We start from the raw sequence: 60,948 nt of genomic DNA, 5'->3' as shown, positions 1-60,948 counted from the left end.
AATAAACAAGTTCACTGTTTTGAAGAAGCAATATGACTGAAATCAATTTAAACCTGGTTGGCCTGTGTCTAGAAACAAACAGTGATGTGCTGGACTGAGAAGCTGCAAGGTAATATTGCAAGGGACCAGGAGTTGCCCATAGCCTAAAGGTGCCTGGGGTATACTGTTAGTAAGTCACACTATACACACTATTGTCAGGCCACCTACGGGTGTGTTACACATAAAAAGCACAACGTGCAAAATTCTTCTGCTAATATAAGCATCTAATTGGTTACTAGATAGTACTAAGCCAATAGCAAGTCTTATAAATTTTATTACATTAACATTATATATAGATATATATGTCTCAATCTATCTATATGTATGTGTGCATATACTTCCCAACATTTGAAAACTGAAGCGGGAAAAAAAGATCTGCCGCTCATTAAAGTTTTGATGACGCCCATTTTATGGCCAAGCCACCTAATTACCATGTCCATTTTACAAAATTTGGCTGGTTATGAAAGTTTTAACACATTTCTGGGAGTTTAAGGGCCATGTTTTATGTGTTTTACTAATGAAGCAAACACATAAGCTACAGGTCTCACATCTCCAAAGAGACATGTTTATCTGCCGATATGCGATTCCTGATTGCACTGTGCTGGAGGGTGAGGGCTGGTGTAAATCTGAAAATGGGACATGCCTGTCTTAAATAATAACAATTGTATCTTTGCTTATCTTAAATTGTTACAAATGTATTTAAGTGCAGGTGCTGATCATACTGGGCTCTCTGACAAAAATCCTCTTATTTAATTTAAGTGTGGGAGAACAAAGAGAAGCTCAGGACATTTCAATAAAAATCTGAAGGCTAAGCAGTCAAAATCAGGACTGTCCCATAGAAAATGGGACAGTTGGGAGGTATGTGTGTGTATATACAGTAGGTATATGGATCTGTGCCCCAATTTGTAGGGATAATGCAGTTGTTTACCCTGGGGCATAACAGTATTGGCAGATGAAGGTGCCATGGCACAGCCCCATGCCTTCATACCAACTCTATGTTAGTTAGCACCCAAATTAAAATTTCCAAAATGTGACAAACGATCTCAGTGTTAACATCCCCATACAGCAATGTCTGTATATTAGGCTTCCCATATGTGATACTATTTATTATTGGGTTTACATATTTAACATCTAGGAGGCCATATCAGAAGCAGCTTTTCTTGAATATATGCTACATATACTGTTGGCTCTACACTGGATGCTTTTTCTTAGAGAATTAGAGAAGAATGATTCTGTATGTTATGCTTGCTCCACCTAATGGTTGAAATGTAGTAATTCCATCATTATGGGAGAAAAAATGTTCAATACCTGGCTGTTGTGTTGTAAAATACTCTACTGGAGTAGCCCTTGTCTGTTCTGCTGACTTTATGGGTGCCTGCATTATAGCAAGAAGCACCCAGTGCCCATACTAGAGCACCACTGCCTTATTCTATTGCTTGATGAGTACAAATGAAGTGGGTGCTGGTAGAATCACAGTAACAGCCAGAGTCAAGAGCAGAAAGTTGATCCTACTCACATAGGGAATGGCAGCCTATCAGTAGGTAAGTAAACACATCAGGCATACTATTTCCAGTACTATGAAGTTTCTTACCTCCATGCCAGAAAACTTGTGGAGATGGGATCTTACTGCCATGTAACACTGCTTGTGCAGACATTTAAAGAATTATCCTACAATTTTAAGGGTTATGGTGCACAGAGCATTGCTGTAGTAGTGACACTACTTGGAGTATCACTGCTTGCGGGTTGTTTACCATTCACTCGACCTTAACTGTCCTGATTATTACCACCCAGTGTGTCAATGCATATTTTTGTGTGGCGATTGTGGATACCAGGCAATCTGTATCAGTTCCCTTTTAAGTGGTTTAAAGTGGGTGGCAGTGTTTTGATGTAGATAGTGGTCTTCAAAGAATTCATTTACTATACTCTAACTAGTCTTGAGCATATGTGTGAATGTGCTGCTTCTGGAAGGAAATGTCAATTTGTTGTTGTGTTTATTAAGTACATCCTACCTCACCCATGTTTTGTTATTGCTGCTTTTTATTACTCCTGTTTCTATTCCACTGTTATTCAAATCAGAGCATGGTTGCTAGGGTAATTTCAACCTTAGCGACCAGATTGCTGAAATTTCAAAGATGGAGAACTGCTGAAAAAAAAGCTAAATGAAAACCAATTGCAAATGGTCTCAGATCACTCCCTACATGATTCTAAAATTGGATTTAAGGGTGAACAACCCTTTAATAACCTACCAAAAACCCTAACTTTACTTAGCAAAGTTAATATGTAGGTAATGCATATCTCATAACTAAATACATAAATAATCCAGACCAGGAAAATTTGTGGAGAAAGGCTTCAGCTCATTTTTATTTATAACTCAGAATTATAAGAACAGTATTCAAATCCAAAAAATATCACATGTAAATTACTCTATAATTTACCATCAAAGTCCAGACTCTATACTTTAAAGGCCTGCCATAACTGAAATGTTATGCCATGACCAAAGCCAACTATTATTTGCATACCGCCAACAACTAAATTTCATTGTACAGCTACATTTTCTTTTTCAAATTATTATTATAGGGTAGGTAGGATAGGGAGTCTCTAAGACAGTGCTGACCAGACAACAGCAAGCACACCGGGTGACAGATTTATATCACCTCTGCTTATGCTGACATTTGTCTGCCAGGCTAAAGGGCCAATCACTGAGCAACAAGCATTACTATCTTGATAAAAGGAATGTTCTTGACTCGCCAGACCCCTCCGTAACTTCCTAACCTATTTGATGTTTAACCCTAAACCTACAATTCCCCGTGCCAAACACCCATGCCTCACTAATCACCCCTGCTGGGTCAGAAATGCTGTTTTTAGCAAGGTGAAATAGACAATATTAAATTCATGAAATGCCATTTCATGAATTACAAATGAAGCTTCAAGTTTATTGCTCCACTCACTGACTGTAGTAAATATGGATCCGCTGCTCTACACAGTTTCTATAAAAGAAGTAATGGCCACTCATGGATTTCCATAGGACTTCTATTTGGTGAGGACAAAAACAATTAATAACAACTGGCCACTTCATAATTCACTAGGTAGGGAGTCCATTGGAGTTTAGCCTTCAGTGGAAATCAGCAATTCCTATACTTACATACTGTTCTTTCATGTTCAGTGTTGTACCTAGTGAAGTGAAAATGCAGATTACAGGAAGTGGATTTTAATTGGTTCCCTTTCCTAAACAGGGGCTTGCGCCATCTGCTTCTAATCATTGTTTTTAAGTGTTTGCCGTATGGCTAAACAAAAAGGAGGGGTGCACATCAGTCTCTTTTAGGCTGCCTTCGCCCTGCTTCCACCCCCGAGGCAGAGAATTAAAATTGTACGCTCTAAAGGGGAAATTCACCTTTAAATAGCAGTTCACCTTCACCAAAATCTATACCACACAAAGAAAATGAGCAGGCTATCTTACTTGAACCCTCATGTCATGCTCCCAGATTAAGAGCCATAGCATGCAGATGATATAAACAGTGACACAGCACAATATTTATCTACTGCTCAAACCTGTATAAAGCATCTGGGTTGAAAAGAAGCAACACATTAGGAAAATGCTGAAATGTAAGAGTACATTATAGTGCAAAAAGCATTTTAGTTACTGAGTGCATTAATACCAAGAATGCGACTTTAGTAACACTAACCTGCAACATGTGCAGGCCTGTTAAAGGTAATGTATATTCTAAGCAATATTTAGTTTCACTCTATTGGGCAGATTTACTAAAGGGCGAAGTGACCATTGCTAGAAAAATTGGCTTTTCAACTTGTTTATTAATAACCTGGAGGTGGGCATTGAAAGTACCATTTCTATTTTTGCTGCTGATACTAAATTGTGCAGAACTATAGGTTCCATGCAGGATGTTGCCAATTTGTAGAGTGATTTGACTAAATTAAAAAATTGGTCAGCAAACTAGAAAATGTGGTTCAATGTTGATAAATGCAAGGTTATGCACTTTAATAATATACGGTAAATGCAAGTTATACACTAAATGGCAATGTGTTGTGAGTTAACTGAAGAGTCTAGGAGTTTTTGTGGATAACAAGTTGTCTAATTCCAGACATTGCCATTCTATGGCTACTAAAGCAAATAAAATACTGTCCTGCATAAAAAAGGGTATAAACTGAAAGGATGCCCTTGGTAAGGCCTCATCTGGAGTATGCAGTGTAGTTTTGAACTCCAGTCCTTAAGAGGGATATAAATGAGCTGGAGAGAGTGCAGAGACGTGCAACTAAACTGGTTAGAAGGATAGAAGATTTATGAGTAGACTGTCAAGGTTGTGGTTGTTCTCTGTTGAAAAAAAGGCACTTGCGAGGGGACATGATTACACTTTACAAGTTCATTAGAGGACATTATAGACCAGGGGTCAGCAACCTTTACTATGAAAAGAGCCATTTTGCCCCCTCTTCCACTAAAGAAAAATAATCTGGAGCCGCAAAACATAACACAGTTATAAACTTTTAAAGTTTTAACCTTTTTTTACATTTTAACTGTTACAACAACAGAATACAACAAACAGAAGTGCAGTGTGTATATGTAGGCCTACTTTGAAATAAATTAAACACTGAATAGCCCTATTAAATGCTAGTGTTCTCATCTGTTTAATGTGACTTCTGTTTCTGAAGCTCCATGCTGATCTTCCTTCTCTTGTCTTGAGTGTGTGACCTCTGTAAGGGCCATGATGAATAATCTTGCTGCAGCTCGGTCTTGTCTGTCACTCCTGAGACGTCTATACAGTCCTCACACCTGCTGGCAGCTTCCTGAGTGTGCGACCGCGGTAAGCTAACCATTAGCTTACTGCGGTCGCACACTCAAGAACCGCCAGCAGGTGCAAGGGCTGTATAAACGACGTGCCAGGCAAAGCCGCAAGACTGAGCCGCAGCAAGCAGGATGAAGAGCCGCATGAGGCTACTGAGCCGCGGGTTGCCTACCCATGTTATAGACAAATAGCTCTTTACCCATAAAGAGGATCAATGTACCAGAGGCCACCCCTTCAGACTAGAGGAAAAGAACTTTCATTTGAAGCAACGTAGGTGGTTCTTTACAATGAGGTCAGTGAGGTTGTAGAATGCACTGCCGGGTGATGTTGTGATGGCTGATTCTGTTAATGGTATTAAGAACGGCTTAACTATGCAACTATAGATTGACAGACCTGTCTTGCTGGAGGACGTTGGCTTTTGCAGCTTTGTTTAAAAAGTAACAACGGGGAGGGGTATTTACTAAAATTTTTCTCACTATAATTAAAAAAAAAAAAAAAAAAGAATATGACCAAACTACTAAATCCAACATTCCCTTCGGAGATCAAAAAAAGTCAGTGCAGTATAAAGTTGCATCAAAATCGTGCGCCAATTCGGAAAGCTTTACTTTATCAAATTGTCGCCTCAACAACTCCATCAAAAACCAGAGTCAAACAGCCCCAAAACTATGGAGTATCATGAAGGTAAAAAACATGTTCTAATTGTTAAAGGGACCATCTGCTATTGACTTCTACAAGATTTCCACAGGTTTAGCTGCAGTATTTTTAACTTTGTTAAACATCTTTGCCTGACCCTGACCCTGCACATGCTCAGTGTGGTCTGGGCTGCTTAGGGATCGTCATAAACAAAGCTGCTTGAATTCTGATTGGCTGGTAAAGTAAGGCTCCCTCTGCTGTTCATAAGTATGATTGTTTCCCTGCTCAGCAGTTAGGGACCATCTGACAATTCCTATCCACAGCAGTAAATGAAGGGAGAATTTCACTGCATACAGTCAGGTTTCTTATAAAAACGATACACATTTTTTAATTAAAGTATATTGGAGATATATCATTAAAGAAAGTAAAAATGGGCTTTTATTTTTTTGCCTTTCCTTGTCCTTTAATTACCCAAGTAACTCGAGATCAATTTTGAAATTATATTCTAAAGGGAGTGCTAGAGCGCCTGAAAAAAGGTATGCAATAAGAATAACAAGAAAGTCGCAAAGTCAGTGACTGCTGCGATTAATGACCTCTTCAACCAGATATTATTTTTCAGTTGTAGTCTTAAAAATTTAGATCAGTAAGGCTAATGAAAAAAGAAAGATAGACAAAATAAATACTGATGACAAATTGAAAAGATGTTTACAATAGGCCTTTCTGGAGCACAATAAAAGTATATTCAAAAGCGAACTTCCCGTTTAAATGACCACTTATAGCCTTTGGCTGTCCTTGTATTCTGGGAGTTGTAGTGTAACCCATGCAGCCACCCATGTCTGATTTAAGCTGAAAGGCATTTTCTGCTACGAAATCAGCAACAAGGCAGTTGGAGCTTGAAGAACATTATGGGTGTGCAGGGAGGGGCAGTGCAGTTCACATCTGGATCTAATCTCACTTCCTCCTCCAGATGCTAGGGGCCTGGGCTTACAACTTAACTCCCAGAAAGCCAAAATACTTTGCTTCTGTACTCAGCAAATAGAATGTGAGTGCTGTATCGCTGCTTGTCTATATATGAAACTAAGCACAAAATGTTGCACTTACATTTAATTGATATTCTATATGCAGGAATGAATTATTACATGTAAGAGATTTTTGCTGATGGACCCAGATCTGTAAAATGGCCTTGAAGGCTGCCCCTACTGTGAATAAAGGCATATTTGTATGAATGTTTTTCTAACTGTTTATAAACTGAGCACTGATGGTGAAAAATAGCATTTAACTATGAGGAGGCAGAATTTGGGTTTACTTGACAAAGCATTGGCTTTGGGGGGTGGTTGCACTACAGTGCACAAAAGATTATTCAATTCTAGGTAAGTAACATCCATCATAAAAACCATATGAGAGCATGGTGTACTAATTAGGGAGGGGGACATGAAAAATTGAGGTTATCTCTAAATTTATTATAACCTGTCCAAACACTTTGGATAGATAGGGAAAGCTCAGAGTAATATAGTTTTCCACTATATGGTGGAACATCCCCTCAACCTCACTAACCATGCCCTCCATAATCCTCTGGATGTACTCCCGGTGATTAAATTACATTTCTAACCCTTTCATTTATTTAGGCCATTTCTGGCACAGTCTCTTGGCTGCTCTCTCTTTCTCCAACTTTCAGCTTTTTTTCCTTGGAATGTTTCGGCTTTGTATTACATTCCTCCAGCCTTGGCCAACTTTTACTTTTTCTTCCTATGTCTGGCACCTCTAAACTTCCTTTTACTTGATCCACATCTGCCATATCTATCTTCACTGAAGAGCTATAACTTCTAGCAACTGCTTCTTTCTTCAGTTTCCAACGATTCCCAAGTTGTGATAATGATGAAATGCAAGGATCGGAGTGGATACTCACTAGGGACACAGATAAGTCATTGATGGGGGGACACAAAAGCTGTGCACGAATTAAAATATTACGTCTATTGTCCAGCTCTCCCGAACTTTCTCCCCATGTTCTCTGCAGTGGTAATTGCCCCCTTTGACTGGTAGTTAAAGTCACATTAGATGGTCTTGGCATGACCATGCTGTTTTGAAGAAGCCTCTTTGTTTCTGTGTCTCGGTTTTCATAAAGAAGCGTATTAGCACAAATAAACACAAATAACCCCACACCCATGATGACTGGACCTATCAACTTCAACCTCTCAGCATGTGGTCTTGGATGAGGTGGAATAATTGTTGGGGAAGCACTGTTAGTTCTCTGAGGCCAATAGCCAACAACAGCCACTGTCAAGCCTGTTAGGACAAGGATGATGGCAATAAACACAAAAATCCCAGGAGGAGAGCGCAGGCGTAGCTGTCCCTTTGGAGGAGATCCTGGAAGTGGAGAAGGAGGACGGTATTTCCTACACAGGCCTAGGAAGCGAGGAAAAAGACTCACATCTAGATGGTGACTGGGTAAACGCTTCATGGTTGAAAAGAGATCTAGAAATAAGAAATCAATGTTACTTACTAACATTATGAGCATTACATAATGAAATATACCAATTACAAGAATATATATATATTTATATATATATATATATATATATATATATATATATATATATATATATATATATATATATATAGATATATATAGATATATATATAATTCACCTGATCCACAATGTATTCTGTAACATTAACAAATGTACATATAAAAATAGGTGAGATTACTTCAGCAGACACACTGGTAGGAGGTTATCTTGGGAATATGGACATCTATTTCATTTTAGTATGTGTAAAGGATAGCATCACTGTACAGAATGGCATAGTGGCCAACTGTCAATATAAGATTAGAATAAATGTTCTAGGACAGCCAGAATATCCCACATTATAGTGTAATGCTGAGAATATCCCAAAAGCTATTTTCTATTAAAAAAAATCAATTCCTTCCAATTAGCTTGTTTGTGGTGGAAGAATGTAATAGTATGCCAGATCACTTTCTCTATTCCACCCATTTAACAGAGGGCATACAGTTCTCACAGGACATGGGTCATTTGTGTCCAGGAACACAAGAGGACAGGGGCTTATATGGCTTTCAAGAGACCAGGGATGAAATATGAAAGAGGCAGAGTAAGATCAGGGCCTTGGCACTTGGTATTGAAATGCATGTAAGAAGGGAGAGGAACAGAGGAGTCTATGCACAGCTGAAAGTATAAGCACTATATGCAGTCTTTAAGAGTGTACAAGCCCTCTCACTAACCAAGATGCTTAGACCTTTTTACTGTAATATGCAATAAAAATATCAGCTTTTATACCAGTAATGCCCACACTGTTTCCCTTCAAGTCTTACTGAACCACAACTCCCATCACCCTCAGCTAGTCAGTTGTACACTTAAGCACAATAGCGAAACATAATCTGTACTGTAATAATTGTAATATGAAAGATATAAAGCCTTATTTAGAAGGGCTAGAAGGAATACCAATAAAAATAAAACCATTGTGCTGCTTATACTAGGAGTTGGTCTATGCATGCTGGTTCCATACTGTGTGTGTATATATATATATATATATATATATATATGTATATATATATATATATATATATATATTAGGGATGCACCGAATCCACTTTTTTGGATTCGGCCGAACCACCGAACCCCATGCGAAAGATTCGGCCGAATACCGAACCCGAACCCTAATTTGCATATGTAAATTAGGGGTGGGAAGGGGGAAACATTTTTTACTTCCTTGTTTTGTGAAAAAAAGTCACGAGATTTCCCTCTCCGTCCCTAATTTACATATGCAAATTAGGATTTGGATTTGGTTCGGCCAGGCAGAAGGATTCGGCCGAATCTGAATCCTGTTGAAAAAGGCCAAATATATATATATATATATATATATATATATATATATATATATATATATATATATATATATATATAATAGCAGTATTTGGGAGTCCTGAGTTTAATTCTTGGAACCAGCATCCTGATTCTACTTGTGCTTCAGGCAGCAAACATAAACTGCTGGTTTTATGGAGCATATATATTTATTATACAATGATGATTACAATAAAGATATATATATATGTGTGTATATATATATATATATATATATATATATATATATATATATATATATATATATATATATATATATATATATATAAAAGCTCAACACATACCTTTACATTCCACATCAATAAACTTCTAGGGATGAAGAATTCTTACTTGTTGTTTTATGTTGTTATTTGTCAGTTGCCTGTGGAATCCTTGAACTTAAGCTTCTAACCCATTACTCTCTCTGCTCTTTCACTCTCTGTTCTGTCGCCTGGACTTACAGATTTGGGGTCAGATGGCTTGTTTCTAAAAAGTGGGAGGAGACAGGTTTGAGGGAATAAGGGGTGGGAGACACTATTAAAGAGACAGCAGTACAGTACTACAAACTCCCTATCCTATTTCATACATCCAGAAAGCAAGAGACCAGTAGATGGGGAGAGCACAAATTGGTTCCTTCTGTTACTCTGTAAGTCATTCCTGTCTTTGTTTAATAAAAGATTTTAGAAATATGTGTGTGCTTGTGTCACAGTGAGAGGCATGCAGCTTGTGTTTTTAGAATGACTCATAAATCCCAATATTGAGCTTGTTTGGTAAAGAACATTTGCTTAAAGAAGGGAGATTAAAAAAAAAAATTCCTTTGCTCTTTTATGGTGGCTGCAGCAATGTGGTCGGACTCCAACTCTGTGTATGTTACAGTGTTTTGTGCTTGCTGATTTCACAGTAGTTCAGATGCAGAAGTGCTTGGCAATGCAGAAGGCTAGAATCCTTCAGGCTACAAAAGATCTAAAAGAATTAATAAAGAAGCATAGCATATTTAAAGGATAATACAACAGGAATATACAGTAAGTTAGAACAATGAAGGCAACAAGAGACAATTCTTGGAATATATTAAATGTAAAAAGACTACATATAGGGCTAATGCACAGGATATTTTGTTCATCTATTTTCTCAGGCAAAAATACAATTATTGGAATGCCCTTTACCTTCAACCAATGCCATAAGCTGTCTAGGGCAAACAGTAGAATCACTGAGGAACTAATGCCCAAGAACATAGAAAGCAGCAAGCTCAAGCCATATTCAACTAGCCACTTGCCATTATGGTGATAATCATGCAGGTTGGGCATTCTGGAGACTTTATTTTATGTTACCATTTAGAGAGAATAGAAATTAGGTGTTAAAGGGGAAATAAAGTCTAAAATAGAATAAGGCTAGAAATGCTGTATTTTGTATACTAAACATAAACTTACTGCACCACAAGCCTAATCAAACAAATGATTTTTGCTTTCAAAGTTGGCCACATGGGGTCACCATCTTGTAACTTTGTTAAACAACAAACTTTGCAAGACCAAGACTGTGCAAATGCTCAGTGTGGTCTGGGCTACTTAGTGATCGTCAAAGATTAGGCATTTAGGGACCATCTGACAATTTCACAGCAGTAAATGAAGGGAGAATTTCACTGCATACAGTCAGGTTTCTTATAAAAACGGTACACATTTTTTAATTAAAGAGTATATTGGAGATAGGTTTCTTTTTCAGTAAAGAAAGTAAAAAACAGGATTTTTTATACTTACCGTTAAATCTGTTTCTCTGTGATCAATAGGGGGACACAGGGACGATGGGGTTAAGCTCCACCCTCCAGGAGGCAGGACACTTACTAATAAATTTGTGGGCGTGCCTAACCGGCTTAACCCCCACACTCCAGCTTATCCAATCAGTTTGTCACAAAAGATGCTGTAACAAGATTACGTAATAATCAAAATAATAATAACCCACGTAGAAGGTAAATCAGGGAATTATCCCGACATGACCAAACGGTCAATAAACAAAAGTTTTAGGGCGGGCCGCCCTGTGTCCCCCTATTGATCACAGAGAAACAGATTTAACGGTAAGTATAAAAAATCCTGTTTTCTCTGTCATCATAGGGGGACACAGGGACGATGGGACTTAACAAAGCAGCCCCCAAAAACAGCAGGGCGGGGAAAACGAATAACCATTACTTCAGCACAGAATGAAGCACCTTGCGCCCAAAAGATGCTTCAGCTGAAGAAAAAATATCAACTTTATAGAATTTTGTAAAAGTATGTACAGAGGACCAGGTAGCCGCCCTGCAAATCTGGTCCAATGAGGCCGAATTACGCCAAGCCCAGGAAGCTCCGATTGCTCTTGTAGAATGAGCTCGAATTCCCTCCGGTGGAATCTTCCCTTTGGCCATGTATGCCTGTCTGATGGTCTCCTTGATCCATCTAGAAATGGTAGCTTTAGATGCAGGAAGACCCTTCCTGGGCCCTGATGGTAATACGAAGAGAGTTTGAGACCGTCGAAAAGACCTTGATTTTTCAATATACCATCGTAAGGCTCTAACTACATCTAAGTTGTGTAGTCGACGTTCCTTATCATTCTTTGGTTCCGGACAGAGAGAGGGAACAACAATGTCTTGGTTGATGTGAAATGACGAGACCACCTTAGGAAGGAAAGACGGAACTGTGCGTAGGACTGCCTTATCTTTGTGGAACACTAGAAAAGATGGATCTGCCGATAGTGCACTCAGTTCTGACACTCTTCTAGTGGATGTAATTGCCATTAAGAACACTACCTTCCAGGTAAGCCAAGTATCTGAAATAGATCCCATCGGTTCGAATGGTGGATCCAGAAGGGCTTCGAGAACAACATTTAAATCCCATGCTGGAACTGAAGGCTGATATGGAGGAACTATATGTGCCACTCCTTGAAGAAAAGTGCGTACTGTATCATTCAAGGCTAGTTTGGACTGAAATAGAATTGACAGAGCTGATACTTGTACTTTCAGAGAGCTGAGTTTTAGACCTCGCCTGAGCCCGCGCTGCAGGAAAGACAGAACTCTCGGAATGCTAAGCTTGTGAAAGGATAGATTGAACTCCTCGCACCAACTCCGATAGGATTGCCAGACTCTGTAGTATGATTTTGAAGATGAAGACTTACGAGCTCTCAATAATGTGGCAATAACTTCTTCTGTTAACCCTTGTTTTCGCCAGATGTCTGCCTCAACAGCCATCCCGTCAAAGCGAACAGCCCAGGGTTGTGATGTGCCACGGGCCCTTGGAACAGAAGGTCCGGCCTGTTCTCGAGACGTATCGGTTGTGCTATTGACATTTCCTGAAGGTCGAAAAACCAAGTCCTCCGAGGCCAGTAAGGAGCCACCACAATTACCGTGATGTCTGACTGTCTGATCTTCTTGAGGACTCGTGGAAGCATGGGTAGCGGAGGGAATATGTACGCTAGATTGAACTGCCACTTCTGAGTCATGGCATCGACCCCTGCTGCCAGTCTCTCTCGGTAACGAGCAAAGAACCGAGGCACCTTTGTGTTGTTTCTTGACGCCATTAGATCGACCTGTGGTTGTCCCCAATGGAGTACTAGTTTTGCAAACACTTCTGGGTGAAGTTCCCATTCTCCCGGATCTAGACGAATTCTGCTGAGGTAGTCTGCTTTGGTATTTAGAACTCCTGGGATATGGATCGCGGACAGCTGTACTTCGTTGGTTTCTGCCCAACTGAGAATTTGTTGAGCTTCCAACAGCGCCGCTTTGCTGCGAGTACCTCCCTGGCGGTTTATGTACGCCACTGCGGTAGCATTGTCGCTCTGTAATCGAACCGGACTTGCCTGTAATAACTCTGTCCATTCGGCCAGAGCTAGTCTTATTGCCCTTAGCTCTAAGATGTTGATTGGAAGTTTGGACTCCCCTGGAGACCATTGGCCTTGGGCAGACAAGTTGTCCCAGGTTGCTCCCCAACCCCTCAGACTGGCATCTGTGGAAATTATCTTCCAATCTTGCGTCGCCCAGGATTGACCCTTGGAGAGATTGGTCGGTCGCAGCCACCACTGGATGGCTACTCTTGTCGACTGAGATAGATTGAGCTTGCGAGTGAGAGCTCCCCCTCTCCATGACGCTAGAATGTTCGCTTGCAATGGTCGTAAGTGAATCTGTGCAAATGGAACGGCTTCTATGGTAGCAACCATGAGTCCCAGTACTCTCATTCCTAGATGAACAGTTGGACTCTGATCTCGGAGGAGTAGACGGACTTGCTTCATGACCTTCATTTGCTTGTCCAACGGAAGATGCACCATTTGTGTAATGGTATTGAACTCGAGACCCAGGAATGTCATGTGATGACTGGGTCGCAAATTGGACTTCGACCAATTTATGGTCCAGCCAAAATTCTGCAGAAGACTGATTGCCTTGCTCCGATCTTCCTCTGCCTTTTCCTCTGATCTGGCTTTCAGAAGCAGATCGTCCAGATAAGGAGTGACTGAAATCCCTTGCAGACGTAATGCCGCCGCCGATACTGCCATTAGTTTTGTGAACACTCTGGGGGCTGAAGAGAGTCCGAATGGCAGAGCCACAAACTGGTAGTGTTGGTTCCTGAATGCGAATCGAAGGAAGGAGTGATGCGGCGGCCAGATTGGTACATGGAGGTACGCATCTCTGATATCGATAGACATCAGCAGTTGATTTTTCTCCATCCCTCTTATCACTGATCTCAGAGTCTCCATTTTGAATCGTACTGATCTGACGAACTTGTTCAGCTGTTTGAGATCTAGTACCGGCCTGAAGGAGCCGTTTTTCTTTGGCACAATGAAAATGTTGGAATAGAATCCGGAAAATCTCTCTGAATGTGGCACTGGAACAATCACTCCAGTTTGTTCTAAATTTGTGATGCAATTTAGAAAGGCAGCAGCTTTGTCTGGATCTGCAGGAACCCTGGACATGATGAATCTTTTGCCAGGAATGGTTGAGAAATCTATGTGGTAACCTTTGGAAATAATTTCGTTCACCCACATGTCTGACGCATGGTTGATCCACACCTCCCGGAATTGGAGTAACTTGCCCCCAATACGCTCCCCCGACTCCGGAAGGGGTACCCCGTCAGGCTGACGAAGACTTATCTGCTGCGGGCTTGATAACCGGTCGATTGGTCTTCCAATGCATGCGACTTTTGTCGTTTGTTTTGGCTCGAAAGTGTGACCGCTGTGGTGAATTGTTTCTTCGTATGTATCGTCTACTTGAACCACGAAAAACCTTCCCCGTCTGGTGGCAGTAGTTGTTTTACTTTTGGCCTGTGGAAGAAAAGTGCTTTTTCCTCCCGTCGCCTGCGAAATAATTTTTTCGAGCTCTTCACCAAACAGGCGCTGTCCCTTGAATGGAAGAGATGTCAAGGACTTCTTAGAACTCAGATCTGCTGACCAATTTTTCAGCCACAATGTTCTACGTGCTGCAACAGAAAGAGCGGAAGTACGTGCCGTGACTTGAACTGTGTCTAGTGCGGAGTCGCACAAATAAGCCGATGCCTCTGCTATCGCATTGGCTGATGATAACAGATCGGATCTGGAAACTGCATTCTGGATGTCCTTGACAAGCGATTCAGACCACGCTTGTATTGCTCTGGCCACCCAAGCCGAAGCCAGGCATGGGCGAAGAGCTGACCCAGACGAAGAATAAATTGACCTAAGAAAACCTTCCAATCTTCGGTCAGATGGGTCTTTGAAGGATGCCGCATCTGTGACCGGCAATGTAGTGGACTTGGCCAATCTTGATACAGGTGCATCTACTGCTGGGGGATTAGTCCACTTTTCTACCAGTTCTTTAGAAAATGGATAAGACTTAGAAAATTTCCTAGTCGTCTGAAACTTTCTTTCTGGAACACTCCACTCTTCTTGTATTATGTGAAGAAGATGCTCATGAGAAGGAAAACAAACTTCGGATTTTTGCTTCCTCTTGAATAACCCCAAATCATCCTGGGATTTGGGCGTTTGTGATATATTCAACACATCCATAACACCCTTAATAATACCCTCCACATCATGCTGACTATCATGATCTCTGTGGTCCTCCACAGTTTCTTCCTCCTCCCCAGACGAGACTTCAGAAGGAAGTAATTCTCCCTCAGATTGTGAGGATGCCTGCTCAGCTGCAGATTCGTCAGACAAACAATGAACAGACGTAGTAGGCACTTTAGTTTCTTCAGACCGTTTTCGCTTAGAGCTAGTCTTTTGGTCAAGTCTGGCTAACATTCTTCCTAAATTGTCAGCAATAGAGGGAAGACCCTGCAAGGAAGCAAGGGACTGTGTTAAATGAATGGCCCACAATGGTGCTGGCACATCAGCATCTGAGCTGAGCCCCTGACCTTGAGAAATACTCTCCCTTGAAGGATTCTCTGGCTGAGCCGCTGGTGGGCTTGAAACATCTTCTGAAATGAGCGCTGTACTCTGCCCCACTAAACAGGATTTACAGAGCGGCTCCCCCTGCCCTCGAGGCAGCTTAACATTGCAATTGGCACAGGCAAAAAATTTAATCTGCGCTGTTTTGGCAGCCTTCCCCCCTGCCCTGGTGAATAACCCCTCTGACCTACCTTCTGCCATGGAGATTGGGTAAGTAGGAGTGTGGGGCAGCCAGCAACCGCTTACAACTCGCTAGTACTTGCAGGAGCGGAGAAATGAACCATCCGGTGCGCAGCAGAAGCACTATGTGCGCAAGATGGCCGCTGGAACGCATACGCGCATGCGCACAACGTGCGCAAAATGGCCGCCGGAACGCATACGCCGCATGCGTTCCAGCGCAGCGTGATCCGGCCCTCTCCCCCCTCAGCCGTCTCCTCAGTTAGACAGAAGGCGCAGCGGGCGCCCAGACAACAGCATGGAGGGAGAGAACCGGCCAGTACAGGAGCACGCCCTGCACCCCTTACCAAACAGTAAGGATAAGGGGGGGAACAGGGGGAGGGCTTCCCTGCTAGGGGGGAGGCTGCCAAGCCAGAACTGTGAGGTGAGTTGTTATGCCCAAGGCAGGTACTCACCTCGTGCCCATCCCGGCCAGACCATCTGCCATCGCCAAACTTAGCAGGGATACGTCTGGGTGGTCGTTATAGCCTATAGCGGCTAGAAATGACCCCGGTGGGCGGAGAATACTGGGACTGTACTAAGGACAAACATACGCTGCCCAGAGTAAGACCACAGAAAGAGAATAGTCATCCTTGACTAACATCGCTGGACGTCCATCCTCCTGGTAACAGGACACTTAAAAAACTGATTGGATAAGCTGGAGTGTGGGGGTTAAGCCGGTTAGGCACGCCCACAAATTTATTAGTAAGTGTCCTGCCTCCTGGAGGGTGGAGCTTAACCCCATCGTCCCTGTGTCCCCCTATGATGACAGAGAAATGGGATTTTATGTTTATGCCTTTACATGCCCTTTAAAACCATTCCAGGACTGGATCATTATCACTCTAAAAAAAAGGGGGGGTTATCAGATGCATAAACTCTGTTGACATTTCTCCCTAAAATGTTGTACCTATTTTGAACGATTCCAATCCCAATTCCCCGTTGCGGACCTTAATAGGTTTAATTTGAAATTGACACAATTTATAAGGGCAGGGAAGATGCCAAGAGTTAACAAGACAACACTTGTCTTCCCCTAGAGACAAAGAAGGTTTGGCATTTCCAAAAATATTATACTATTAAGCAGCTCAAAGCTCAATTTTTCTGCATTTCTTGGTTTTGCCACAGAAACTGCATTTTTATGTCACCCCACAAATTTGCTATTGGATTAAGGTCTGGGGATTGAGCTGGCCACTCCATAACATCAATCTTGTTGGGGTCATTTCAAGAGCATTTCCTCTTCAACATAAGGCAACATGACCTCTTCAAGTATTTTGATGTATTGAAACTGATCCATGATCCCTGGTATGTGATAAATTTGCCCAATACCATAGTTTAAGAAACGTTGCCAGTTAAAGCATTTCAGGTGATTTTAGCGGAGTCTATCATTTTCTGAACCTCTTTATAAGCCCCCTCCTCCAATCAACTTTTTTATCAAAGTACCTGTTCTTCTGAATAATGTCTCAAACGACCCATTTTACTCTGAGAGAAATACACTTTAATCAGCATGCATAACATTTGCTGCCTTCCTTCCTTAAATAAGGGCTGTAATTGACAACTGTTTTTCACAGAATGAATGACCTCACTAATTGAACTCCACACTATTATTTGGAACAAGCCTCAATTAATGATTCAATTAGACAGAATCAGCAGCATGCGTGTCATGACTGTTAGGTCTGTTGGTTTTCTATTACACCTACTACTAAATTATTTGCCATGTAGAAATATAATTTCTACCAAAAACAGCGATTGATCAGGTTAGTGGTGTCAGACTGAGATTATTCTGAACACAGCTGTACTTGATAGATACTAATAATATCCACAGTTATTTATTTTCCAGGCAACCCAATTAATGTAGGTAGACGCTGCACTAAGCACCTGGCAAGAAATCCACTTTGATGGCAGAATTGGTTGATGGAGGAGTTAGTATGGGAACTATTATCTGGATACCCATTATCCAGAAAGCTCAGAATTATAGAAAGGTTGTCTCCAGTAGACCCATTTCTCTGTAATAATAAAACTGTATTTAATGCCTGATCCTAAATACGATATATTTAATCCTTATTGGAGGCAAAATAATCCTGTTGGGTTTATTTTATCTTTAAATAATTATATAGCAGATCCAAGGTACTGTATGGTGATCCAAATTATGAAAAGACCCCTTAATCTAGAAAAGGATAACGTCCCATACCTGCATTTCTTGGTATAAACATGTTTAAGAGTCATGGTCTGGAAAAACTACATCCAAGTTATTTGCTATTTCCAGTCCTGAATCTATGGAATCTGATAGAACAGCTTGAAATTAATCTGCTCAGTATACAGTTGCAATCTGTTCCTAATTTCCAGGTAGAGACCGTATTTTTTTTCTTAAGAACAGCGGTTGCTAAAACAAAATGTACATACACAGATCAGTATTTCTATGGCTAGAAAGGAATTCTCTATATTCTGTCTTAGAGTTAATGAAAGCAAGTGTTTAACCCTAACAAAATATAAATTATGTTCTGATTGGAAAGCCTGCTGCCCTGGGAGGAACAATCACCAAATTTGTTTTAAATAACAAGGTTTATGATGTCCAATTAATCATGTATTTTCATATATAACTATTCAAATTTTAGTTTTAAAGATGTGCATTTCATCTATTAATAACACTAATACCTTGAATAGATTCCTGAACAAATTAACTGTATCTCTGCAAGTAGCCGACCATCATATATATATATATACTCTCTTACATAAAGAAAAGTGACAACACATAGGTGATTTATTAAAACTCGATTTTTTTTCTAGTCAAGTTATTTTTAGTGATAATTTAGTTATATTTTATACAAATTTGTAAAATGTTTGAAAAATGACTTTAAGCTTCTACTTTGCAACATATTTTATCCCACATACTAAGTTAAAATACCCTTAATATGAATGCTTTGCGCTAAACAGTTAGATGCCCAATATGCATAGGTTTACCTAAGTATTTGGCATATAGTAAAATAACTTAGTATATGGCATTCTGTAATTCCAGATACCGCAAAATCAACAAATTTATAGCATTTTTGAGGGGCAAATGTAGAAAAAAGCATGTTCATTCCATATATTTTTGGAAAGTACACATTCCTCCAAATCGGGTATGCATGTCTTTATACTGTAAAGTACCAAGCCACAAACCTTTCCTAAATTTGGCAATATTGGTTACCTAAATATCAATGCATGGGGTCCGCAGAACTGTTTGACTTATATACATAGGTTTATCGAAATACATAGCATGTTAACACCCCAAAATCTACCTTGTGCATTCTTATTTGATGGCTTACATTTACCCTCATTTATAAACACTGCCAGATTTATGTGGGGTAAAAACTACAAAAAATGTACACGTTAAGTTGAATCCAAAATGGGTAATTAGGTCTTTCCACACAACTGGAAAGCTATGCTAAAGGCAGTGGTTTTAGGGACATTTCTGGAAATATTACAATTTGATGAATTTATTTCACCCAATTTCTTACATGCAATGATAAAACACCCTAAATAAGAATGCCAAGAGTCTACTGAACTGTTTGCCCAATATGCATAGATATAGCAAAGCAGATGGCATGCATGGCCCCAAATTAAAATAGTGCATTTGAATTATCTTGGCTGCCACTTCGCCTTCTATGAAAAAAGCGGCGTTCTGTGTTTCCTTGCACCCTTTGTATCATTGCCAATGAGCCAGGGAGGTGGAAATTAGCAGTATTAAATATATAGTTAGTGGCCTGAGTCTGATGGTCTTCATTCCTTGTTTGGTTTCCCTGTGTGTGGAGATATTTTTTAAATGGAGCCACAGTTCTGAACCAACTGCCTCCCTCACAAAGTCTTTCCTAAGGTTGTGTATTAAGAGGTATTCAAGAGAAAATGAGAAATAGGGGGCTGGCTTCCCACCCCATAGTCTTGGGCTGGTGTGGTGCACTACAGAGAAGTAAGTTGCCTGATTGTTACATACCTGGGCAGCTTCAGCTGAATGTAATTAGGTATTCAGCTAGGGGTCTGGTTCTCCCTTGTCTCTACCTGAACTTACAGGGTACGGCATCAGTCCGGTGTTATGGTTACTTGCAGACACAGTGGGATTGCATTAAATTTTTCAGTTGCTCTACATTGTGTGCATTTAGGAGTCTTCCTCCACTTTTCTGGTGCCCAAGGTAGGTTATATGGTTGTTGGTTCTTGTTCTTTGGTCATGCTCTGTGGGACCCAGACCTTGGGCATTGTGTGCTACTAGCAAGTTAACACTAATTATTTTGGCAGGTAGAATTCATGATTAGTAATCATCTGCCAATCTTAATCTATTACATTGTGTTACCATGTATTATCATTCAGGCTGTGTATATGCTACTGTCATTTTAAATGTGCCAATTCTATGCTGTATGTTTCTCATACGTTACTCATCAGCCAATTAATTATTTCATTATGTTCTACAGTGATTTGGGAACTCTGTATTATGTATGTCTAGGTTGCAAATTTCTTAAACAGAACTTCATTACTACTACTAGGGCCAATTCCAAATGAGTTTCCATTCACTTGAATGGTTTATTTGCCACAGCTCAGCGCCAATATCTACAGTTCAAAATTGTGCAATGGCAGATTTCCAAAAGGTACTAATCGATTGCCAGCTCTTCCCATTCAAGTGCATAGCAAACAATGTAAATTGGTTAGTGATGATCAAAACATGATGGGTTCCATAGCACAAACAGTATGGCAACTGGCTGACAGATGTTGTACAATATAAAACAACACCACTGTTTGGCGAATACTAATGTCTCATTTGTTCAAAAAATGAAAATTTCCAGGAGAGTAGAGAGAGAGATAAATGCAGTTTATTGGGCTTAAACTAGCAATGAAATATAAGATGTACATTTTTATAAATGAGCATGAAGAGGCATCTCATGACTTGTAATCCACTTGACTTCCAAAATAAGTGTCTACCGGTATGCGGGAGTTCTATAGAAAATTGCACTTACAAATAAGCAAGGAGAACAGTTTCTCCAATGCAGAAGGATCTCTACAAAAAAATAATTAAGCATACTATATTCATTATACCAACGCATACAGTGCTGGACTAAGCTCTTAACTATATATTATATATAAATAGTACACAGGGGAGTATTTACTTTTGCATGTTTAATACAACTACTTGTCCTCTAAGAATGTGACTTCAACTTCTTATTTGTATCAGCCATGTTATTCCAAACTTCCCAAGGAGTTGTTATTCTCTGGTGGGGTTTTTTTTCTTTCTTTCCAGCCTAAGACTCTTCCTCTCTGTCTGAAGGGTCTTATCTATTCAGTCCTGAGTTAAAGTGTGAAACATAAGAATTGAGTTGTAGATTTTCAGAGCTGGTCCCAGTTTGAGGCCGAGTATCTTCACCAGGTCGCTCTGAGTCAGAAGCAGAAAAGCTTCTCCGTCTATTTGCTAAAGTCATGGAGATGAGGGAAATCATGTAGAGAAAAAAGAGAAAGTAAGTCACTGTGAGGGAAGAGTGTATAGAAGAAAAATATACAACAGGATCATTTTTGTTTTAACACTAGAAAATAAGTTAACCTCACACAAATCCCAAGTGATTGCATGAAAAAAAGGGAATGCTGTGCGCAATACAAAGGAAGCATGATGATATCATTTATACATTGTACACAAATGCTCTTGTCTCTTTATATTGTCCACCAAGGAGCCAAATAAACAGGAAGAAAATATAAAAAAGCAAGAGAAGCAAAGCTAAGGATTATATTTCCTTAATTATTATGGATAATCTTACCTCATCTTTGAAAACGGAGGACTGATCTTTACACCCGGGGAGCTGGTGTACAAACTGAGCTACCTGGGAGATGGACAACATGGTAAATAGAATAATACTTAGATTAACAATATAGATCATAATCCCTTGCAGAATTAGTGACACAACCTCACCCTCTGCATCCCAGCAACAAAATACGATTTAATTTGTTTTTGTTTTTTTGTGATTTGAAAAAATGTCACCTCCGTACCTCATCTGCACTCCACTTGCCGACACTTTGGGCTGTATATGATGATACTTCAGGAAGCAGGTAACACTGCTGCTCCCAACACATGTGGATGCGATGCCCAGGATCAGAAGATAAGGAGGTCATGAACACTGACTGGTGTAAAGCTTGCTCCAAACTGACTTCACAGTCTAGGGACAAAAGCAGCACTGAACAGTTAATCAGAAGTTCATAAAATTAAAATAGTAACAACACAGTGCAAGGGTCAACAGTGCACACACATATACTAAAAAAAGCACACAACCTACTGACCTGTTCCATCTGTTTCTTGTTTAATGATCTGCAGACGTATGTAGGTGTGAGATCCCCTACAGAAAGGAATATTGGTCAGCTTTCCATGTAAACCAGACACAATCCAAAAACAAAGTTAAATTTGCAAGTTACATGTACAGTGTTCTTTTAAATTATTTGAACCCGGGACACCACCAAGGGGGACTAGAGGGGGTGCTGCAGTCATGGGCAAGATGTTAAGGCATGATTCATGTGTCAGAAAAGGAGTGGGGTTTGTGGGGAGAATTTGGTTCGGTCTGGGTGTTTAAGTTGAGGAAGGTCAGGATGCGACTGTGCATGCAAGTGGGATCTGTTTTCATTGGGGCATTATTTTATTTATTGGCAGGGCCCACCACCAAGTGGGTCCCAATGATGGGGGTGCTAATAATTGGGATCCCCTGGGGAGAGGCCTACTGATGATGGCAGATCTGCATTTAATTTACTTATCTGGGAATATGCCGTTTTAACTTAAAAGACTCACCTCTTTATCTGTGGTTTAGTGTCCATTTCCTCTTCTAACCACTCAGTTCCCTCCCACGGATTGCTCCGTCCCCAGCTTTCATCTACTGGAATTGGAGATTTTCTGTATACAGCAAAAAGAAAAAGTCTAATCAAACAAATGATTTATGCTTTCAAAGTTGGCCTCAGGGGGTCACCATCTTGTAACTTTGTTAAACATCTTTGCAAGACCAAGACTGTGCACATGCTCAGTGTGGTCTGGACTGCTTAGAGATTATCATAAATTATCAAAATAGCACAAGTCAAATAATATCTGCCAGAAGCCGATACAGCAAGACTGATTTATACATAGAATAGGCAGACTGCACTGGGTCCTGTGTTGTCATGTAATCTAATATAGATTCTATAGTTTTTGTATTGTTTAATACAAACGTTCTCCAACTCTGCAGAACCAGTGGCTGCAGCAAAATTATCATCCAAATAAAATCCTAGTTTATCGGTTTAAATCTGGCTCCATGATCTTTGTCCCTGCAGCTGGAGTTGGAAACCGTAATGGGGATGTAAATGCAAAAACAAAATCTCTACACAGTCTCCGACTGCTCTACAGGGAAGCAAACAAAGCTGCTTGAGTTCTGCATGGCTGGGAAGTAAGGCAGAGCTCCCCCTGCTGTTCATAAGTATGATTGTTTCCCTGCAAAACAGTTAGGGACCATCTGATAATTCCCATCGAGAGCAGTAAATGAAGGAAGAATATTCACTGCATACATTCAGGTTTCTTATAAAAACTGTACACATTTTTACTTAAAGTATATTGGAGATAGGTTTCTTTTTTCATTAAAGAAAGTAAAAATGGGATTTTATTTTTTCCCTTCGCATTCCCTTTAAAAACCATTAATAGACCAGTTGTCCTCATTTATAAATGCAGAAAGACAGTGGAACCAATGAGACATTTGCCTTCAATAATGTAATTGTAACCGATCAAAGTTACTGTTGCATCAAAACACCAGAGCATAATCTAATTAATAATGCAATTTAAGGTGGTATAATGTTTGTATAATGAAAGAATAAGTCATTCTAAACAACTTTCCAATATACATTAAATGGGTGAAACTCCCTTGGCCTCTGAAGTCCAGTGTTTCCTTAGATCACAGTTAAGGGTCTATCTTTCCGGGCACCTATCCATGTCAACTGCTTAACGAGACCTTGAAACCTGAAATACGTATGCGCCCTCTTGACTGACTGACAATTACGGTCATTTATAGATTTAGGTGCACAGTGGATGGTGAATTCAGCGGATGGGGGTGATGCTTTGTTATAGTTTGTTGGAGTCCTACTATTAGTTGGAATGATGGTGTCAGATTAACCACGCTCTGATATGCTGTAGGATAAAGTAATAGGGTTTAGACTGCAACTATTTTTGGTGCCTCTGAGAGGACAATGTGTCAGGGAGAGATTTTGGTTTATCACAATGACGTGTCTTTTAGAGGCAGAATTGTGGTTAACAATAACACCATAACAGAGAGACATAAAATGGGCATTTGTTCATCATAATCATCTCAACCTATATATACAATATATTGTATGAATGTCTACACCAATCACTGGATTCTTCATTGGAATTAAGACTCCACCACCTATTTCTCTCCTTTACCCCCCTATTAGACACAGGAACATTGTCAGATGTAAGATCTAGGTGGGAATATTATACAATAGATCACCAAGGTATATGTATGTGATCCAAGTTACTTATCACCACTGATTGGGTACAAATGAACTTAATTCCATTCTTGTATAAATTATTCTCATATAATGAGCTCGTGCTCACTCTTTCAACATCTTTTTCACACAAATCTTTTTTGTGGATTGTACAACATTAAAGGGGAACTCCCACATAACACAGAAAGCCCTAATATACCATCACAGTTACCAGTTTCTTCGAAAAGTATGAATAAATGCAATTTTATATGCTGAATCCAGCTGTTTAGCAGTTCTTCTCTTTCTGCATCATTTGAAATCCTGGCAGGGAAGGAGGGACTAAAACACTGATGTTACAAATTGTAACTTCTCCAAAGCTTACAGACAGCATGCAGGAACTACATAACCCACAATGCATTGCAGTATGATGTTCCTTTCCTTATTGAAATCATGTTTGCAGGAAATTGTGGGGTTTAAAGGATGCAGACTGAGGACAGATGGCTGCTGTTACAAAGTAACAGTAGTCAGCAAGCTCAGCAAATTAGTCAAACAGATCAGCAGAACAGGGAATTGTTCCAAACCATTAAAAATCATGAAAAATCTGCATATTTGTTAATTGCAACGTTGCTTGAAATTATCTTTACTTTTCAAAAAGCTTAAGTTATGTTTTTGTGGAGTTCCCCTTTAATAACTTCTTGGGGTTTTCTTTTAAGGACACATTTTCCATTCTAAACAGATTTCCAATATACATTAAATGAGTGAAACTCCCCATTGCATCTACAGTCCAGTGTTTCCTTAGTTCATTAAGAGTTCAGCTTTCAGAGCACCTACCCATGTCAACTGCTTAAAGAGACATTAAAACCTGAAATATGTGTGCACCATTATGCAAGTCCCTGACTGACTGACATTTCTAAGTTTATATTTCATAGAACATGCTGTTAAAACTAGACAACACAAAGTTGGCTTCCAATACACTCCATGGAAAAAAACAATGACTATTGAAATAATATAGCGGGTGGCAGATCCGGGTCGAGCTCTTCTTCCTGCTCTCCCCGCCCGACTACCCACTGCTGGCTTCTGGTTTTATAGGTGCGGGCCTGCAAGCCCCGCCCCTTTTGTGACATCATCAGCTGGGCGGGTCAGCTCTATAAAAGGAACCCAGAAGTCGGGCTTGGGCGGGCATGGTGGAGGGAGGGCGGATATCGGCTTGTGGAAAAACCAGACCCGCAATACTGCTTGGTAACTAGTGGAGTCAGTGGAAACCAAGAAAGCTGCAAAGCAGGGAGTTCTGGCTATTATGTTAGACATCCAGTCACTCCAGCCTTTATACATTATTTTTTTCCTAACTAACTATTACAATTATGTTTAATTTTGCACAGCCTATTTAGCCAGTTTTATTTTTATACTGAACAATTCCTTTAAATCCAGAGGTGGGGTATGGACCCATATTCCCCTTAAAAAGGAACCTGCCATTATAAGAAAGAATTCCACATTCTTTTCTATTGGGCTAGTCAAGCAAAATAAACTTTACCATACAAATTTTTTAAATCTTGTTTCCTTCCATCTTGAAAGGAAGCAGACAGGCACCATTTTGTAAAGACTGTTATTAAGGTAAGCTTTACATCATGCCAAAATCCCGTTTATGAGCCAGAATAGGAGGGGGACTGATGCCCATTCCCATGCACTGGCTACACAATTAGACAGAGAAGAGGTTTTAATGCCTGGGTGACAGATTCCCTTTAAATCCACCGTCAAATCCAAACTGGTTATCTTGACAGGGGAGGAGTGATGCTTGTTGCTGTTGTAACATATTGTGGAGAGGGACCCCTAAAATGTTGCTTTGTGGAGGGGAGGGTACGCCACGCCAGGAAAAGAAAGGGTAATCTGTGGATTGGACTGCAATCATATAACACAACCACTTTTATTAATAGTTAGGGCTTATATTTGGGTAAATATATGCCGTAATTATTAATAAACACAGATTTATTCTACATCGGTGGTGTTCTACATTTTAATTGCCACAGATGACCAGTGGAAGGTGGCTGCTATAGAAACTGTACTTGGTGAGAGAAGAGTTGTGCTAAAAAAAAAAAAAAATCGTGTCAGCGTAACTTTAATGCACATTTTTGTATCCACATTCTGCAACATGCAATTCAAGATGGCACTCTACACTGATAAAGCACAGAGGAGAAAAGCACCAAAGCTAGACTATGAAGGCGTGCTAATAAGATCAAGAACATATCGCATGTTGCATGGGCTTGGAACAAATTATCAATAAAAATAGAATTTTTTTTTGCCAATTGATCAGATTACGTTAATGCATTGGTGCAGTATCTTATGTATAGTTGTAAAAGAGCAACAGAACAGAAAGCTCATACAGAAACAGAAAACCAAATATGTGTTAGTCGCGTCACCTTGACTGGGGGAAGTCACTGGTATCTGTTGCAGGACTAGGTGTCCCTGGCCTACGGGAACGGGTTGCGCTTTGGACTGGTGATGGTCGCTCCCCACTAAGACGATCCTGCAGGAAATTCTCCCTATTCAAATTAACTTCTGAGTAGGGGCATCCCACAGCACTGTAAGAGAGAGAGATAAAAAATACAGGTATGGGATCCGTTATCAGAAAACCCATTAACCAGAAAGTTTCAAATTATGGAAAGACCATCTCCCATAGACTCCATTTTTATCCGAATAATCCACATTTTTAAAAATGTCTTTTTTCTCTGTAATAATAAAATAGTACCTTATACTTGATCCAAACAAAGATATAATTTTTCCTTATTGGAAACAAAAACAGCCTATTGGATTTATTTAACATTTACATGATTTTCTAGTAGACTTAAGGTGTGAGGATTCAAATTACAGAAAGATCCCTTATCTGGAAAACCCCAGGTCCCGCATGTTCTATATAAAAGGTCCAATACCGGTATATGATATGTGACATTCCACCCCCAGTACCTGTCTGTCTGTCTCACAGTGTCTCTCTTACTTACGTATAATGCGTGCCATATCTGGATCCCCTTACATGTCCAATTCCTGTGCAGCCAGCAATAGGACATCCCTGCCCTGCTACCGCAGGCATGTCTGAGGCACCTGATTAAAGAAATAGATAACTGCTTGTGTGGAATGCTACAGGAATAACACAATTTCTCTATTACACATGCCAGTACTATTAATGGGGTTCAATCAAACATACAAAAAGATCAGTCCTGTTATCTTACCAGGAGGCAACTGGAGTGCATGTCCAGTCTTTGCACACCATCCTACAGGGTGAATGTCAGGGCTGTCAACATCCACCCAGAAATCATACAGGGAGCTCCAGCCATCGAAATGCAACTAGAAAAAAAAATAATTCTAGAATTATGCAAGAATAATGCAAATCAAATACATGCAGTACAGAATAATAGGAGTCAATCACTGATCAATCACTGTATTTGGTAGAAATTATATTTCTACATGGCAAATAATTTACTAGTAGGTGTAGTAGAGTAATAGAAAACCAACAGACCCAACAGTCATGACATGCATGCTGCTGATTCTGTGTAACTAAATCATTAATTGAGGCTTGTTCAAAATAATAGCAGTGTTCAAAATAATAATAGCTTGTTCCAAATAATAACAGTGTGGAGTTAAATTAGTGAGGACACTCATTCTGTGAAAAAACAGGTGTCAATTAACATAGTACGTTAGGTTGAAAAAAAGACACATCCAACCTTTCAACTCCATATATAACCTGTCTAACCGTTAGTTGAGGAAGGCAAAAAAAAACCCTATTTGAAATCTCTCCAATTTACCTCAGAGAGGAAAAAATTCCTTCCTGACTCCAAAATGGCAATCGGACTAGTCCCTGGATCAACTTGTACTATGAGTTATCCTCCATAACCCTGTATTCCCTTACTTAATAAAAAGCCATCCAACCCCTTTTTAAAACGTATCTAATCAAATGTATGAGCCTGTACTACTGATTCAGGGAGAGAATTTCACATCTTCACTGCTCTCGCTGTAAAAAAAACCCTTCTGAATCCTTTCTTCTAATCAGAATGGGTGACCTTGTGTCAGCTGAATAGAGCTACTGGTAAATAAAGTATTAGAGATATTATGATATGATCCCCATATATATCTATACATAGTTATTTCACCCCTTAAGCGCCTCTTCTCCAATATGAACAACCCCAATTTGGCCAGTCTTTCCTTATAGCTATGATTTTCCATACCTTTTACCAGCTTAATCGACCTTCTCTGTACCCTCTCTAATTCAATAATGTCCTGTTTCAGCGCTGGAGACCAAAACTGTTCAGCATATTGTAGATGGGGCCTTACCAGTGCTCTATACAGTGGAAGAATGACCCCCTCCTTCCATGAATTTATGCCCCTTTTAATACAGCTCAAGACCATATTTGCCCTTGATGCTGCTGACTGGCATTGCTTGCTGCAGCCAAGTTTATTATCTACAAGGACTCCAAGGTCCTTTTTCAATATGGATTTGCCTAGTGCAGTTCCATTAAGGGTATAAGTGACTTGGATATTTTTTATCCCAGGTGTATTACTTTACTTTATTTATCAACAATGAATCTCATCTCCCACTTAGCTGCCCAGATTGCCAGTTTACGGCCCTCATTTAAAAGAGCAGTAACATAAAAAAAGAAAGTGTTTTAAAGTAATAACAATATAATGCAGTGTTGCCATGCACTTATAAAACTGCCTTTTGCTTCAGAAACACTACTTTGTTTATATAAACAAGCTGCTGTGGGAGCAGCCACTCAAAGGAAGAAAGGCTCTGTAGAACATAATAGTGTTAACCTGTGCCATTTAGCCCTTTTTTAATTTCCATCATTGCTACACAGCAGCTTGTTTACATAAACTATAGTAGTATTTCTGAAGCAAACAGTCAATGGGCAACAGTACATGTTATTTTCATTAATTTAAAACACAATTTTTTTTGGTGTTACTGTTCCTTTAAGGAAGGAAGGCAGCAAATGTAGTGCATGCTGGTTATATTGCATTACTCTTGTTCTTGGCAGGTAAAAGGTTAAATGGAAAAACCTGAAAGAACACATAAAAGAATAGGCAAAATGGCTTGGCCAATGATCAGCTCCAGGAAGATCTAAGAAGGTCTAAAGTTACCTGTGAGTACTGTTACAAATAGAAGATGCCTATGTGAAGCCAAGCTATCGGCAAAAAGCCCCGGCAAAGTCCAATTGTTGAAAAAAATATGCTGAAGAGGTTACAATCGCCAAACAACACACTGAATGGCCTAAACAGAAATGGCACAACATTTTGTGGACTGATGAAAACAACATTGTTCTTTTGGGTCTAGGGTCGCAGACAGTTTGTCAGACAACCCCCAAACACTAAATTCAAGCCACAGTACTCTGTGAAGACCGAAGCATGGTGGGGGTCATATCAGGATGTTTCTCATACTATGGTGTTGTTCCTATTTATCGCATACCAGGGATCATGGATCAGTTTCAATACATCAAAATATTTGAAGATGTCATGTTGCCTTATGCTGAAGAGGAAATGCCCTTGCCCTTGATATGGGGGTTTCAACAAGACAACGGACCCCAAACACACCAGTAAATGAGATACATCTTGGTTCCAGACCAACAAGATTGATGTTATGGAATGACCAACCCAATCCCCAGACCTTAAAGGAGAAGGAAACCTAGTTGGCGCAAAAACCCTCCCCCTCTCCCGTGTGTTGCCCACCCTCCCCCCTGGCCTACCCGTCCCGCTGGGCAAATGCCCCTAACTTGTTACTTACCCTTCTGCGCAGGTCCAGTCTACGGAGTTCTCCGACGCCATCTTCTTCCACACAATCTTCTTCCTGCTTTGACCCGCGCATGCGCAGTAGGAGCATTTCTCCGGTACGATCTACTGCGCATGCGCCAAAAGTCACGAAGTGAAATCGGAAAACTTTGTGACTTTTGGCGCATGCGCAGTAGATCCGTACTGGCGAAATGCTCCTACTGCGCATGCGCCAAAACGCCGGTCAAAGCAGGAAGAAGATCGCGTGGAAGAAGATGGTGCCTGTGAACTCCGTGGACTGGACCTGCACAGAAGGGTAAGTAACAATTTAGGGGCATTTGCCCAGCGGGACAGGTAGGCCAGGGGGGAGGATGGGCAACACACAGGAGGGGGGGGGATGGTTTTTGCGCCGACTGGGTTTCCTTCTCCTTTAATCCAATGTGGGGTGACATCAAAAAAGCTGTTTCTGGGGCAAAGCCAAGAAATACAGAAGAATTGTGGAATGTAACGGGTGCCAGAAGTTGGTCGACTCCATGCAACACAGATGTGCAGCAGTTCTCAGAAAGTGGTTATACAACTAAATATTAGTTCAGTGATTTAAAGGAAAGCAAAATCTTGAAACTTGTTTCAGTTTATAGTAGTTAACATTTGAGTTTGTAAAGAAGAATGCACACATTGCTATTTTTTGGAACAGCCTAAAATTCCACTTTCTTCACTTTCTTCAAAGGAATAACACAAATTTGATACATTTTTATTCATGTTTTGATTTGGAGTAGAATGTTCAGTGTTCCCAATGCATTTACGTGTATGGAAATAAAAGTTATTATAAGGATTTTGAGCATTATTCACTTTTTTTTTTTTAAACACGCTGCTATTATTTTGAACACAACTGTATATACATATGCATTTTTTGTATAGTGCACCAGATGCATCAAATATATTTATCAGAGATCACCTTAATGCGGTTATCGTCTTTATCAACAGTGCTGCAAACTCTGATTAATGTAGGATTTCTTTGGTCGACTGCTTCTAACTTCATATGTGGCTGATACCCATGAGGCGGGCGCTGTGATGAGAATACAGAAACAAGCAAGAGAAAGGTTTAAACTCGAAAGTGGAGAATTAAAAGAAGGTACAAATGTATACTGTGTGATAAAATAGACTGAATTTTCAGACTTATTATTCCATGTAGTAACACGTACCGTTGTATTGTCTACTCATTAGTTTTAGTCAAATTGAGATTTAAAGCTTTAGAAAAGGCAACATCTAAATGAGTTTCAGAGAACCCCCTGGCATGAAACCTTTGTCGTAATTTGCTAGATTGAAAATTAATGAATTTGTATCAGTACATAACCTATGTAGCCTCATGAACTGTATAATAGATATTGCTTTAATAACATTTTTAGGATATACAGGACCATGCATATATAAGGAACATAAGGAATGTACAGGGGCATGCTCTTTAGACTATGAGTAAATGCCCCAGCAGGCATGTTTTAGGCTTGTCTTTTCATGTCCTAATAAATGTTTTTGAATTTTTTGTTGTTTATTTTTTGGGAAGACTCACATTTTTTGTTCTGTTACACAAACTGCCCTACTCTGCCTGTGTCTGCAGTACTCTGCCTTCTCTACGCTGCCTGTTTGTGCCATACTCTGCCTGCGGGAGGTGAACTAAGTGGGGTTTAGTAGCATTTGGAAATATGTGTTAGGGGGTCTCCTAGGTGTATGTGCTGGGGGTTGCTGTGCTAACAACAGGGGAGGAGGAGGCATATGGATTAAAGGGTACGTCTTAATATGATAAAGGCAAAAGGAAAATGCTTATGTAGAATAGTGACGTGCAGGTCGAGAAAAAACTCGACCCGCACCCAACCCTAATCCGGTATGCCTCTGAGTTTATAGACCTGCACCCACCCTTTCCCGCTATGACATCACAGAAGGGGCAGGGACAAGCAGGCGTGAGTCTATAAAACGTGCACACTGGAGGCGGAAGGTGGCACAAGAAGGTCACAGGTAGGGAAAGCAGAAAGAAGAGCTCAACCTGAACCTGCTCATGACTAGACAATGGTGTGTAGAAGTCGGTCCAAACTCGCCCATCGCTAATGTACAGGATGCATTATATGTCACAGAATTGTTTCAAAATAAGACTTACTGGTTTGAAGGCTCGTGCTGGTGCTGCCTGAGCTCCTGTTTTTTCAAGATAAGCTTCCCAGGAAAAAGTTTTGGGATCTTTATATTCTAAACACAATGAAAACACAAAGATAGATTGTGTCAAACTATTATTGTCACAGGAGTATGGAGACTTCAATAAAAGTGCTGTCCATGGGGCATGATATCATTTGGGTCTTGTTATATTCAAACAATATGCTCCATAATTCCACGGTGAAATCAATGGTATAGTTTAAAAAAGCCAGTAGTTAGAATACTAGTGCTGATATTCTTTTATCATAACAGCAAAGTTGGTGCTTTTGGGCAAACCTAGATTTTGGTTATGTCAGTTTTAATGATAAATAAAATTAGCCTCTCCAATATGGCTGGCCTCACTGCCCACAATTGGGCTGTTCTGTACAATGTTAAGGTGCTTAATCCTTGTAAATCTTGAGTCTCAGATGTTACAAAGTATTTGGACCCAACCTGCCAGGGGTCTATCATATACACTAATTCCAAAAAACTGTATCATACTGAACACTTCATAAAGTTGCTACAAAGTGACCTTATTGGCTCAAAAGTAAAGTAGACAGAGGCAGGATAAAGGGCCCAGTGAGGCCCAGTCTCATAATTACTTCACTTTTGAGCCAATAAAGCAACTTTGTAGAAACTTTATTGTGATCAGTGTGCTACAGTTTCCTGTAATCAGAGTGTATCAAGTATACAGAACCGGGATGATAGGCATGCTACCCCCAGACACGCCAACCCACTCTCTCTTATCCAACTGGTGCATGGGTAAAATTCTGTGCACATGTGCTTGCTATAGATTTAGCATCACAATAGCCTTGGATATTAAGTTTGTCAAATAAATCATCCAGGCCCCCTTTAAAAACTAACAGAATCAGCCATCACAACAACATCTAGCAGTGCATTCCTCAACCACACTGTGAAGAATCACCTACGTTGCTTCAAAAGAAAGTTATTTTCCTCTAGTCTGAAGGGGTGGCCTCTGGGGTGGTGATCCTCTTTATGGGTATCCTCTATTTGTCTATAATGTCCTCTAATATACTTGTAAAGTGTAATCATGTCCGCTCTCAAGCATTTTTTTCTTCCAGAGAAAACAACCCCGACCTTGACAGTCATAAGTCTTCCATCCCTATTAACCAGTTTAGCTGCACGTCTCTGCACTACCTCCAGCTCATTTATATGCCTCTTAAGGACGGGAGCCCAAATTTGCACTGCATACTACAGGTGAGGCCTTACTAGGGACCTATTAAGTAGCTCCCTGGTAAAAATTATGTTTTCATCCCTTGAGTTAATGCCCTTTTTATGCAAGACAGTACTATTTTTGCTTTAGTGGCCACAGAATGACACTGCCTGGAATTAGACAACTTGTTAGCTACAAAAAAACCCTAGATCCTTCTCATTTAAGGAAACTCCCAACACACGGCAATTTAGTGTATAACTTGCATTTATATTATTTTGCCAAAGTGCAGAATCTTGCATTTATCAACATTGAACCTAATTTTCCAGTTTACTGCCCAGTTTTCTAATTTTGTCAAATCATCATGCAAACTGGCAACATCCTGCATGGAACCTATAGTTCTGCACAATTTAGTATCATCAGCAAATATAGAAACAGTACTTTCAATGCCCACCTCCAGGTCATTAATAAACAAGTTGAAAAGCAAGGGACCTAGTACAGAGCCCTGTGGTACTCCACTAACAACACTGGTCCAATTAGAAAATGTTCCATTTACCACCACTCTTTGTAGTCTATCTTTTAGCCAGTTCTCTATCCAGGTACAAATACTATGTTCCAGGCCAACATTCTTTTATTTAACCAGTAACCTCCTGTGTGGCACTGTATCAAATGCTTTAGCAAAGTCTAAGTATCCACTACCTTCCCAGAATCCCCACTTTTTTTTTAACAATTCAAGTTTTATTGACATTTGTACATGCATAAACAGAGCATTTCCAGATATTAACGTTTGTATCCTACTTGCCTTCTAATAAAAGGAAATTTAATAAGTCTGGCTGTAAAATTGTACATAAACTAAAAGGAATGGTTTTATCAATTGTTTCTTTTTTTCAAAATATCTGAAATTAAGGTTAAAATATAAGTGAGGGGATGGGAAATGTGCATTGGCTATAAACAGCACTGTATTTGAAATACTATTTTTGGGCGGGATCAAGTGAGGTGTGATCCTAGGTGACAGTGTGGAGATCTCTCCTAGTGTAAAGGTTCTGTATACCTCAATACTGCTTCTCAGTAATTACGTAAACCTGCAACATCAGAACAAAAGCTTTGATGAGTGAGATGGCAACCAAAGGCTGATAGACCTTCCACAATCTTCAAAAATATTAATGACCCCATGGTCTGACCATGACCCAGTAGCCTTAATGTTTTCCCAGTTGCACCAAAACTATTCTGTTTACTGCTAGCACTTGAACATTTGTTTATGCATGACCCCAGACATCACAGTAGAAATTGAAAAGGCAACAGAAGACTTTTGGCATTATTTTTTGGCATAATGTCAACTTGCTCTCCTCTTCCACAATTTTATGCAATGCTTATAAGGTCATCCTACAGGGTAAACATACTGCTTTCCATTCGTTTTTTTGCAGGTTAAAACAGGCTCTCAAAATGAGCTCTGTGGTACACACACACTTGTTTTACTCTTTACTACTTTACAGCACTGCAGGGAAAGATGATATATAAATTCTAATAATGTTGTTTTAAGCATTGTTGTGTCATATGCCCACTTGCACTATTCTGTTGTACAAACTGTCTTGGCAACAATGTTAGTGGAAAGAAGAATCAATTCTTACAAATGATATTCAACATACATTAGTACAAAATAGCCACAATACCCCATGATATTTCCTCAGCAATGATGCCCCCAATGTAGTCATCTGTGTTAAAGCGGTAGTTCCCCTTTAAATTAGAATTAAATATGCAGTAGTATTCTGAAACAATTTGCAGTTGGGCTTAATTTTGTATTTGCTGTAGTTATTAAGTCATTTAGCTTTTTCTTCAGACTCTTTAGTAACCAATCAGTGGTTTAAATGAGAGACTAAGAGATGAATCGGAGAGGATCTGAATAGAAAGTTTAGTATAAAAAATATTTTGAAAGCTGAAGAGAAGCAGAATAGAAAGGTAAATGGTTTAACACCAATACAAAATGTAGACCAAATTAAATTTTGTAAAGAACAGGAAATTCTTTAACATAGTTGGCAAACTAACTACCATTTTAACTGTGAGAAACCGCCATTTTACACTGTTATATATATAATAAATGCTCTGCCTATATGTAAGTCAAGACGATAATACCTGTGAAGTTGTGGTGGGGTGTTCCCAATTTTATTACAGTGTTTAGGACACAGAGTAGGATTAAACATTTCAAGACAATAATATGCTTTTCCAAACTGCTAAACATCTTGTATGCCTGTCCAACTAGTAATGTTATATTTTAGAACACATAATTACAGATTCTTAATGCAGATACGTATGCAGCAAAAGGGACAAAGTATGTATGTGAATATCTTATTTCAAGCCTAAACTCTAATCAAACAAATTAACACAACTACTGGAGTGTTCCACATACATATACTACACCTTAAACATCCTTCTTGACTACTCACTGAGTAATGTTTCTTTTCATATTTTTTTGATTTTTAAATAATTCATACCTGGTGGTGGTGTCAGAGTAATTGAGGATTCTTGACAGTAACCAACTGGCCGGATATATGGACTGCTTGCATCACACCTGTGGAAGAGATTGCCTTTTATTAGTAAGAATAGGTTTATAAAACTTTTGAACAGGCTGCTTTTACCCTTGGCATTTGAAGTAATTAAAACAGTATGGCAGATCCTACTGAAACAAACACATATACACACAAAGATACAGATACATAGTCATATGAAAAATTTTGGGAACACCTCTCAGCCTGCATAATAATTTACTCCACTTTCAACAAAAAGATAACAGTGGTCTGTCTTTCATTTCCCAGAGTACTGCGGTGTTTTCGGAACAAAGATTTTTTTCAAAAATGAAAAACTGACTGTGCAAAAATGTGGGTACCCAAGTAATTTTGCTAATTTGAATGCATGTAACTGCTCAATACTGATTACTGGCAACACCAAATAGGTTGGATTAGCTCGTTAAGCCTTGAACTTCATAGGCAGGTGTGTCCAATCATGAGAAAAGGTATTTAACGTGGCCAACTGCAAGTTGTGCTTCTGTTTGACTCTCCTCTAAAGAGTGACAGCATGGGATTCTCAAAGCTACTCTTAAAAGATCTGAAAACAAAGATTATTCAGTACCATGGTTTAGAGGAATGCTACAAAAAGCTATCTCAGAGGTTTAAACTGTTGATTTCAACTGTAAGGAATGTAATCAGGAAATGGAAGGCCACAGGCACAGTTGCCGTAAAACCCAGGTCTGGCAGGCCAATAAAAATACAGTAGTGGCATATGCAGAGGATTGTGAGAATGGTTACAGACAACCCAAAGATCATCTCAAAAGACCTGCAAGAACAACTTGTTGCAGATGGTGTATCTGTACATTGTTCTACAATTCAGCGCAATTTGCACAAAGAACATGTGTATGACAGGGTGATTAGAAAGAAGTACTTTCTGCACTCACGCCACAACCAGAGTCACTTGTTGTATGCAAAAGCTCATTTAGACAAGCCACAGTCATTTTGGAACAAAGTGCTTTGGACTGATGAAACAAAAATTTAGATATTTGGTCATAACAAAAAGCAGTTTGCATGGGGGAAGAAGAACACTGTATTCCAAGAAAAACACCTGCTACCTGTCAAATTTGATGGAGGTTCCATCATGCTGTGGGGCTGTGTGGCTAATTCAGGGAATAGGGCCCTTGTTAAAGTCGAGGGTCGGATGAATTCAAACCAATATCAACAAATTCTTCAGTATAATGTTGAAGCATCAGTCACAAAGTTGACATTACGCAGGGGTTCGATATTCCTACAAGACAATGATCCTAAACACACTTCAAAATCTACAAAAATATTTATGTAGAGAGAGAAGTACAATATTTTGGAATGGCCGTCACAGTCTTGAATATCATTGAAAATCTATGGGATGATTTGAAGTAGGCTGTCCATGCTCGGCAGCCATCAAATTTAACTGGATAGATTTTGTATGGACGAATGCCCATCAAAGGCTATAGGAGGTGTCATTTGCAAAAGGAGGCTCAACTAAGTATTGATGTAATATCTCTGTTGCGGTGCCCACATGTATGCACCTGACTAATTTTGTTATGATGCATATTGGATATTTTCTGTTAATCCAATAAACTTTATGTTACTGCTGAAATAATACTGTTTCCATAAGGCATGTTATATATTAAAAGGAAGTTGCTACTTTGAAAGCTCAGCCAATGGAAAACAAAACTCCAAAGAATTGAGAGGTTCCCAAACTTTTTCATAAATAAAAAAACAAATACAAAAAGTATTGTGGAAGTGATACCTATATTGGCTAACAATAAAAATACATTGCAAACTTTCGAGGCACAAAGGCCCCTTCATCAGAATGTATGCTTTTTACCTATACTGTCTGTGCTTTTAAGGACATTTTACATGTTATCACCAATAGCTTGACAATAGTGAAAATCAATTAGAATTTGCTCTTTGCAAAAGAAATCGTGCACAGTAAGAAATGCACATATTCAAACATTTAATTCAATAATATATTAACAAAACATACAGGTATGGTACACATCCGATCTGGAACCCTCAGGACCTAATGCTTAGTGGATCAAGTTAAGTGAAAACCCTGAATACCTATTTCAGAGTAGCTGAAATAACCAGTCCTGTCCAACCAGTTCACTGGTTGGACAGGACGTTTCCAGTTACAATATCCTTCTACTCTGATTATATCTCCTTTGTTCTGGATGAAATTACACAAGGAAGAGGCTACAACCAGCTTCCAAATTCAGCTAAAGTGAGCCCTGAGTGAGTGTATTATAAACTCCCAACATCACAGTTTTTCGAGTGCAGGTGACACATACAGTTGTGTTCAGAATAATAGTAGTAAGACATCACTAACATAATCAATCACTGTTTTTGGTAGAAACTATATTTCTACATGGCAAATAATTTACTAGTAGATGTAGTAGAGTAATATAAAACCAACAGACCCAACAGTTATGACATGAATGATGCTGATTCTGTGTAATTTAATCATTAATTGAGGGTTGTTCAAAATGATAAGTTCCAAATAATAGCAGTGTGGAGTTTAATTAGTGAGGTCATGCATTATGTGCAAAACAAGTGTCAATTATAGCCCTTATTAAAGGAAGGAAAGCAGCAAAATTTGTGCATGGTGGAAGAACAGCATACTTTGATTAAAAAGAGGGGACAAAGAATAGAGGGGAGAAAACATATAAAGAAGTACGGAAAATGTTAGGCTGCTCAGATAAAATGATCTCAAATGCTTTAAAATGGCAACCAAAAGAGGTAGAAGAAAACGGAAAACAGCCAACATCTTGGTTCCATACATTTAAAATTGACGTTATTGAGTAGCTAGCCCAATCCTCAGACCGTAATCCAATAGAAAATTTGTGGGGTGAGATATAAAATGCTGTTTCTGTGGCAAAGCCAAGAAATGCAGAAGAATTGTGGAATGTAACGGGTGCCAGAAGTTGATGGACTCCATGCAACACAAATGTGCAGCAGTTCTCAGAAACACTGGTTACACAACTACATATTAGTTCAATGATTCAAAGGAAAGCAAAATTTTGAAACATGTTTCAGTCTATACAGTAAATGTTTGAGTTTGTAAAGGAGAATGCAGACACTGCTATTTTTTTAAGGAACAGCCTAATATTCCCTTTCAATCTCTGTAAAGGAATAATACAAATTTGATAAATTTTTCTTCATGTTCTGATTTGGAGCAGAATGTGCAGTGTTCCCAATGCAATGTTGGGTGTATGAAAAAAAAAACATTTTAAGGATTTTGAGCTTTATTCACCTTTTTACTTCACTACTATTATTGTGAACACAGCTATATGTGCCCCCCTCCCGAATACAGTTCTGCTGAACTCAGGCAGCATTGTATTCACAGGGGTAGCTGCAGGTCTCAGTGCTCTGAAAAGAACACTAGAATATGATCCCTTATATCTTAAAACAAACTCCTTCTCCACAAAAATAATTGCAGTCTAATAAAGAGTGTAAGAAGCATGCATATTTAAAAACTCCAAATGAATACGCTGTGCACAGACTGACAGAGACACTGTTTTCAGTACATGCAGCTTTGCCACAATAAATGGTGCACCCCCTTTCTATTACTTAGTGCGCAAACTCTTTTCTAATACTACACAGCATATACTGTAATTCCAAGTGCATTTTTAGCAATTATCTCTTTTTGAATTCTAGCATCCCATGCCACCAAGCATCCCTTGCAGTCATATTTTATCAGGACTCTCCCCTCAAAACAATGAATCAATGCTTTAATGATCATTCTGTTAGAGTTTCAGATGTACGCAAATTTACTTTAACAGTGTATTTCTGACACACTAATTGAAAGTAGTGTGCTTTATCAGCTACTTTATAGTCCAGCAATACTCAATTATATTTCACTCAGTCCTTACAGGTTTGTCAGTCATCCTTAAAGTCATCACCTAGGCCTCAACTATAAGATAAAATCCCTTCAAAAAGGTTAACATTTTGTCTAAAGGTTCTGCAACGATTAGAATTTTTACATTTCACCACAGAGTCAATGCAGTAACAAACAACATTGAGATGGAGAGAGTTCATTTTGACTTCACCAGATCTGAATATACAAATGGAGCTAAATCTGCACTTACACTGATGTAAACAAGATTTCAGTAAGGATCTCAGACCACTATCTGTACAATTCAGAATTTCAATGATAAAACAGCAGAGAATGCGGCTTGGTGAGAGACAATAATTTAACTACCCTTCTCAATGCAAACACAAAATGATTATAACTTATTATTTCCAATGTTTTATTAAATGCATTTTCCCTGCAAATTACTCTACTGTACCAAACATTCATCCTTTCTCTCTCCACGGCTTGGACTCAAAAGAGACACACCACTATATATAGTGGTGTGAAAAACTATTTGCCCCCTTCCTGATTTCTTATTCTTTTGCATGTTTGTCACACTTAAATGTTTCTGCTCATCAAAAACCGTTAACTATTAGTCAAAGATAACATAATTGAACACAAAATGCAGTTTTTAAATGAAGGTTTACGTTATTAAGGGAGAAAAAAAAACTCCAAATCTACATGGGCCTGTGTGAAAAAGTGATTGCCCCCCTTGTTAAAAAATAACTTAACTGTGGTTTATCACACCATTCAAAGGTTATAAAGCCATTTCTAAAGCTTTGGGACTCCAGCGAACCACAGTGAGAGCCATTATCCACAACTGGCAAAAACATGGAACAGTGGTGAACCTTCCCAGGAGTGGCCGGCCGACCAAAATTACCCCAAGAGCGCAGAGACAACTCATCCGAGAGGCCACAAAAGACCCCAGGACAACATCTAAAGAACTGCAGGTCTCACTTGCCTCAATTAAGGTCAGTGTTCACGACTCCACCATAAGAAAGAGACTGGGCAAAAACGGCCTGCATGGCAGATTTCCAAGGCGCAAACCACTTTTAAGCAAAAAGAACATTAAGGCTCGTCTCAATTTTGCTAAAAAACATCTCAATGATTGCCAAAATACCTTGTGGACCGACGAGGCAAAAGTTGAACTTTTTGGAAGGTGCGCGTCCCGTTACATCTGGCGTAAAAGTAACACAGCATTTCAGAAAAAGAACATCATACCAACAGTAAAATATGGTGGTGGTAGTGTGATGGTCTGGGGTTGTTTTGCTGCTTCAGGACCTGGAAGACTTGCTGTGATAGATGGAACCATGAAATTCTACTGTCTAACAAAAAATCCTGAAGGAGAATGTCCGGCCATCTGTTCGTCAACTCAAGCTGAAGCGATCTTGGGTGCTGCAGCAGGACAATGACCCAAAACACACCAGCAAATCCACCTCTGAATGGCTGAAGAAAAACAAAATGAAGACTTTGGAGTGGCCTAGTCAAAGTCCTGACCTGAATCCTATTGAGATGTTGTGGCATGACCTTAAAAAGGCGGTTCATGCTAGAAAACCCTCAAATAAAGCTGAATTACAACAATTCTGCAAAGATGAGTGGGCCAAAATTCCTCCAGAGCGCTGTAAAAGACTCGTTGCAAGTTATCGCAAACGCTTGATTGTAGTTATTGCTGCTAAGGGTGGCCCAACCAGTTATTAGGTTCAGGGGGAAATTACTTTTTCACACAGGTTTGGATTTCTTTTCTCCCTTTTCTCCCTAAATAATAAAAACCCTCATTTAAAAACTGCATTTTGTGTTTACTTGTGTTATCTTTGACTAATAGTTAAATGTGTTTGATGATCAGAAACATTTTGTGTGACAAACATGCAAAAGAATAAGAAATCAGGAAGGGGGCAAATAGTTTTTCACACCTATATATATATATATATATATATATATATATATATATATATATATATATATATATATATATATATACACACACATATACATACACACACAAATGTATTACCAATAATCATAGCTGTGGTCCCAACTGTCGAAGTGAATAAGAAGTCTGTTCTCCACAATATCTGCAATCGTTGCTACACAAAGTAATGAAGGATTTTTTCGGTCTACAGCTTCCAATTTCATACCCACCCGGAAACCTGATGGAGTGACAGGCTGTCAACAGAGGAAGAGAGTTAAAATAGGCAGACACAGAAAATAAAGGCAATGGATAAACAGCAGAGCAAACACAGAGGTATAAAAATGGATTTAAAAAAATGAAGGAAAAAACATCCCTTTTTCCTATTTTACCGTGTTATAACTTTTAAAGACCGTTTTCGGAGCCCCTTGAGCTTTGCAGTGCTTTAAGTAAGAAGGCCAACTAAATTCTCCATCTTTATAACCTGCAATCAAAAGATTATATCAGAAATATATTCATGTTATGCCAGCATACAAAAGCAGGACATTTTATGCACAAAATTACCAAATGGGGCAGTCAGGTGAAAGGAAATGAACAACTAGTTCATAGAAGGCACAGTAACAAACGCGTGGGCAGAGGTAAAAGCAATGCCACCCTCTGCATACACTTGTATACTTGCATGATTTGGTAAGTGCTAATTAATTTTTGTAAAATTTTGTAACCAGAGTAGTGAAAATAGATTATCAACCAATTAGAATTTGTCATAATGTTCACTATTTTGAACAAGGTATATACATTAGTAACAGGAATACTAATAGCATTTTACAGGAAATGGGGGACAAAACAAACAAATTACTTTTAGTGCACAAACTCTACCAGACAAAGCTATGAACTTAAGTGCTCTGAATTTGGAAAACCTTTTTTTTTTTTGTTATTTCAAAAAACATGATATTGCAAACTGTCACCTTTGGGAGGCAGCAGTTTGTGTCCTGTCCTCTCACACCATCCCACAGGGTGAATATCAACAGAATCGGCATTAACCCAAAAGTCATAGCAGTCGGGATACCCATCAAAATGAAGCCGCATTCTGTAACCTTGCACCTGTCATAAAAAATGCAAACATCAAGCTATGATCAAGTACAATTACAGTTTGTATATAAATATTTGTATGCAAAAGAAATGTTGGCATGTAAATGTCACTGACACTCAAAAAAAGCCCATATTGAATTTCAGAGGTTAGTTCTCCTTTAACCACTAGACATTTTTAAAACAATTATATTAGGTCGAAAACTCCCATCAGTGAACTACCGAATTTTCAAAGCAACACACCAGAAATCTGCATAATGTACATTTCAAGATCATGAATTGCACTACAGTAGGTTTACTGTAGGAAAGAACACATTCTACTGAATCCAAAATATATATTTCTACCACAAACTACTGAACTGAAGTTCAGTTTTCATAGAAATTTCAGACATTTCTGGAAAACCACCACAAAGTTTCCAGTTTACAAAATCTTCTCTATCAAAGTTGAGTAGGTACAAATATAATAATAAATGTCAGAGGTGTACTGAACAGTGTGATAGCCAATACGCATTGGTTTACCTAATTATGTAGCATATAGGGGCCCCAAAAAACTATATATTTTTGGAAAGTACACATTCTAAAGATGTGAGCAAAGACGGCTTTCAACAACAAACTACAAAGCTTTTCTAAATGTTGTGGCTCTTTTACATTTCTGAAAATATTCTAATAATTTTGTAATTTTCTGCATTTATCTCACTCATTTTCTTATATACAAAGGAAAATCACCCTAAATAGGAAAGCCAGAGGTCCTACTAAACTTTTTGATGCATAGATTTAGCAGTGTTTGTGGCATGTACCGACCATAAAAGAAAATAGTGCATATACATACATATTATGGGGTTATTAATTAAAATTAAAGGTGGAAAAGGTTTGAATCTGGAAGAAGCCCAAAAAAATGAGTGACTCGGAGAAAACTCAGAAATTATATTGTGCTTTTTAAATAATATATAATGTCCAATTATGGATTCTAGTTTTTTTTGTTAAACTACTCAGAAAAATTCAGATTTTGATAAAAATGCCAACCCCCTTCGTGTTATAAAACCCCCTAACTGTACAAGGACCCCTGAAAAAAACATGTATTTTTGGAAAGTACAAATTCTGATGAATCCAACATGAGAAAAGATGTTCTTTCTACACCAAACTGTAAAGCTATGCTAAAAAGATTTAAAGAACAATAATGCAGGGATAGAACAACAAAAAATGTGCAGATTAGTGGTCAGATACCTGATCCAATAGTCACCAAAATAAACAGTTTATAGGTTAAATTGTAAAATAAAATCTAAAAAGTATGTAAATGCATGTGTGTACACTTGTAAGAACATTGAAAGTTGTGTGTATATGTGCATGTATTGGCAAATGCAAGTGTGCAAAAAAGGCTTTGGAGCAGGAGGGATGCTGCCAGAAATGTCACCATCTTATTTCGTAGAGTCCTCACAGCAGGAGGTCAGTGAGCAGCAGTTGGGAGGACTGGTGGCAAAAGCCACCAGTGCAGAGGAAAACACTAACTGCAAAGAACATATTATAAACATCCTTGGAACATAGAGCCTTTGCTTGAGAGCATTTATTCTATACGTTTGTCAGGGAAAGCATTAATATATCCCCTATAAATACTTTTTCAATCTATTGCAAGCAGGTCAGTTAATTGTGCGGACTGGTGCTGCACTGTAAGCTGCTTTGTAAAGACCAAAGCAGCCACTATAATGACACAAGAGACGTGTTCCTTCTGTTGCACACTCTACAATGTGTTCTTTCCAAAAATGTATGTCTTCTTGGGGTAAACCAACAGTTATTAACAATTTACAAATTAGTATCCTGTTATCTCGAGTGGTGCTTTGGAAAATTCGTAGTTATTTCTGTTTTTAACCAATTTTGAACTATACATGTTTGTTAATAGTGCAGAGAGAGACATGACGCTTTTCAAATGTGTTTTTTTACATAAAATATGTTTCTGATATATGTCTCTTATTATGAAAAATATTTAGAGACCTATCTTGTTACAGAAGTGGAATTACACCAAAATCATTTTCTGAATGCTTCGGTTGTCTTGAGTGTTATTTTTTTTTCTAGGTGTTTCACACAAAATCAATATAAAGTGAGAGTGCACAAAACATTCTAAGCCCGTCTGGCAAAAAACCCACAAATAAAGTGCAAAAGTGACAGTAATAAGGTAAATAGTTACTCGTCAAAGAGGGGAAAAAATGTCTGGCTCTGGTGCAAAGTGTGTTAACTCCTGGTCAAACTCACCTCTGCAACGGTCAGAACACAATACAGTGAAGGGTGCTCTGGATCTATTCCCTCCAGTTTCATTCCACACCTAAAGTTATTTCTGGATTGTGGGAAAGATTGATGCTGGACAACAAAAGAGATGTATAAGAATGGTTTGCAAGAGAGCGAGAAATTACATTTGAGGAAAAAGTATGATTTGGGACATAGGGGATTATTTCTTTGACCCCAGCAGGGGTTCATTGATCCCTGCCTGGTGGAACTAATGTTTGTCTGGGATCAGGTAAGAATTACAGAGTTCCAGGACATGGAACTCTTTTTATAAAAAGTAGGAAATACTAAGCCATACTGTCATTTTTATTCATACTGCTGACTATTACAAAATGAAATTTAACTTTATATCTGAGAGAAAGAAAAGGCAGTTTTTATTTCTCTTGTTAAAAGGAATGTGGCAAGTGCTGACAAATAGAAGGATTAAATAGAGTATAGCTGTACATACGGTATGTTGGTGCTCTAGAACTCTTGATCAAATATACCTCTTTAAAAAATTTAAGTGGAACTGCTGGCATCTTTTCCTCTTCTAAGTAAGAGACCCAGTTCCATAACTTTTTCTTAGTTGGTGGAGCTGGTGAAGATAAATTAGGAACAAAAAGTAGACGGAACACATGAAAGAAATAAACAAAGATTAATGTTGAGGTTAAAATATGAGACTGCTCAGAATCGTGACTTTAAGGATAAAAAAAAAAGCAAGTCACGGTAAAGTACAGAAACTGAATCAAAATGTTAATATTTGTTAGCTCCATAAATACTTAGCAAGGGCTACCTATTTTTAGTCAAGTTTTGTAGCAAAACAGAAAGGGCTTTCCTTGCCTGTTTACTTTCCTTTTCCTAATACAGGTATGGGACCTGTTGTTTTCCAGATAACCTATACGTACTTTGGATCTCCATACCTTAAGTCTACTAGAAATTCATGTAAACATGAAATAAAACCAATAGGCTGAATTTGCTTCCAATAATGATTCATTATATCTTAGTTTGGACCAAGTTCAATGTACTGCATTATTTGGATAAAATGGAGTCTATGGGAGACAGCCTTTCCATAATTCAAAGCTTTCTGGATAACGGATTTCCAGATAACGGATCCCATACCTGTATTACAAATTTGCCCTTCCCAATAGAAATCACCTCTTGGCAACCATGCATGGAAGCATGAAGAGAAAGCAACGGCATAAAAACAGGTTGGCAAATAGGCCCTAAAAATGTCTAATAATCCACCACATGTAAATAATGTCCCTCTGTCCTTGCTGGCCTGAGGTGTACAGTCAAGCTATTCTGTGAAGACATGAATTGTAACGTAGTGACAAAGTATTTATGTACACTTTACCTGTCTTTGTTTGCTTTGAGGTTTTTCGACTCTTTAAATTGGCCTTCATTTTATCCTATGGAACAAAGTATGAAATTGAACTGATGGAGAAATATCATGCACACCTATATGGTGCAACATTTACAATACAGAAACCAGATGTATACTTTCATAGTGGCAATGCAGATATAATATTTTTTGTAGGAGACAAAAATTAACATGTCCTAAATTCCTTCTTTAAAAATAAAAAAACCAAAAACTTACCAGTACAGGTATTTATAACTTTATTTGTAAAGCGCTGTTAAGGAGCCGCAGCACTATACAGTGCATAAAAGTACAATATATATATATATATATATATATATATATATATATATATATATATATATATATATATATATATATATATATATTTATATATATATATATATAGTCATATTGTTAAACCGGCACTCACCATCGATTAATCAGTTCCCGGCTGCTTCTTTAAAGGAAAGTATATAGAGTATTTAAGAGCACTCACGGGTATTATGAAAAAAGGCTTTTATTGGAGTATTACAATCTACCCCAGATCAACGCGTTTCGGTTCTCCTGACGAAACTGAAACGCGTTGATGTGGGGTAGATTGTAATACTCCAATAAAAGCCTTTTTTCACAATACCCGTGAGTGCTCTTAAATACTCTCTCTATATATGTATATATATATATATATATATATATATATATATATATATATATATATATCTATATCTATATAGATAGAGAAAGCTTTGGTGTGTCCGCACAAGGTCTTGATAAAGGTCCTAGAAGGGGACCGAAACGTCGGCCTGTTTTTTAATTAACTTAAATAAAATTATGTTTTTTTAAATAACCTACTGAATGGTTCCCAGTGTGCGCTCACTACTTGCGGACTGATATATATATATATATATATATATATATATATATACACATATATATATATATATATATATATATATATTTAAAAGTATACACAGGGAAGACAAATCACAAATATATACAGATTCATATCAGGACAAGGAGCTTAAGTGGTATGTGGTAAGAGACAAGGTGGGAAGGAGGTCCCTGCCCCATAGAGCTCACAGTCTAAGTGAATGGGAGGCTAACATACAGGCACAAATTGGGAGATGAAAAAAAATGCACAAGATAAGGCATGGTCAGTAGGCACAGAACTATGCTAATGTTCTAGTGCTTCAAAAGGTAGACTCTTAGTTTTTTCTTTGAGATTGAGAGAGGGTTCCTTACGGATGAATTCAGGGATGGAATTCCAGAGGTAAGGAGCAGCAAGCTAGAAGGGTTTGAGACGAGAGGTGGCAGTGGATGTCGATGGTGTGAAGAAAAGGTGGCTCTGAGAAGAGCGGAGACGACGACTAGGAACATATAGCGAAATGTAGTGAGGAGCAGAGGAGTGAAGGGCTTTGAAGGTTAGTAGAAGGGTTTTATATGCTATCCTTTGCTTAACAGGCAGCTAACTTAACTAAGGATTTTAGTTGGGGTTCCCTTTTGAAAGAGCAAAAGGATCCTGGTAGCCGAGTTTAAGATTGATTGGAGGGGAGAGAGATGGGAGTCAGGAAGACTGGTTAGGAGGAGATTGCAATAGTCTAATAAAAGGGATAAGATAAGGGCATGGATTAGTGTTTTGGCTGTGGTTTGTGAAAGAAATGGGTGTATCTTTGCTATATTATGGAGGAAAAAAAACTACAGGTTTTGGCAGTATTATTAATATGATTAGAGAAGGAGAGGGACTGGTCAAAGATGACCCCCAAGCAGCTTGCTGAGTTAACCGGGTTAATGGTCATGTCATCAATAGTAATGGTGAAAGGAAGAGAATGGCTCAGCTTGGGTGGAAAGACCATGAGCTCAGGCTTGGCCAAGTTGAGCTTGAGGTGGCGTTGGTTTATCCAGGAAGAGATAGCTACTAAGCAGTCTGCTATTTGGGTTTGAACTTTAGCGTTTAGTGAGGGAGTGTCTAAATATGTCTGAATGTCATCAGCATACAGCTGATATTTAAGGCCAAATGAAGATATAAGGTATCCTAAAGAGAGAGTGTACAAGGAGTACAACAGAGGACCAAGTACAGAACCCTGAGGCACCACCACATTAAGATGAACCGGAGGAGAGGATTTCTTTGTAAAAGTAACAGAGAAGGAGCGGTCAGAATGGTAGGAATAGAACCAGGCTGCAGCTTGATCACGGATGCCAATTGAATGGAGAACTTGCATTAGAACAGAATGGTTAACCGTATCAAAAGCAGAAGATAAGTCCAGGACAATGAGAGTGGAGTAATGCCCTTTGGCCTTAGCAGTCTGGAGATCATTTGCAACTCTAAATAGTCTCAGTGGAGTGTACAGGTGGAAAGCCAGACTGCATAGGGTCAAGCAGTACATGCAATTTATAGACAATAGTTGTGTTCTTTATGCATTGCATTTATACAAATAGAAGCAATAAATGAAAGCTACTGAAGACACAAACAAAGGATGCCTTAGCCAAGTCAAGCAATAATTAAACTCTCAAAGATATTTAAAAAGGCAAAAAAAAGAAGTTTGTTGTACAGTGAAGCAATATATGTTGACGCTCTTTAAATATGTGGTGCAAAAGTCTTAGCAAAAGCAAAGTACACATTAATGGGTTATTAAGTGGCACTACAGGAAATTATATGGAGCTTAAAGGGGTGGTTCACCTTTAAATTAACGTTAGTATGATGTAGCTTATTTTGTATTATTTGTGGTTTGAGTTATTTCATGTTTTATTCAGCAGCTCTCCTGTTTGTAGTTTCAGCCATCTGGTTGCTAGGGCTCCAATTACCCTAGCAACCATGCATCGATTTGAATACGAGACTGGAATATGAGTAGGAGAGGGTCTGAATAGAAAGATGCGTAATAAAAAGTAGCAATAACAATACATTTGTAGCCTTACAGAGCATGTGTTTTTAGATGGAGTCAGTGACCCCCATTTGAAAACCGGAAAGAAGACAATTAAAAAAAAACATAAAAAATAAATAATGAAGCTGAAAAGCTGCTTACAGTTAGCCATTTATAACATACTAAAAGTTATCTTAAAGGTGAACCACCCCTTTAAAAGGACTGTAGAATTATGTTCAGCTAGAATAAAACACACACAGATTTGACATTTCACAGCTTTGATTTAGGTGTGGTTCATAAATGAAATAGAACCTTTAAACCTTTCGAAAAATATTTAGGCCACTCATTGATAGCTGCCATCCAGGTCCGGACTGAGAATTAAAATAGGCCCTGGCATTTCAGGTACACAGAGGCCCAATCAACCCGCATAGAGGCCCAAACAGCCCCCCAACAGCCCACTAAAAACTGACTTTCTATGGCACCTTATAGCAGCCCCTCTGGCATTTGCCAGAACCCACAGATTGCCAGTCCGGGCCTGCTGCCACCCATACAGTATAAGCAGGATTCCCACAATCTATTAACACACACACACACCTCCAGCACAAAAAAAAAGGGCTAAACTCAACAGCATTGTGGCGGTTAAGCCGACAAATACTGAAGTACATACACTAAGTAGAGACAGACTGCATAACAAACCATACCAAACAGGTTACTTACATAACATGTTTGAGCCATGTGGGACTTTTCTCAGACCACAGGAACATAAGATAACTTTACCCTCCTCTATTATATACATTTTGTCACATATAAACTAGTCATGGAATTCACTGTCACTAGTTCTAAACTGAACTGAATACTTATGTGATATTCTGGAGCTGCACAGTTCAGCCACCAGCAGCTTGAACTTGAAACAAGTGAGGCATACCTCCCAACATTTTGGAAATAAAAAGAGGCACAAAAAAATCTTTTGGGGCCATGCCCATTTTTGTGGCCACACCCCCAAATTGCCATGTTCATTTTACAAAATTGGCAGGTTATGAAAGTTTTAACATATTTCTGTGGTTGTTTTCAGTTATTACAGTTTTTTACATTTTGCTAATGAAGGTGAATTGCCCTTTAAGCTGTGAGTCTAACTTCTCCCAAGGGACCTGTTATCTTATATTGTAACAATTAATTATTTGGTTATCTCGAAATTGTTACAAAAATATCTTATCTGAACCTTGAGGCTGTTCTGTGCTCTCTGCCAAAAGCCAATAAAGTTAGAAACATTGTTTCTTTTTCTGTTCAGTGCAGAGAAAAAGGGGACTTTCCAGTACAAACGAGGGACTGCGGGTTGAGCTGTCAAAAGAGGGATTGTCCCTCTAAAAACGGGACAGTTGGGAGGTATGAGTGAGGTTCCTTTCAGCCAGAATTGTTCATCTGCGGTCATTGTTCCCCATTTAAAAAGAAAATAGACTATTGTAGATGTTTGGGAAAAAAACATCAGTGATATTGGTCGCTCACTTCCAACCTCAGGGCCAAGTTCCTCTTCTTCAAAAACTCCACTGACCCAGACTTTATGCTAAGCGCTGCAACACCCTTGACCATCCTGGGCATGCACTTGTGCAGTGCAGAACATTTTCCCATATTTGATTCAATGCAGAGAATGCTACTATTCCTTTTCTTATGTACATTATGCAGAGTGCTGTGTCATATTTTTTCAACCTTCCAGCCATGCACTGAGCTCATTCTAGAAGAGTGCATGTGCAATACAGGAGAAAATGTTCTGTGCTACTTGTAAACCAAGGGAGGGCAGGGGAAACCAGAAAAATATAGCAGCACAGCTCTCAGCATAAACTACCCTGGGACAGAAGAAAAATATATAAAATCCAGCAAATTGTAAGCTTACTTCAACAAAAATAAATGTTTATGGTTAAGAGGTTGACTACAATGCCCGGCAGTCTGATTTGCTAAAGAAGTTTGGAAACTTAACTGAAAACTGGAAGACTGAGAATTATTAAATGATGTTAAATATTACATGACACGTTACAAAGTTAAGAAAATGGATACACTGGCTACTAGATATAATGATTCTCCTACATGCCAATGGTTCATCTCTTCTTCATCCAGTCCATCCTCTTCATCTCCTGAGTCCATAAGAAGTTTTCTTTTTCTGCGCAGTCTCTGGGGACGCTCATTTTCAGTGCATGTAGAAGAGCCAGAGGCTATAGTTTGTTGAACTGGTGCAGTTGGCTGTTCCTCTGTTGGCTGTACAGCAGGTGAACTACAAGTGTAAAATGGTATACAAATTGAGTTTTCATGTGCTCATTTAAGCTCCACATATTACTTCTCTTGCAAAAACAGTGGCCCTACTCTATGTGAATAAAGTTATGTCCCTCTTTTTATTTAAATAAAAAAAAAAAATCTTCATGTGAAAATAGTAAATTACTGTCAAACTCACCTTTCTTCAGCTGGCTTTTTCTCCATCTCTGGATCTTTGCCTTCAATTTTAATCACTAAAGGGAAAAAATAGTAAATACAATATAACCTTGCACAGTAGTATGCTCAACATATTTATCCATACACCATATTGTTAGAAAGATACATTCTAAATGACGCACCATAAAGGGATGGTACAGCTTGAAGTTGACCTTTAGTACGTTACAGAAAAACAAATGCTGTGTAAAGTTAAAAATTTATTGTTATTGCTAATTTTTGTTACTCGCCAATTCTCATCTATTCAGGACCATTCCTATTCATATTCTAGGCTCTTATTAAAATCTGTGCATGGTTGCTAGGGCAATTTGAACCCTAGCAACCAGATTGCTGAAACTTAAAACTGGAGTGAGCTGCTGAATAAAAAGGTAAATAAAGCTCAAAAACTACAAAAAATAAAACATTAAAATCAACTGCAAATTGTCTCAAAATATCACTACCTACAGCATACTAAAAGTTAACTCAAAGGGGAAGAAACCCTTTATGAAACTTTGAAACAACCTTTATTGCATATGTATGTAAAAACGGTGTTCAAATAAATAAAAAAAAGTCACATTGTTATGGTTATGCACCACAAGTATTTTAATGTGTTGGGCGTATTTCTACAGGCAATTATATTGAAACACTTTCAATTCACTTTCTATTCAGATAAGATACTTTTATCCTTTCTTATCAAAAGCTGTACTAAATAGCTACTGAATAGTAAGGGTGAATAGCACGGTGCTTATACTTATTTACAAAAGCCAAAAAAGTCTGCCCTACTGAGGTATAATAGAAGGTGATTTAGCTTGTGGTCTTTAAAGCCATATAAATATACCAGAATAATAGGAAATAGGTGTTGTGTATAAGCACTACTAAGTGATCAATTATTAGAAACTGCTTTGAGGTAGCATCACACAGCCAATGTGAGCAAGCGATTGGATTAGACCACACAGGAATAATAAAATATGTGCTGCTGAACAGAGATTAAGATCTAGATTGGAGCAATGTGGGTGATCAAATGGGGGGGGGGGGGGAGGAAGAGATTCCTGAGAGTAAAGTAAAGGTAAAAAAAAGGCATTATTGGAAAAACTATCCACAGATCTGTTACTCATTTATGCGCTGTAAATTCTGTTGGGCTATACAATTTACCAAATGGTAATTATTTAGTAGCAATTGAGTAGCTACTTAGAACAGCTGTTAATAAGAAAGAATACAAGTATCTGATCAGTTTAGATAAGGAACCTAATTTTTCAATATAATTGCCTACAGAAATAAATCCATTTCTATAAAAAAAAACTTGTGATATATGACTAAGCCATGATTTTTAATTATTTTATTTGAACACAGTTGGTACAAATATGTATTAAAGATTATGTTTTAAAATATCTAAAGGGAAAATAGGTACAAAATAATGTATAATCTTGCATGTTTTCTGTGTCAACATCCCACCTATATAATTACCTTGGCTAGGGATTGATAAACTGGAGCTGTGAGTATCTGTCCCAGGAGTTTGACCGCTTTGGGGTAATATGGCTGTCACAACAGAGTCAGAATCTGTGATGATTTCTAAGGTTCCAAACTCACTGAGACGGAACTGAGAAAAAAATGTGTTTCAGAGAATAGGAGTTAGAGATAAAGAAAATAAAAATGAAAGATTACACAGAATAAAAAGGCAATGCAAAAGCAGGTCCTGACCTTAATGTGACTTCCAGGAAGGGTTGCAATGCCGTCTCTCCAATCCAAAGCATTCATCAGGTCAAAGTCAGAAACAGGTCCCTGAGACATTTCCCTATCACACCTGGAGGTGGAAAAAATACATTACAGTCAAAGGGTGTTTAATGCATTTTTTGTACTTTCAAACACAATTACGTATGACTCTGTATGATTACAGAGAAAAAGTAAATATGTTGTACATATATTTAAAGGGGTGGTTCACCTTCAGGTTAACTTTTAGTATTTACAGAATGGCCAATTCTAAACAACTTTTCAATTGGTCTTCATTATTTATTTGTTATGGTTTATGAATTATTTGCCTTCTTCTCCTGACTATTTCTAGGTTTCAAAAGGGGGTCACTGACCCCCTCTAAAAACAAATCCTTTTATTGTTATTGCTACTTTTTATTACTCATCTTTCTGTTCCAACCAACCCCTATTAAAATTGCATATTCTCATTCAAATCAATCCATGGTTGCTAGGGTAATTTGAACCCTAGCAACCAGATTGCTGGCACTGCAAACTGGAGAGCTGCTGAATATAAATGAAATAACTCAAAAACTACAAATAATAAAAAATGCAAACTAATTGCAAATTGTCTCCGATTATCACTCTCTCTTATCATTAGAGATGCACCGAATCCACTATTTTGGATTCGGCCAAACCCCCGAATCCTTTGCGAAAGATTTGGCCGAATACCGAACCGAACCCTAATTTGCATATGCTAATTAGGGGTGGGAAGGGGGAAAAGATTTTAACTTCCTTTTTTTCTGACAAAAAGTCACGCGATTTCCCTCCCCACCCCTAATTTGCATATGCAAATTAAGATTAGGATTCGGCCGAATCCCGAACCGAATCCTGGATTCGGTGCATCCCTATTTTTAATATTATATTATATGGGAGATGGTCAAAGTTTTTGGAATAAGGGATCCCATACCTATACTGACCATCTACAAATATATTGGTTGTTTTTGTATGTAAATCTGTATATATAGACCAATTAGCACTTTATAAATACATTCTAATAATAATAATCATCACCCACAACTCAATGTTACACCTTATATACAACATTTTAGTAACATACTGTGACCATTGAAAAACTTCAGCATATGACTGAAAGAAGCCAAAATCTTTATCTATCTATCTATCTATTTAGTTCAGCACAGTAATTACTGATACAGAATGCGCAGGATTGTGAGTTACAATATATTACATGTTACAATATATTACGTATTGTGACTTTAAGGGTCAGGCCACACAAGCAGATTCGGGTAGATTAGTCGCCCCAGCGACAAATCTCTTTCTTTGGGGCGACAATTTCCCCTAACTGCCACCCCCCTGCCATCCGCCGGTTAAAATGAAAATCGCCTGGGGGTTTCCTCAAGAAGAAACTTCAGGGGACTTCGGAAAATCATGCGATTTTCATTTTAACTGGTGGAGGGAAGGTAATTCGGCGAGACGGTCGCCCCGTAGAAGAGGAGATTTGTCGTTGGGGAGACAAATCTCCCCGAATCTGCTTGTGTGGCCTGACCCTTATGGTTTAGACCCATTTCCTAAATTCGTGTAACGGACAGCAGGACAGAGGATGTGCAGTAAAACAGCAAAAAAAAGAAGATACTGGGGGAATGTTCAGATGCACTACCCGTTGTTATCTTTAAAACCAGGGGTGTCCAAACTGCGGCCCGAGGGCCAGATATATAATATAATAATAAGTCTATTTAATATCAAGGTGTCCCATATTCCAGTGTATAGCTCCATCTGGTTATCCAACTGGCATTGTAGTTCTTTTCTGTGTATTTTCTTTAATATTACAAATCAAAAGTGTTTCTTGTGTGGCCCCAGACAAATTTTTCTTTTTCCAATGTGGCCCTGTGAGCCAAAAGTTTGGACACCCCTGTTTTAAACAAAGCATTCTGCATTATTTTATTTTCTTGACAGGCTTTGAGAATATGCTAAAATAATAAAAATGCATAACTTCACAAGATGCAATATATTTGTTTTGATTTGTTCATCATGAATTGAATAGTTAAACAGCTTAAGAGCCCTAGAGGCGTGCAGGGGCATACCTTTTAATTCCTCAGCCATGACATAAGTAAATCAGAGATAAACTCCCATTTTATCACTTTATGGCTTTCTGCAGGAATAACGTGTTTAAGCCCAGTTAATTATACCGTAAAACTCAAAGTAAAGATCTGGAGAAGTTTGCACGGAAGCGTTTCTCTGAAAGCAAATTGGAATTATGTCGTGTAAAATGAGATTTGTACATGCCAGTGTTGCAAGGAACAATCATTGTTATTTAAATGATAAAACTTAGTTATAAGGGCATCTCAGGGACTCTTTTGGTAATGCTGCTGCAGTTCATTTTGGAACACTACTTGTCAGCCATAGGATAAATATGAAAGTTCTGAGACAGGTTATAATGGGGGGGGGGGTATGGCAGAGTGCAGCAGGTTTGGAGTGCTGGGGTGCAGCTTGCCTGCCGGATACTGATCCGTCACTGTAATGCTATCTCTACTATGCATCACACACACTTTCCCACAATATCATGACTATCTGTTCCTCTGACTGCAGCTACTCCCTCTATTCCCCGTTTGCAAAGTAACAGTTCCCCGCACACAGCAAAACTCCCCTCTCAGTCTGTAGACCATCACTTCTCACCACTCTTCTCTCTCCCGGAGCCACCTCTTCCACCATAAGATGGCGTCAGGAGGCGGAGCCAAAGTTCACACCGCCTCTCTTAGTTGCTACGGTAACTGCACATTCCCCCTCCCCCTGCCAATCGGCTGGGCAATTTAGGGGGGTTCAAGAGAGTGTGATAATAGGGAGTTTATTTTTAATTAAAAACGGCAGTCATTCTTTATAAACCTCTATTCTTGGCAACTTCAAAGTTCTAAGCATTATTCATTTCAAGCGAGTAAAGATAAATGTAATAACATTTGTGAAGGAGACGGGCGTTAGTTGAAGAGAAAGCCTGCTACATGGGGGGCGCTCCGCCAATGAGGCAACTCGTCTCAAGCGGTAGCGACCCCTTAATAACTTTAAAAGTCGAATTTCCGTTTTTCAAGCCGGAAATTCGGCTCTATATGCACTAGAGACGTGGAACCCCGACCCTCTCCTGCGCGGAGGAAGAGGGGGCGCAAAATGGCCAGGATCACCCCATGTGGCCAGGATCACCCAATGTGGCGCAAAGGTAGACTAAATAGGTGCCGCCGAGCTGCGTTGGATCATTAGGAGGGGCTTAATCCTAACAGCCCAGCTGTACAATTAAAGAACAGAAAAAAAAAAACGATTCTAGACTCGGTTGATAAAACAATGTGTTCTAGGGAAAAAACAGGATTTCTGAAAAGCAGTTTCATTATTATCACCCAGCAAATCAACTTTATGGCTGACTTCAGATTGCTATTTCTGGCTCAATGCATTTGCACATTTCTGCCACATTCAAGAGCAGAAAAAAGTGTATGTTTCCCCTATATCTGTAATTTATATTGCGTCAACATATTTCACATCACGCTACAGCTATTAAACATCATTCACATTCCTGTCCCCAGTCAGGGTTGCCGCCTGGCCGGTAAAAATGATGGCTGATCGCAATGTTATTAATAGGGAAAAAAGATAAATATATTGAAGGCCGGTATTTTTTTCTAGAAAAGATGGCAACCCTAGTCCCAGTGGACCTTCCATTACAATAAGTGGCGTAACTACTGGGGGATTCTTTGGTGCACACTTTGGGTTTTGAAGAAGGGGGGCCCAGCGGGGTGCACCTCCGGCATTGGATAGGTTCGCTACTGCTCACAAACTAACCCCTATCACATTCTAATACATTATAGTCCATTTTATCAGGAGCCAGTTAACTTGCCTGTATATTTTTTGGGTGGTGTGAGAGGAAACTGGATTATCCAGTGGAAACCCACACAGACGTAGGGAAAACAAAATCCATGTAGACAGTGCCTTGGCTGGAATGAAATCTAGACCGCAGGCTTGCAAGGCATTATTCTTAAAAATATGGCTTAATCATAGCCATCCATGTTAGACTGGCAACCAAGGAGCCTTGCCAGAACTGCATCTCAGTGATCGAGCCCCTAACGTCACAACCCCCTACCGCCACTTGTACTCTTCTGACACTCTTGCTCCACCTGAAACTATGCCCAGACCAGACAGTGCCCAAGGCAAGTGCTCTACATCTATTTCTAGCCCAGAGCTTAATTGCCAGCTAAAATAGGAGGGATGATAAAAAGCATTTACTTCTCCCCAGTTCAAATGCCTTTAAAAACATTTTGTTAAATCCGACCTGGGCAACTGGTCTTGACCTAACTCTAAATCTAGGATGATAACCATGTGGTAGAATCCTCTATAAAGAATCAAGGGTTGCTTCCCAGCAGTGCTGGGATCAATCCAAAGCTGTGGTTTGGTGCAAAATTATAAAAACGAGGAGACATCAGAGAAGTAGTTCACCTTTAACTTAACTTTTAGCATTATACATGTAGTAATACATACAGATAAATGCAACTGGTCTGAAGACAGTTTGCGATAGGTCTTTTTTTTTTTTTGTATATGGATTATTTAGCTTTTTGTTCAGCAGCTTTCCCATTTGGTATTTCAGAGCAGCTATGTGGTTGCTAGTGTCCAGTTTACCCTAGCAACTAGCAAGTGGCTTGAATAAGAGACTGGAATATGAATAGGAGATGGCCTTAATAGAAATCTAAGTAATAAAACTACACTAATACAATTATAGCCTCACAAAGCAATCATTTCTTTTTTTGGGTGACAGGGTCAGCGACCTTTACTTGAGAGCTAGAAAGAGGCAAAAGAAGAAGGCAAATAATTCAGAAATTATAAAAAACAGTTGATAAATTGCTAAGAATGGGGCAGGCTATAACATAAGTTTCCCAGGGGACAGAATCAAAATGGCATAAATTCTGAGAAAATGTTACATCCAGGAAAGAAAAAGCACAGCTTGCCTGAATGGGGCTGCAACAAAATGGCGTCAATTAAGGGAAAATGAAAATCCGCTATTCTGATATATTTTTTTTTTTAATTCTCTTTGGTATATACAAAGCAGGCACTAACCATTTATACTGGGAACTGTGCATCTTATAAGTAAGTTATGACATCATTGCACAGACATGCAACAATTTTGCACATCTGCATACTGGTGCAGGTCATGAAGTTCCATAGAGGGTTATTGAATTTGTGAATGCATGCTGAAGGACTAGATGTGGATGAATTAACGGGCAGATTTACTAAGGTTTGAATGGTAATTTGAATTTTCGAAAAAAAAAATGTGGTCAAAACTCACAAATTCGAGTTTAAAGGGGAACTCTGGCTTGTAAACCAAAATTTGATAAAGAGGCCCACATAACACAGAAACCCCTAATATATCCACCAAAGTTATCTGTTTCTTCAAAAAGTATGAATACATGCCATTTTCTGTGCTGAAATCCAGCTGTTTAACAGTTCTTATCTTTCAGCATCATTTGAAATCCTGGCAGGTTAGGAGGGACTAAAACACTGACAGACAGCATGCAGGAACTACATAACCCACTATGCATTGCACTGTGATGTTCCAAGGTTACAACCTTATTTCCCATAGTTAGTTACCTAGAAACTAATTTTAAGGGGGAAATAAAAATAATATAATCAAATAATAGTAAGCAATTTGCAAATAGTTTGCTTTTCACATTGAAAGAAAACATCTGAAGAAAACAATTTTTGGACATTGTTGGACTAACTGGGTCATGTTAACATTAAACAAGTAATACTGTAAATGCCTCATTGTAAATAAATCACTAGAGAACTTTTTCGACAAATAGATAAAATAGGGGCAGATTTATGAACAGTTGTTATTCAGTTGATTTCAAATTGATCTGCATTGATCGGATTTTAGAGCTGAACCTGGAAGTATATTCAGGCTTCCAGGAAAGTGAATTAGTTCACTATGGATATAGATCAAATTTGTCTGAATAAAACTTTTAAAAATGTATATTATCCACGATATTAAATTAAAATTCAAAATTTTTCATGGCAAAGTTCCTAACACTTCCTCTGCACCTTATCTTTGTATAGGGGGGAGTGGCGGCTGCAAGGAATAAGGTCTGGCATCCTGTTAGCCCAGCCCTTCTATAAAATGGCACAATCTCATTGGTTACGTGGAGACCTGGAGTTTTCCAGATAAAGGGTCTTTCTATGATTTGGATCACCTTCTGTATGGAATATGCCTACATTTTGCAATATGCAGTTGTTAAAAATTCATAACAATTTTGCTTAAGTCTATTTAAGCATTTGTTGTTAGTTATTTTTGGTTTGCGCACATCCCCAGTAAAGTTAGACAGCCACCAGAAGTATTTTTTTCCTGCTTGTCCTGGCCACTAATAATTACGCTGATAATGTTAATGCAGACATTTACATTTACCATGTATACTTTGTGGGCAAGCCTGCATTAACATTATCAGCATACCTCCCAACTGTCCCTTTTTCAGAGGGACAGTCCCTCTTTTGACAGCTCAACCCGCAGTCCCTCATTTGTACTTTAAAGTCCCTCTATTCTCTGCACTAAACAGCCAGAAAAAGAAACAAAGTTTCTCACTTAATTGGCTTTTAGCAGAGAGCCCAGAACAGGTGCAAATAAGATACTTTGTAACAATTTTGAGACAAAAACACAGTTTAGATAAGGAGAAATATTTTCAAACTTTCATAACCTGCCAAATTTTGAAAAACAAACATGGTAATTAGGTGGGTGTGGCCACAGAAAGGGGTGTGGTCAAACAATTTGCTGCGCTACATGCAGAAAAAAATTTTTTGTCCCTCTTTTTACTTCCAAAATGTTGGGAGGTATGTATCAGCATTATAAGACTACTAGAGTAATAGAGACATCTACAATCTCCTGCAACTGCTTTACTTTTGGGCTGAGGCTAGGAAATATGTTATCCTTCACTGTGTGGACATATCTTAGAACACAGTAGCAGGAATCATTAGTTAACTACAGTTTTTTTTTTTTTAAAGGAATATAGTATGTTCCCTATCTGTGATTCTAAAATCTAAATGTGCATGGTTAGAATATTATCTCTATTATAGGTGTTAGACTAGTGTATGTTTACACTATCAGTTAGCAACAAAAACCTTCTCGCTCATATACTGTCATACTGTTGTTCACTTCTGCCAGTAGGTGTCAGTGTTGTTGGGTGTTCATAAAGTTTTATTGAAACATGTGCATTCTGGGAAGAGTCTCCATGAGGTGATGTTATATCCTTTCTTCTTCTGCATGTTGTTGTGAGGAGAATAAAGTATCAGCCATGCTTGCAGCATCACACTGACTGGTAAGAGTCCTGACTGTCACTGCAACTCCAGATTACCCAGTTACTCTGCTAACAATAGGGGTCTGCTTATATAACATTGTTTTAGCATCCATACTTCAACTATGACAAGAGAGGGGAATTAGAGAAAAAACTGAACTTGTT

The 60,948-nt window shown here is 38.8% G+C and overlaps 2 protein-coding genes across 5 annotated transcripts; both read right to left on the bottom strand.

Annotated features, from left to right (window-relative positions):
- Positions 1-6,613: 6,613 nt before the first annotated feature.
- On the bottom strand, positions 6,614-10,673 carry LOC108709566. Of its 2 annotated transcripts, none has more exons than XM_041583995.1 (2): positions 9,628-10,673; positions 6,614-7,940 (listed from the first exon to the last, which is right to left on the bottom strand). In XM_041583995.1, the coding sequence occupies exon 2, from the start codon at positions 7,924-7,926 to the stop codon at positions 7,090-7,092; it is 837 nt and encodes a 278-aa protein (XP_041439929.1). In that variant the 5' UTR covers positions 7,927-7,940; positions 9,628-10,673; the 3' UTR covers positions 6,614-7,089. The 2 variants fall into 2 exon arrangements, with proteins under 2 accessions (XP_041439929.1, XP_018105018.1); XM_018249529.2 differs by having other exon boundaries at positions 9,674-10,672.
- Positions 10,674-20,727: 10,054 nt separating this feature from the next.
- Positions 20,728-56,289, bottom strand: l3mbtl3.S (L3MBTL3, histone methyl-lysine binding protein S homeolog). Of its 3 annotated transcripts, none has more exons than XM_018248462.2 (22): positions 56,153-56,289; positions 53,474-53,576; positions 53,240-53,372; positions 51,762-51,816; positions 51,401-51,584; positions 46,461-46,515; positions 45,613-45,701; positions 45,098-45,202; positions 42,733-42,868; positions 42,160-42,251; positions 41,873-42,024; positions 35,955-36,031; positions 32,266-32,351; positions 31,072-31,182; positions 27,590-27,704; positions 27,362-27,461; positions 26,783-26,944; positions 22,696-22,797; positions 22,197-22,252; positions 21,909-22,075; positions 21,680-21,742; positions 20,728-21,339 (listed from the first exon to the last, which is right to left on the bottom strand). In XM_018248462.2, the coding sequence occupies exons 2-22, from the start codon at positions 53,561-53,563 to the stop codon at positions 21,211-21,213; spliced, it is 2,259 nt and encodes a 752-aa protein (XP_018103951.1). In that variant the 5' UTR covers positions 53,564-53,576; positions 56,153-56,289; the 3' UTR covers positions 20,728-21,210.
- Between the last annotated feature and the right edge of the window lie 4,659 nt (positions 56,290-60,948).

The sequence above is a fragment of the Xenopus laevis genome, chromosome 2S (genome assembly GCF_017654675.1).
Source record: "Xenopus laevis strain J_2021 chromosome 2S, Xenopus_laevis_v10.1, whole genome shotgun sequence".
NCBI lineage: Eukaryota > Metazoa > Chordata > Amphibia > Anura > Pipidae > Xenopus > Xenopus laevis.
This window is presented reverse-complemented; position numbering and strand designations above follow the sequence as displayed.

Excerpts from the sequence above, each read along its gene's own strand:
- LOC108709566 (XM_041583995.1), bottom strand. The coding sequence starts at position 7,926 with ATGAAGCGTTTACCCAGTCACCATCTAGATGTGAGTCTTTTTCCTCGC.
- l3mbtl3.S (XM_018248462.2), bottom strand. The coding sequence starts at position 53,563 with ATGTCTCAGGGACCTGTTTCTGACTTTGACCTGATGAATGCTTTGGAT. Across the intron at positions 51,817-53,239 it reads TTTATCAATCCCTAGCCAAG|TGATTAAAATTGAAGGCAAA; the intron begins GTAATTATATAG and ends TTTTCCCTTTAG. Across the intron at positions 22,253-22,695 it reads ACTAAACCACAGATAAAGAG|GGGATCTCACACCTACATAC; the intron begins GTGAGTCTTTTA and ends TCCTTTCTGTAG.